Source organism: Mobula hypostoma, chromosome 14, assembly GCF_963921235.1.
Source record: "Mobula hypostoma chromosome 14, sMobHyp1.1, whole genome shotgun sequence".
NCBI classification, from domain to species: domain Eukaryota; kingdom Metazoa; phylum Chordata; class Chondrichthyes; order Myliobatiformes; family Myliobatidae; genus Mobula; species Mobula hypostoma.
The window spans coordinates 876,647-948,735 of NC_086110.1; the positions used below are offsets into that span (position 1 = coordinate 876,647).

Genomic DNA, 72,089 nt, shown 5'->3' on the forward strand with positions numbered 1-72,089 from the left:
TCAATATGTGGAAAGATAAAGTCCCCTATTATTACAACTTTCTGTTTCTTACGTCGGTCTGCTATCTCTCTACATATTTGCTCCTCCAATTCTCTTTGACTATTGGGTAGTCTATGACGCAACCCTATTAGTGTGGTCACACCTTTCCCGTTCCTCAGCTCCACCCATTTGGCCTCTGTAGACAAGCATTCCGGGATGTCCTGTCTATGCAGAGCTGTGATATTCTTCCTGACTCGTAGCGCACCCCTCGGCCCTTCATCCCGCCCTCTCTGTCCCGTCGGAAACAACGGAACCCCGGAGCATTAAACTACCATTCCTGACCCTCCTGCAACCAAGTCTCACTAATAGCAATAATGTCGTAATCCCAGTTGTCAATCCACGGCCTAAACTCAACCTTCTTACCTACAGTACTCCTTGCATTGAAATAGATGTAACTGAGAACATTTCTATCACATACAGCCCTTTAATTACTTTCTCTACATGCAGTCCTCGCATGACCTTTGTCCACCTCCACCTCACTACCTGCTCTAACACTCTGGTTCCCCTCCCCCTGCAAATCTAGTTTAAACCCCCCTAGGTAGAACTAGAAAACCTACCCAAATGAATTTAGTTCCCCTCCAGTCAGGTGCAAACCGTGCCGTCGGAACAGGTCCCACATTCCCTGGCACGAAGCTCAATGGTCTAGAATCATCAAGCCCTCCCTTCTGCACCATCTCGTTAGCCACGTATTTAGCTGCATTATCTTCCTATTTCTAGCCTCACTAGCACGTATCACGGGTAGAAATCCTGTGATTGCAACCTTGGAAGTCCTGTCCTTCAACTTTGCACCCAACTCCCTATACTTTGTTTGCAGGACCTCATCCTCCTTCCTATCCACGTCATTGATCTCTACATGGACCACGACATCTGGCTGTTCACCCTCCCTCGTGAGAATACCGAGAACTCGATCCGAGATATCGCGGATCCTGGCAGCAGGGAGGCAACAGACCATCCGGGATTCATAATCTCTCCCACAGAACCTCTTATCTGTGCCCCCCACCCCCAACTATCGAATCCTCTATCACGACTGCTCTCTTTTTCAACTCCCTCCTTTCTGAGCTGAGAGTCCAGTCTCGGTGCCTCAGGCGTGACCACTACAACCTGTCCCTGGTAGGTCGTCCCCACCAACAGCATCAAAAACGGTATTCTTATTATTGATGGGAATGGCCACAGGGGTGCTCTGTTCATTCTGTCTACTCCCATTCCCTCTGCTGACAGTCACCCGGCGACCTGCCTCCTGATTTTAGGGGTGACCATCTCCTTGAAACTCCTGTCTCTTTCCTCGTCTGCCTCAGGAATGATCCGAAGTTCATCTAGCTCCAGCTCCAGTTCCCTAACTCGACATGTCAGCAGCTGCAGCTGGATGCACCTTTTACACGTGTAGTCATCAGGGACAATTGTGCTCTCCCAGACTTCCCACATACCGCATGCGGAGCTCTCGACTGCCCTAACTGCTGCCTCCGTTACCTGCTCGTAAGTTAATTAAATTAATTAAAGGAACATACCCAGCCTTACCTCACTGGGAGCAGACTCGTCCTCAGCCTCTGCTCGCCGAAGCCCCTCGAGCCAAAGCCTCAAAGCTCCACTCCTACCCTGAGCCACTCACACACTGGCTGTTCCTCTTCAGTTATACCTTCTTTTATTTGTCCCTGCAAATTATCACAAGCACTCATTCTCTCTATTCAACTAATCAACACTCTATTTAACCCTTCAGTTGCCCTCCACGCTCCAATTTTAAGCACACGCAATGCCCTCCCGAGCCTCTCGCTCCTCCTGCTGCGACTGCCCCTACTGCCATGATGAGGCCAAACACAGGTTGGCGGAGCAACACCTCATATAAAGTCTGGGTAGTCTCTAGCCCCTTGGCATGAACATTGAATTCTCCAACTTCCGGCGAATCCCTCCCCTCCCTCCTCTTCCCCAGTTTCACTCTGCCCTATCCTCCAGCTCCTCCTTTTACTCATCATCGTGTTTTCCCCTATTTATTTTTCACCTTTCCTGCCTATTTCCTCCTTGCTTCTCTTTCCTCACCTCTTGATCTTTTCCCTTACTCGTTCTTCACCTGTCACCTACCAGCCTTCTCCTTCTCACCCTCTCCCCACCTTCTTTACATGGACGCAGCCCCCTCCCTCTTCAGTCCTACGAAGGATCTCGGCACGAAACGTTGACTGTTCGTTTCCAGGGATGCTGCCCTACCTGCTGAGTTCCTCCACCGTGTTGCGTGTGTTGCTTTGACTCCAGCATCAGCGGAGTATTTTGTGTTTACGTTCCTCGATCACAATGCCTTACAAAATTATACTGCATGGATCTTCGTCAGTGGGTTTAACTATAAATTTGTAGAAGACATCACGTGATGACGTAGGATTGAGAGGCGGAAATCCAGCTCTCCCGTAAAAAAAAAATCAGCAAAGTACCATTAAAGCAACGAAAAGTTAATAAATAGTTTTTTTGAAAACTGCTTATAATCTAGTCAAGACTATTTTACGATATGCCTCGTAAACAGAAGCAGATGAAGACTGCCGTTTTGATGACACCGCGAGATGGGAAGAAAAAAGGGCCTACTACGGGGATGGAACCTTGATCTCAGGTTGGATTTCCTTCCGAAGAGACGTATTTTATCTCTAGCGTTGAAGAACAGGGAGCAATGGCGGCGGCAGCGGTCCCTGGGAAGAAGAAGCGGGAAGTACGCATGCGTAAAGAAGTAGGCATTCTCAAATCGGTACAAGTCGAACGACAGGAAACCGACTGCCACTGAAAGTGAGAGTGATCTGGATCAGAATCGGATTCCCCGGAGAATACAAATGAAGAAGAGGAGGAAGAAGAACACGAAGAGATTAAAAGTAAAGGATATCGTGGAGACGTGAGAGAGACTGTAGTGCAAATAATGCTTGAATTAAAAGGAACAAAAATAGAGGTTAAAAACATTAGGATTAGGTATGATAAAGCTATAAAAAGACAGGAGAAAACAGATAAGAGACTTCAAAAGTTGGAAAGAACAATGGAGGATACCAACGATAGAGTGGAAAAAAACAGCAAATTATATTCTTGCCTGGAAACTGGAAAGAGATCGGTTGTGGGAAAAAGCGGATGTGTTGGAAATTTTTAGTTGGCGAAGTAATATTGAGATTGCTGGTCTTCAAGAAGGTATAGAGGGAGATAATCCGATAGAAATTTATCAAAGATGCATCCCGGAAAATTTGCAAATGGAAGAGGGAATCGGTCAATTGAAATTGAACTGTCACATAGTGCTTTAAGAACAAAGCCACAACACGACCAGAATCCGCGATAATTTTTTTAATTATAAAATATTTAATATTTCGAAACCAAGAAATGATTCTGCAGGCGGCTGCCCACGCTGCCAAGAACAGAAAAGGGCCATTGTTGATCGAAGGGAGGATTTCTTTTTTTCTACCCTGACATAAGTTATGAACTTCTGAAGAGAAGGAAAAAATTCAATCCAGTGAAAAAAATGCAATGGGATCATGTTTATCAATTTATACTGCGCTATCCTGCAACCTTGTAGATATTTCTGGCTGGCGGAGAAAAAGTGTTTTTGTTTAATGACTACCAGATCATGCAGGAGTTTGTGCGAGAATCTGAGAATTCACCAGACACAAGAAGAAATCTAGGGGAGCGAGATGGATTAAAGATGAAGGTTGGGACAGGGAATAGACTTGTTTGATATTTAAAGGCGGAAGAATATGTAAATATATTACCAATTATATGATAGTGGGGAAAGAATGTAAAAGTTTGAGGAATATTAGTTGGGGATAGTGACAGTAATTATATATTTTGTTACGGGGAAGCTGGAAAAAATACTGCCCAATCGCTACGGGATTCATGTGTGCAATCGTGGCGACAGCCATGACCTGCAAAATGGAGGGGGGTAATGTTGTGTTTTTTTTTTTTCACTCACAACATTAGTAGAGTAGGGGGGTATATTGCTATTTTCTTTTTTTTATAGTTTATCTATCTTTTATTTCTTTCTTTTTGCCTGGATGATTGGGGGTGGGGGAACCACATAACAACATGGTGACTTTTAAGGAGATTCCAAAAGGAACTATGAGAGTTGAGATGTGAAGTAATGCTTTAGATTGGAATAATTTTGATAGGAATAGTGACTAACTTATTGAATTTTCTGAGTTTTAACGTTAATGGGTTTAACGGACCGGTGAAAAGAAAAATACGAATTTTACACACATTAAACAAAAAGAAGGTAGATATAGCCTTCTTGCAGGAAACATACTTAACAGGAACAGAACATAAGAAGTTAAAGAGAGTCTGGGTGGGAAGTGTTGTTGCAGCTTCATTCAATTCAAAAGCGAGGGGAGTACCAATTTTGATCAATAAAACATTACCAATTAGAATGCAAAATATAATAACTGATACTGCGGGGAGATATGTGTTTATACACTGCCAACATTTTTTTCCCGAATTATGGACTCTCATTTATGCACCAAATGAAAATGATGCAAAATTTATACAAGAAGCCTTTTTGAATGTGGCTGATGCACATGATAAAATATTGATAGGTTGAGACTTTAACTTTTGTCTACACCCAGTCTTAAATAGATCAACCAAGGCTGTTACAAAATCGAAAGCTGTAAAACTAACCTTATCGTTGATGTAAGATTTAAATTTGATTGATATATGGAGAAGAATTAATTCCAAAGAAAGAGACTATTCGTTCTATTCTAATAGACATAAAACCTACTCAAGGATAGATTTTTTTTTCTCTATTATCAATGAATATTCAAGACAGAGCGAAAAATATAGAATATAAAGCGAGAATATTGTCAGATCATTCTCCTTTGTTAATGACAATAATGATGACGGATAAGGAAGAAGCGACTTATAGATGGAGATTTAATTCAATATTATTAAATCGTCAAGATTTTTGTGATTTTATGAAAAAACAGGGTTTTTTTTGGATACAAACTCTCATTCAGTTGATGATAAATTTGTATAATGGGATGCGATGAAGGCATATTTGAGGGGTCAGATATTAAGTTATACGTCTAAAATTAAGAAGGAATATATGGTAGAACTATACCAACTGGTAAAAAAAGATTAGAAAATTAGAAAAAGAATCTCAAGGACATACGATAGAAGAAAAACGAAGACAACTAGTCAATATGAAGTTACAATACAATATGCTTCAGACATATCGAATGAAAAAAAAAAACAATCATGAGAACTAAGCAAAGGTATTATGAGTTAGGTGAGAGATCACATAAAATTCTTGCTTGGCAGTGCAAAACAGAACAGGCTTCCAAAATGATGAATGCAATTAGAACAAGTGCAAATGAAAATTACTTATAAACCTTTAGAAATTAATGAAACCTTCATATTAGGGAGGAAATGGTGTTGGATAGGCTGTTGGGTCTGAAGGCTGATAACTCCCCGGGACCTGATGGTCTGCATCACAGGGTACTTAAGGAGGTGGCTTTAGAAATCGTGGACGCATTGCTAATTATTCTCCAATGTTCTTTAGATTCAGCATCAGTTCATGTGGATTGGAGGGTGGCTAATGTTGTCCCTCTCTTTAAGAAGGGAGGAAGAGAGAAAACAGGGAATTATAGACCGGTTAGCCTGACGTCGGTGGTGGGAAATATGCTAGAGTCAACTATAAAAGTTGAAATTCCTACAGATCTGGATAGCAGTAACAGGATCGGTCGGAGTCAGCATGAATTTACGAGGGGAAATCTTGCTTGACTAATCTTCTGGAATGTTTTGAGTAAGTAACTGCGAAAATGGACAAGGGAGAGCTAGTGGATGTAGTGTACCTGGACTTTCCGAAAGCATTTGATAAAGTCCCACATAAGAGATTAGTGGGCAAAATTAGGGCACCTGGTATTGGGAGCAGAGTACTGACATGGATTGAAAATTGGCTGGCTGACAGAAAACAAAGAGAAGCGATTAATAGATCCCTTTTGGAATGGCAGGTAGTGTTCAGTGGGGTACCACAGGGTTCAGTGCTGGGACCGCAGCTGTTTACAATATATATTAATGATTTAGACGAGGGAATTAAAAGTAACTTTAGCAAATTTGCCGATGACACAAAGCTGGGTGGCAGTGTGAAATATGAGGAGGATGTTTTGAGAATGCAGGGTGACGTGCACAGGCTGGGTGAGTGGGTAGATGCATGGCAGATGCAGTTTAATGTGGATAAATGTGAGTTTATCCACTTTGGTGGTAAGAATGGGAACGCAGATTATTCTCTAAATGGATTCAAGTTAGGAAAGGGGGAAGTACAACGAGATCTAGGTGTTATTGTACATCAGTCACTGAAAGCAAGCATTCAAGTTCAGCAGGCTGTGAAGAGTGCTAATGGCATGCTGTCCTTCACAACAAGGGGAATTGAGTATAAGAGCAAAGAGGTCCTTCTGAAGCTGTACAGGGCCTGGTGAGACCACACCTGGAGTACTGTATACCATTTTGGTCTCCAACTTTGAGGAAGGTCATTATTGCTATTGAGGGAGTGCAGCATGGATTCACAAAGTTAATACCAGGAATGACGGGACTGTCATGTGTCGAAAGATTGAAGCGACTGGACTTGTATACTCTGGAATTTAGAAGGCTGAGAGGGGATCGTATTGAAACATATACGATTATTAAGGGATTGGACACGCTGGAGGCAGGAAGCATGTTCCCGCTGATGCGTGAGTCCAGAACCAGAGACCACAGTTTAAGAACAAGGGATAGGCCATTTAGAACGGGGTTGAGGAAAATCTTTTTTCACCCAGAGAGTGGTGGATGTATGAAATGTTCTGCCCCAGAAGGCTGTGGAGGCCAAGTTTCTGGATGCTTTCAAGAAAAAAGAAAACGGATAGAGCTCTTAAAGATAGCGGAATCAAAGGTCAGGGAATAAGGCAGGAACTGGATACTGATTGTGGGTGATCAGCCATGATCACATTGAATGGCGGTGCTGGCTCGAGGGGCGGAATGGCCTACTCCTACACATATTGTCTATTGTTTATTGTCTATTTAAAAGTTGCTACTGTGAATCATATCAATCGTAATCACAACACTATGTTAATGACATAGAAAGATTTTTATCACAGATAACTCTTCCAAAATTGAATTCGGAAGAACAGAAGGGATTAGATAAGCCTTTTACATTAAAAAAAAAGGTTGAAGAAGCTTTAGGATCACTTCAAAGTAATATTTCTCCAGTAGAGGATGGTTTTCCTCCTGAATTTTATAAAACGTTTAAAAATTTATTAATTTCTCCTTTTATGGAGTTAATATGGCAAGTGGAAAAAAAAACACATAAACTTCCAGAATCTTTCTCGACAGCGATTGTAATAGTATTGCCAAAAACAGAGAGAGATCTTTTAAAACCGGCATCACATAGGCCTATTTCTTGTTGAACACGGATTATAAAATAATAGCAAAAAAAAATAACTAGTAGATTATCTAAGTATTTACCAAAATTAATACATATGGATCAAACTGGATTTATTAAAAATCGATAATCGGCAGATAATGTGCTCGGCTACTTACTATAATTGATTTGGCACAAAAAAGGGAGGAAATGTGTATGTAGTAGCCTTGGATGCAGAAAAAGCATTTCATAAATTGGAATGGGATATTTTTATTTAAAGGTTTATAAAAATATGGGTTAGGAGTACCTTTTATAAACTGGATTAAAACCGTAAACACTAATCCTAACGCTAAAGTAGTGACAAATAGTCAAATTTCAACACCATTCCAGTTATAAAGGTTAACTAGACAACGTTGTCCATTATCACCTATTTATTTGTATCAGTGACAGAACCATTAGCAGAATTAATTAGAATTGATTCAGATAGTAAGGGTTTTAGAGTTAATAAGGAGGAATATAAGATCAATTTATTTGCTGATGATGTTTCGATTTATTTTACAAACCCACTGCATTCGTTATGTGAACTATCTTCTAGATTGGAAGAATATGGGAAAGTATCAGGGTATAAAATAAATTGGGATATAAGTGAAATCTTACCTCTTACTAAAGAAGACTATAGTCAATGTCGATTAGCAACTCAATTCAGATGGCCGATAAATGTTATAAAGTATTTAGGTATAAGACGTGATAATGACATAAAGAATGTATATATATTTAATTATTACCACTATTAAAAAAAAAATCAGGAAGATCTTGACAACTGGATAATATTACCAATAGCATTAGTGAGTAGAGTCAATGCTGTAAAAATGAATATATTTCCTAGATTACAGTATTTATTTCAAACATTAGCAATACAAGTGCCACAAACCGCCGCCCCCCCCCCCACCCCGCCACAGTTAAATAACTGTGTGAGGAAATTTCTTTGAAAAGGTAAGATGTCCAGAATATCGCTGGAAAAATTGACATGGAAATTTGAGTTAGGAGGGTTACAACTTCCAAATTTTAAGAATTATTATAAAGCAAATCAACTTAGATTTATTGACGAAATAAAACACGCGTGGATTACAATAGAATTAGATAAGATAGAAGAAATAACACCCGTAGGTTTTACATATAAATGGGAATGTAAATGGCTACGGAAAAAGCAAGAATCTCCTATATTAAAACATTAGATTGATCTATGGAATAAGACAAACGTTGATGATGAAATGAAGCAATCGTTATTACACCTTTGTTCCAAAACAGACTTATTCCTTTTACAATGATAATCAACTTTTATATCATTGGTACCGAAAAGGGATTAGATGTATAGGAGACTGTTATGAAGAAGGTATATTGATGTCCTTTGAACAATTAAAGAATAAATATAAAATATCCAATAACACTTTCTTTGGTTACCTTCAATTAAGGGCTTATTTAAGAGACAAACTGGGTCAAACAATGTTTTTGCCGAAACCTAATGAAATTGGAACTTTAATTCAAAAAGGAATTTATGTATAATCTGATTCAAAACCAGACACTTAAACTAGGAATCCTTAAGTCACGACAAATATGGGAAACTTATTTGAGTATTAATATTGATGAAACAAATTGGTCAAGACTATTTCTTGACAGTATGACACATGCAATAAATGTTCGACTCAGATTAGTACAATATAAATTTTGCACCAATTATATGTTACACCGCAAAAAAAAAGATTAAATTCAAACTTATCTGATAAACGCTAGTAGTAGAAATTAGTACTTTTTAACATTCTACTTCGTCCTGTTCCCAAATTCAACCTTTTTTGGGATAAATTTAAGAGATTTATTGGAACAAATTACTGGAACTCAACTTCCACATAACCCTGTATTATTTTTATTAGGTGACATTGAAGGGATAAAACCGAAACTTCAATTGAATAAATACCAGAAAGATGTTATAAAAATCGCATTGACAGTGGCCAAGAACGCTCTTGCAGTTCCTTGGAAATCGGATTCGTATTTAAGTATGGATCGTTGGATAAATGAAAGTTTTAGCTGTATTCCACTTGAAAAATGTACTTATGATTTAAGAGATAAATATGATACATTTTTGAATATTTGGCGCCCTTATTTACAAAAGATAGGTTGGTATTTATAGGTGCTCTGATAATGAAGATGTTGGTCCTTTGGGGAAAGAAACAAATAAATATATTATTTGTTTTTCTTTTCGAATCCCATGGAGCATGTGGAGACCTTCCTTCTTTCCTTGTTTTTCTTTTTCATTCTTGTCTTTTAGGTAGGGGTATGTATCGGGGGGAAGGGTTAAGGGGAGGGGGGAGGTTAGTTATTTCATGTAAATAAGTTTGAAAACTCAATAAAAATGGTAAAAAAAAACTATAAATTTGTAAACCTCCTCTTTTAAAAACATTATCCACTATCCTGTAAACAAGTCATAAGATTATATTATACATGTAACACGCCGCAAAAGGTTTCACTGCTAATATAATAGTCTTTCTGGGGATACAGAGTTTGTGTTAGGATGAGAAATAGCGGGTGCTTTGGAATGTGAGCTGGGTCCTTCGTTCGGTGGGATACGAAGAGAGAAGACGCTGGAGATAAGGAGAACTGGTCGTAGGATTCAACCCTGTGGAAGACCATTATTCGATTGAACCAAGGGCGGAGATCAACTGAAGATCGGTGAATATGAATTTTGGGAGGAGTTGAGATCCAACTTGTGCACATTTGACTGTTAATTACAATGGGCCCTTTGGGTTTTCTTTGTAAATTTATTTTACTAACACTTTAGTTAAGTTAAGATTCATAAATATAATTAATTTTATCGCATGTAGTGATCTGTTTGTTATTTCATGGCATCGAGTTGTAAAAGGGTTGCAAATTACACAGCATCCACACAAACTGCAGCCAGTCAGGGGAGCAAGGCGGGTTTCATATTGTAGAATTTAGATTATGTTTATCACAATATTCTTTGCTCCTTGATTGCATAAATTAATGCATTAGCCTTGATATAGTGCATATTATTTGCCCGTATATGTTATCCTATGATGTAAGATGGCACTAAAATTCGTCGTAAAAAACATATACCTGTTGTGCAATCTTTTAATATGCACAATGAGAAATTGTCAGACAAGTAAAGGTCAGCATGTAAAAGCCTATATCCGAAAGAACTGACAGGTACAGATGGAGATGTATTACTCCATGTTTGCACAGGTGCACAATCTTCACTGTTCCGTTAACAGAATTCAGTAGAACAGAGCTGCAGGCAGATTGTGGAAGGCTGCTAATTCATTGGGTTGTAGTAGTAGATTAGATGTTTTTTTTTTGTCCAATGTTGAGTGCGAGTTAATGCAAGGGAAATTCTAAACTGTATCAAAAATGTATTTTCAATCAGGTGGTAGGAGCTTTTTGAGGAAGTGGCATTACTCGTCTTCAAATGTGAGGATGCAGATAGCCCATCATTGAATGGACTGTGGAAAAATCCTTAGGAAACTGTCTCCAGAGTTTGCTAAGGTTCAAGGTGGACAAGAAAATGACAGCGTTGTTCTCAGAGTTGGGGTAGAAACTGGGGGAATTAAGAATTTGCGGATGTAAGCCTCTACTCTGTAGAGCGAGAACTGCTGACGCTCAGATGTGGAAAGGAATCTTAAAGTTGAGTACGTTTATAGTTGATATATTCTGATTTCAGACTGACCGGTATGATGACAATAGCGGTTCATGCAGGATACAGAGTGAATGATTGCAGTAAAATGGGGCAGCCAGGTATAGGAATTTGTTGTCAAAGTAGTACAATGTGGACAAATTATATTAAGATAGGTAGACATTACGATCTACACGTAGAGCAATAGTGAATAGACAATAGACAATAGGTGCCGCAGTAGGCCATTCGGTCCTTCGAGCCAGCACTGCCATTCACTGTGATCATGGCTGATCATCCACAATCAGTATCCAGTTCCTGCCTTATCCCCATAACCTTTGATTCCGCTATCTTGAAGAGCTCTATCTATCTCTTTTTTTGAAAGCATCCAGAGACTTGGCCTCCACTGCCTTCTGGGGCAGAACATTCCACATATCCACCACTCTCTGGGTGAAAAGGTTTATCCTCAACTCCATTCTAAATGGCCTACCCCTAATTCTTAAACTGTGGCCTCTGGTTCTGGACTCACCCATCAGCGGGAACATGCTTCCCGCCTCCTGCGTGTCCAATCCCTTAATAATCTTATATGTTTCAGTAAGACCCCCTCACAGCCTTCTAAATTCCAGAGTATACAAGCCCAGTCGCTCCAATCTTTCGACATATGACAGTCCCGCCATGCCTGGAATTCACCTTGCGAACCTGGTCAGTAAGCATATATCGCTGTGATATACATTACTAAAATTCCATAGAAGGCCAACACTGTATGTCTGATGTGTAAGAATGTGTAAAAGCGAATTTTAATCTGATAATATTCGAAGCTCAAAAGCCTTTGAGCATCTGATTACAAATTCTCGTGGAATAGATTACTTCGTAATGCACAAAGCCCGTTCTAGCTGATGATATTCTGTCGAGATGTTAAAAATAATGACAGAACGATTACGATAAGGTGCAGGAAAGTCGAAGTTCACAGGCTAAAGCGAAAGCACTGCAAAATTTCTTCCATCTTTGCACATAGTAACGCATTCATTCCTTGTTCACTTGTTGTTATTGACTGGTTTGCAACTTAGCATATTCTGAACGTTCGTCATTGCGTTCAAACTTTCTTGGCTTCTGTGAATCCGCCAATTCCAAAACGGCATATGTTGGATTATTATTGGCTCTCAATGTCCTTGTCTGTAAGTATTGAATAAAATAATAATTACTACATAGCAAATGTAAATTTAATCGTCGGCATATGCATTCGTAAGAGGCATGAACACGTGGTGTATTGGTTTGTTAAACTTTTGTCGATGTCATATATTCACCTTGACATCAACATTGAACTTGTTTTATGCTCATCCTACCTGGATGTACAATACTGAATCATCTTGAAAGTGGGCCTCTTTTCGTTTCGTTGACTTGGACCAATTTATTGCACTGTATTGCACCATATCGTTTAGTGGAACCTAGAAAAAAAAACAGGAAAATGGTATGCTATATGTACTTTACTGCATAATAAATTTAGCAAAATTCTTGCGCATACATAAAACATCAAACAAGCACTGTAATAGTTAAAACACTGAACATGGAATATACTAGAATGACATCAGCTGTATTATTCATTTGTCTATATCGAAGATGCTATTTAGTGTGTTGGAAGTGTAGTGGCGGAATAGTTTGATGGGATGGACAACAGAAAATACCACAAAACATTTTCAAATGAAATGTAAAACGCGACGTCCTGCGAATATTTAGTATGTATTTCCCACTCCCAGATATGAAAAGAAACGTTTACTGTAGCGTGGTTATTTATTTTCCTTTTACTTAAATAAAACAATGTGCCTGAATCTCGGGAAAAGAGCTATTTCATCTTTGGCTTCACAGTCGTACATTTATACAGGCGAAACATGATAGAAGGAATGACGAAAACCTACCTGTCTTTCAACAGGTGGCGTTTGTTCCGTTGCTTCCCCCGTTCCTGCTAAAGAAATAATTGAAAACTTCACAATGAACTGTTGATCTTTTTGTTCAAAATTTAACTGATATGAATCACATTCAATTCAACGATGATGCAGAACACAATGGTTAGTTTACTAAATGGAAAGCTTTGTCTCATATCATTTTTTTTCACTTTTTATTTAATTACAGCATACTCCCTGTACGGTGCTCGGTGAGTTCAGCTTGGTAAAATCTTTAATCAAGAAGTATATTCGTCTTTATTCATAATGGCTATATCTTTAGAACTAATAAAAGTAGGATTCGCCTTAGAAGATCTCTTCGTTCTCATAATTCCACACAAGATTAAGCAAATATACACCATGTGAAATGAGTGGGAGGAAAAGTTCTTTCTCTCAATCACGCACAAAAGTGAAATGGCATTTTGACTTTATTGCTAAAAGCAAGGGATCAAGAGAGTACCAATGCGACTTCTTTTTTGAGGAACAGCCCAGTCGCATTCCTGTATTACCTTCCACAATCAAGAAGTATAGCCGATACTACGATGTTTTGCAAATCTGTTGATACGTCTTTTGGCGCTGTAAAGTTTCGATACAACACTTAATTTATTCACATTAAGGAAACTAAGATCGTTGATAAGATCTCAATTTGATATAAATACTCTAAAGTTTCAATCAACTGTGAATACTGGTATACCCCCATTCACGCAAATTTGTCAGTGATTAACTCAGCTGGAAATGCCATCGAAGGAGATTCCCGTGGTGGAGCTGACTCGTGCTGACAGATTACTAGGCTCAACATAATATGACATTTATTAGTCTAGTCTAGAAATTTATGATGCTTTTGCTACTTAATTCAAAACATGCTGTTTCGAAAATGTTGAGCATTTATTTCGTTCTTAATCGGACATCACATTCTGCAAAAGGAGAAAAAGAGTGGCTTTTTCTTTGTCTTCAACCAGGTGAAGTCAAGTAAAAAAATAATTATTGTGCCTATTCGTGTACTCATGACCTGTGATGGTGTCCCTTCGCCACCGTAGAATCAAATGTACATCAATATATTTCGGAGTTTTTTTGGATTGTTGATGTGCAGAACTACTCTGTTCCATAACATGGGACCTAAAATACTGCTTCCCTCTGATTAAAATTTCCATCATACAATTTTCCATTCTCTATCTGTGGCTTCCTGCGCTGTTACAAAGAATCCAAATGCATACTTGGTAATTAGTAATTTATGCGCATTCCACTGGGAACTTAGCAACTTTCAGGGTTCAATATCAAATTCCGATATTTTGAATAATTTTAATTTCGTTTTGTCATTAGGCACTAGAGGCGGTCGGTGGGACTAGGTGACAGTTAGCGTTTGGCATGGACCAGAAGGGCCGAGATGGCCTGTTTCCTTGCTGTAATTGATATATGCTTTTTTTTAATATGTTATCTTTAAGTGGGAATTACTGCAAAGTTTCTGATCTGTGATATCGGAATTTTGTATGTGTTTGTTTACAGTAAAGAACCATAGACTTGTCTGTTGGGTATTTCAAATATATTTTGGATTTTATGATTTAGCAACAGCTTTGAATGCATTTCGTTTCCCTTTCCAATAATCCTCGTATCTCCGTCTGTCAGCCTTTCTGTCTATATATCTATGTAAAGTATGTATGCATTTATATATGTATGCATGAATGTAAACATATAAATCGATCTAATCTATCTATCTATCGATTTGTCTTTCTGTTTATCTGTCAGTCTGTCTGTCTATCTGTCTTATCGATGGAATGATCATTTAACTTGAATTGTCAAACAAAATTTTCTTTCTGCAGAATCCTGACGACATACTAAATATTGCTTATGTTTCTATTTTGAGGTTAGATCTACGGTGCTGTATCTTTCAATCTCTTTTCAAACTTACTTCCTTATAAAAATGATGGCTGATAAAACACAGATCGGAAGGCTACCGCAATGTCCTAAGGATGCTATTAAATATTCCCGTTTTGGCATTCCTTAAAGCATTTTCTCACTTATATGACGAAAATGTCTTGTTATTCAATCAAACGGTGCATCATTACCAATGGCAAATACTCCTTACTCGCCGTTGCTTACAGCTCTTCCATTTATGATTTCACTGAATCGAAAGTTATTGATGACAGTGTGATGGGTTGAGTGTTGGTTCAACAGCTTGGAAAAACGAAGATAATTCAAAAGAGATGGAGAGTGCATGAGAGATTACTAGTCTCCAGAATAAACAAAAGGCAAAAAAAATGTAATACTTATACATTTAATTTCTGATAACTAGCAGGCAAAATTTAATAAGGGTGATCAATACAAGACTGAAGGTCTTATATTTGAATCCACGTAGTATCTGGAATACTGTACATGATTTTGTTGTGTAGTTAGATATCGGCAGGTATGGCGTTATGGGCATCAATGTGCCATGGCTGAAAAATCATTGTTGGAAGCTTAACAATCAATGATCGATATTGTATTGCAAGGAAAGGAAAGTGGATAGAAGGGCTGGGTAGCTATCTTGATAACAAACGGCAATAATTTCCATTTAAAAAGCCCAGAACTTCAGAAGATGTAGAATCCTTGTGGGTAAAGTTAAGTAAGGGCAAGGCTAGAAAGCATGATGTGTGAGTGATATCTAGGTATCTGAGCGGTTCAAAGGATGTGGGTTGCAAGTCATAACAGGAGAGAGAAAAGGCATGTTTAAAAGAAGGTGAAGATACTCATCTGAGATTTTAATATACAGGCTGAGAAAATCAGGTTGGTGCTGGATCCCAAGAAAAGGAATTTTTAGAATGCATATAAGACAGCTTTTTAGAACAAGCTTTAGGAAAAGACAATTCAGCATCGGGTGCATTGAATTGAAGCAGATTCAATTAATGGCCGAATTGTAAAGGAAACCCGGGGAGGCAGCAAGTATAGTATGATAATTTGAGAGGAAAAAGCTAAAATCAGATGTATCAGTATTACAGTAGAATTAAGGGATTTACAGTAGCATCGGATAAGAGGGGGTACTAGCACATATGACACCATATCGGCACCAATTGGTGTTGCTTGGAGCAATTCAGATGGTGAAATATGTATACATTCCAAAGAACATACTAAAGTGACCTTAGCTGGCAAGGCATTTGCAATACAAATGAAATTAAAAGAGAATGCGTTTAATATAGCAAGAAAAGTGCGAAGCTAGAGGATTTGGAAGTTTTTATAAACCAATAGAAGATAAGAAAAAAAAACAGGAAAGAAGAGAAAAGAACGAACATGAAGGAAAACTGACCAATGGTAGTAAAAGAGGATACCGGCAATGTTTCGGATATGTAAAGAGTAAATGAGAACCGATAATGGTAGATAACAGCTGGACGAGGTGGACTACATGTCTTTGTCCTGAAAGAGGTTGCTGAAGAAATGCGGGATATATTAGTAATGATCTTTAAAGAATCACTAGATCCTGGAATGCTTCCAGAGCATTATATGAGTTCATTAGTTGGTAGGATGTAGGAACCGTTTACCTATTTATCTATCGATTTATTTATTTGTTTGTTTACTTTGTTTGTTTGTTTGTTTGTTTGTTTATCTATCTATCTATCTGATTAACTGTCTATTTATGTATCTGTTTACTGAGATGCCGTGTGGACGAGGCCTTCTGTGTCATAAGGAGGTGGCTAGGAACGGACCCAAGAGCAATTGGACCCACGGACACTGAAGTACTAGGGACAGGACTAGTATACAGAGCGAGGGCAAGGAGTTGGACAGGAAAACCGGGAACCAGGAGCAGGACTGGACAAGAGAGCTAGGAGCCCTTGTTTGGACTCCGAGCCAGAGACTGCACAAGGACACAGACTGGGTCTTGCCTCTGGCTCGAACCCCAGAACTAGGCAATGACGAGGCTTTGCTGGCACGCAGAACGAGGCTGGAGTCTTCAGGCTTGAGGCTAGAGACTTGAGGCAAGGCTTGGCAAGAGGCAGGAGGCTGGAGTCTTCAGGTTTGAGGCGAAAAACTTGAGGCGAGGTTTGGCAGGTGGCTGGAGTCTTCAGGCTTGAGGCGAGAGGTTAAAGACTTGAGGCGAGGCTTGGCAGGATGCGGGATGCTGGAGTCTTCAGGCTTGAGGCTAGAGACTGGATGCGAGGGATGGCAGGAGGCAGGAGGCTGGAGTCTTCAGGCTTGAGGCGAGTGGTTAAAGACTTGAGGCGACGCTTGACAAGAGGCTAGACGCTGGAGACTTCAGGCTTAAGGCTAGAGGCTAGAGGCTTGAGTCGAGGCTTGGCAGAGTCTTCAGGCTTGAGGCTAGAGGCCAGATACTTTAGGCGAGGCTTGGCAGGAGGCAGGAGGCTGGAGTCTTCATGCTTGAGGCTAGAGGCCAGAGACTTTAGGCAAGGCTTGGCATGAAGCAGGAGGGTGGAGTCTTCAGGCTTGAGGCTAGAGTCTAGAGATTTGAAGCGAGGGTTGGCAGGAGGCTAGAGGCTGGAGATTTAAGGCTTGACGCTAGAGACTTGAGTCGAGGCTTGGCAGGAGGTTGGAGTCTTCAGGCTTGAGGCTAGAGGCTAGAGACTAGAGGCGAGGCTTGGCAGGAGGCAGAAGGCTGAGTCTTCACGCTTGAGGCTAGAGGCTAGAGAATAGAGGCGCCTCCTGGGCAGGGCACGGTACTCCTGCGCAGAGAGCAGTACTCCTGGACAGGTCGCGGATCACCACCCGACAGAGGCAGGGGACAGGAAGGGAAAAAAAAACAACCGTAGGTAATGGCAATGCGGCCTCGCCTACCAGACAGAGGCAGAGGTTAGGAAGGGACAGAACCAACCGTAGGTAACGGCAACACGGCCTGGCTTACCCCACGGAGGCAAAGGACAGGAAGGGACAGAACCAGCTGCAGGCTAATGGCAAGACAGCCTGACTTACCGGCGGAGGTAAGGGACAGGAATGGAGCTAAGTACGGGGTGGCTGCAGGACAAGACGGAAGGCGAGACGAGGCGAGAATTAGCAGCAAGACCAGGCAAGGCTTCAGGCAATGCAAGGTGAAACGAGAAATTCAGGCAAGGCGACAGTTACCAGCAAGACAAGGCAAGGTTTCAGGCGAGGAAACAGAAGGCAGAGGAAGGGATACAATGAGTAAGGACAAGAACAATCTAGCAGCCACGCCCTGGTCTCTGAAGGTATATGTTCAACCAGCCCCAAAGAGCATCAGCTGCCTCAATTAGAGCTCAGCAAGAACAGAGAAGGGATAGACAGGAAAACCTGGAGCAAGGGTCGATAGACCGGACCGGGTACCGGAATACGGACTTCACGGACCGGACCATGATATTCTGGCCCTTCGAGCTGTGCCACCCTGCAAACTCCGATTTACTCGAGCCCGGTCAAGGGTAATGCACGACCAACAATGAATTTACTATCCGGCACGTTTTTGGATACATTCTACGTGGAGAAACGGGCAGCTGACGTCGGAATTGAACTCCAAATTTCGACGTTATGACTATCAATATGCCGGTGATGTTTCGGGTAGGCACATTCCATAGACTAAAGAGAACATTGTTTCCTTAAAGGAAATCTTGCCTGCCATATCTGTTGGAATTCTTTGATGGGCACAACAGAAAACGGAGAGCATCGGATGTTATTTTCTTGGATTTTCAGATGGCATATTTGCAAGGCCCGAAACGAGGCTGCAGATCACAGAAAGGATGCTATCATGGGTAGTTTGGTTAAGAGGAATGAGATGAACAGTCAGAATAAAAGGGGCTTGTGAATATTAGTGTTGCACAAGTATCGATGCTGGGACTGCCTGTTTGCACATTATATGTCAATGATGGAACATCGATTTTGTCAACGTTGTGAACGATACGTAGGTGGGTGCAGGGGCAGATAGTGTTGAGGATGGACGGAGTCGGCAGTAGAACTTAGAAAGCTTGGGGGGATGAGCAAAGAAATGGCAAATGAAATAAAGAGCAGGAAAGTGTATGGTCATACACTTTTATAGAAGGAATAAAGGTGAATACTATTTTCTAAACGGTAAGGAATGTTCATATGTCAGAAGTGCAATAGGACATTGCAGCTCCTCGTGAATAATTTCGCTAAGCTTAAATTGTGAGTTGAGTTGGTGGTCAGGAAGGCAAAGGCACTGTTACCATTTACTTCGAGAGGACTAGAATACAAAAGAAAATATATAATACCAAAGCTTTATAAAGCATTATTCATACCGCACGTGGAGTGTTATGAACAGTTTTGTGCACCATATCTAAGAAAGGATGTGCTGCCATTGAAGAGGGTACAGATAATGTTCACGAAATTATCCTGGGAATGAAATGTTTAACGTATGAAGAGCGCTTGATTGCTCTGGGCCTGTACCAGCTGACGTTTATAAGAATGAGAATGGACGTGGGGCGGCCATCTCATTGAAAGTTATGGAATATTGAAAGACCTTGATAAAGGGAACGTGCAGATGATGTTTCCAGCAGTGGGACACTTGCGGACATGAGGATGCACACTCACAGTAGAAGGTCGTCACTTCAGCACAGAGATGAGAAGGAATTTTTTGAGGCAAATGATACTTGATTAGCAACGACATCCGTCACGCTATATCGTTGGACCCAAGCACAGGATCACACAGAGACCCAAAATGCCTGCAAGTGAACATTCCAATAAGAGTCAAGTGTTCAGGGATAAGTAACTGGACAGATGCAAAGTCTTGGAAAATTAATCGCAGACACCCTAGAACAACAGATTCTTAAATGTAAACTTGCAGAGACCGAACAATAACACGTAAAACACTCAAAGCGCAACAATACAGATAACTCTAAGGCATAAAAAAAGAGCATACACAACAAAAGCAACAGAAAAATACTCAGAGACTTCGGAATACTCTACTGACGACCCGAGGTCGTAACAGATCCCGTCTCACTATGCCCGGCACCGGACAGCCAACGATTATCTGGATGCAACCGATAGATTTATGAAATAATGCCAGGATGCAAATATTCATGGAAGGAACGCAACACCGTCCCTCCGAATCATATCCCTCCCAGTCTACCAAGAACTGTAGTTCTTCCCGTAATATTCGTGAATGAAGCAGTCTGTGGACTGTGTAGACAATTACACTGCCTGCGATCCTTGGTGTGAGGAGATGGCTTAGGAATCGGGGCCAATGGGCTACAAAGTAAACGTTTCAAACGTGGATACATGAATGGTGGAATGTATTTTCAGACAGCAAGATAGTTGTAGCTTGTATGTCACCGGGTTAACTTCTTTTTCTTGAAAGGGGCTGATTAAACGAGGGGCAATTTTGCGAGATTCGAGTTTAAGAGGACGATATTTAGGGGGAAAGTTGACTCAGACCAGAAGATTGGAAGTCTGTGTGGGGCGCCTGTCCTTGCACGGACACTAGAGCAATGTGTGATTAAGTGCCTAGCACAAGGACCCAAACACGAACGCCTTAACTACTTGGCCGCGGGCCCAACATATTCAGGTGATATTTAGCTGAAAGCCAACGCCGCTGACCAATATAGAAAGAGCGGAGCGGCTGTCTCTTTCTGTTCACCTTGGCCGGTTGCCGGGATAAACTCGCGTCCAGGGTCTTTCTGGCTTTCAGCCACCTTTCTTTTCAGCTCTGAACAAATTGTTAGGCTGAGGGGATACCAAACTTGGCCTCCGGATCAAGGAACGGAAGAGGCTGAAACCCAATTTGACATTCGAAAGGTGTCATACGCAATGATGAATTTTGAGATGTATTGATGGGCGAACTCCCGCAGATTAAATGGTCATCCAACATGATAGATGAACGGATACTAGGCAGTGACGTTTTCGCTCCAGGTCATGGTTCATCCTCTTAGTCTGTCTATTACTCTGACAATGGGACCATCAGGGATGACTTACAAAATGCTTTTCAGAATTTGGATGTAAATTAAGGACATGTGTCAGAAAAAATATCAGTGAGGAAAACGTGTACACAAATCCTGCTGTATGAAAACTTCAGCGGTTTCTCGCGATGATGGTAGGTTGGTTCGAGGGATGAATCGGCAATCTTCGAAAAACCTATCGACCACAACTAAAATATTGGAAAAGGGATGTAATGGGGCAGACAGTTATATAAATGTAGAGAAAGCTGAGACAAAGGACCTGAAGGAATGGATAAAGGTTGAAGAAAGCCTTCAGGAGAAGAAATAGGATCTTAACGAGTACGTATGTCCGAAGCCTGCACGAAACATCCGTGTATATACCGGGCACCCAGGATCTTCTTTTAATTAACTTAAGTGTCCACGTGATACCCAGGTGACTTGTTATCTTGGAATTGTGTCCCCATTAGACAAGACAAATAATTCACTAATCCTGCTGAAGGGTCTCTGCACAAAACATCGTCAGTTCTCTTTTTGTAGATGCTGCCTGGCCTGCTGAGCTCCTCCAGCGTTTTATGTGTTGCGTCGATTTTCAGCATCTGCAGATTTTCTCTTGTTTGTGAAAGGAGAAGTAATCGACTAGAGGCACCACCTTCTGGAACCTGGTTATTTCTTCAAAGTTTTGTCTAACTTGGGAATCAACATTCCGGAAAATGAGGGCCATGTCCATTTCTCTAATTAAACCTTCAACGGGTTCCAACGTGTCCACCATACCTTGGGCTCGAATTGTCTCTATAATCCACCAGTCTTCTCATTTTTATACGCAGTACGATATATTATAATAAAATTAAAACGATTAAAAACAACAATCAGCCGGCTTACCGGGTATTATTTCTTTTCTCGTCCCGAATAGGAAATAAATTATAAGCGTTTATCGGGTCCAGTTTTGTGAAAATAGTACAAAAATTCAAACTCTGTGTATTTTAGTGGCAAGGATAGGGATGTTTAACGGTTATTTTATTAAACCCCCTATAATCTATGCAAGGCCTCAACTCCCATCTGTTCCAGTTACAAAAAGGAGCACCGTGCAGGGTCTCAGTAACCCTGGGTCGAGTGCCTCATGAATATACTTGTCCAAGGCCAGATTTACAGGTCCTCATAGGAGAAAAAAAAATCATCGTGGTGGTCGACGGCTTCCTGATAATCACACTATGGCACAATCATACACGCCGATCGGGAGATAGTATAGTTACCATCTGTTCATTAATACCCTCAAGAGAGTCGGAATACTTTTTGAGATCATCCAGGGTCGCAAGCTTGTGAATGTTAAAGGCAGACTTGGAAACACGGGTGACAGACTTGAGAACGGGGGAAGCTTCCGGAAGGAAGCTGGAAACCCCGTCCAGGATATTGCCAGCAGACCAGACGATAACGGGGCTCTGCTGCGGCACCCACCGATACCCTAACGTGAGAGAGATCTCAGGGGAACAGTTAATGTGAAATCTAAGAACTGAATACCAGAATGGCCCCGTATCCGAAAGCGGGTGTGTCACTGAACAATGACATAACCTTTTCTGGCTCAAGTGGTCTACAATCAAGGACGGTGACTGTCCAGAAATTGGGACTGCCAACAGTCGGGAAACCCCCAGATTAAAAAAAAAACCTGCGAGCAGGAGTCTATAAAGTTTCCAAATGGCCAGTCACTTGTAGCCCAGGTAATATACAGGACACATTTATCCCAGAGGTCGTAGGATTAGGGATGTATTTGGGATCATTACAGACATCCCTCTACTGAACGGCCCTTCGAGCTACCCGATCTCTCAAGACAAGCTGGGCGCAAGTGCTCGGTTTTTTCGCAATAAAAAAACTGTCTGTCTCTCACCCTCCTGTCCCGCGCACAAGGGGTGAGACGGGTCCTGCCGAATTGCGTGGTCTGTTCGGTTGCGGATGGGGAAGCTCGCAGTGAGGAACTTGGAGAGTAGAAATTGTGGTTGAAGAACAGGGAAAATGGGAATCATATCTGGTGAACTCGCCATGACGCCCCAGCTGGCCCTTGGATGTTCGAATATCGAGTCGGGGAGTGAAGTTAATCAGTCCATTAAGGTCTTGATCCAGTTTACGCCTCTCCAGTTCGCCCTTCAGCTTTGCACTTAGACCTCTGCAGAACATGACAAAGATTTCCACCCCCCTCTCAAGTGCCAGTGTCTGACTCACAATATTCGAGTACTCGGTCACGATCTGTAACGCTCGTCGCTCCGAGAAGTCTGCTAACCCACCTTCTCCACCCCACCCCCTTGCACGAAAGGGTGATTGAAGACCGTGCCTAAGGCTCTCGTGAACGAATGGTCGAGTATTCGGGAACATCTGTCCGTCATGGCGCCGTAGACCACGCCAGAGCCTTCACCGACAGTAGGAAGATCATACATACCACGTTGCTACGTTCAGTGGGAAACGTGAAAGGCAGCGAATGGAAGACCAGATAGCGCAACGCTGGGAACCCACGACAAGGCTCAGCGTTCCGGGATTGGACGGGTTTCGGACCTTTCGACACCGTCTGGCACATTTGGCGATGTTTCTGACTGCGTGGCTCCGTGGGCCTCTGAGCAGGGCTTGAAGGACAAGGCCAGCTGTTGCAGTATCTATTCGTGCCGACCGACTGCCCCAGCTGCCGTGCCAGAGCAGACCGAACGTCGAATCCTGCTGGATCAAGGGTCCCGTACGTTCTGTCACGTTACATCGCCGGACCAATGAGCAGAATCACACAAAAATTCGAACAGATAAACAAAGCTAGGAATTCTATAAACAGTTCAAAATAGTGGAATTCACAAGGACATAAATCGCTCCTTTTCACACTGCCAAAATATCAGAGGATCAGAACAACTGAGACACCGAGGGATTAGCACTCGAGGGCGCCAAAGAAGCCGTGCCCATCTGATAAAACCCCAGAATCATAACAAGCTTTCAAGTAACCATTCTAAAAGCGACAACAGTACAAGGATACTTAATTAGATACCTGCAAAGTTTCAAAGAATTAGTTGGAACTATCCAAGGAGAGTTGCAGTTTCTGTATAAACAAGAGAAGACCTAACAATAACTTATAAAATACCTGAATAGAAACAAAACAGATAATTATAAGTAAAAGCACAGCACACAAAGAAGTGGGCAGTAGAAAACCTGGAGCTTCAGAGTACTCGACCGATGACTCGAAGTCATGACAGGCATCCAGATTTACCGGGAGAAGGGAGGAGAATGAGAAGGAGAGAGACAATAAAATACCAATGCTTGCTTTATGAATAGGTCCAATAGCCTGCTTCTGCTTTATTTGTTATGGTGTTATGAATATATATGTTCCAGATTCATGGTTTAAACACTGCAAACTTATTTGAGAGTAATTGGTAACAAACAACCTTTCCATCGAAATTTCCAGTTATTCAGTTAAGACTGACATGATGCTCATTGAACAAGTGATTTGTAACTGAATTGTATAAGGAGTATATACAACTGAAATTGTGACTAACTGTGAAGCAAGAAATCCATTGTAAAAGCGGAATGTTGTCAGAATATTTGCTGTATCCGGTTACCAGCAGCTCTTGAGACAATTGTCAAGTTTAGTTGATTCCTAAAGCACCCTTACAAGTTGTCTTCGTACATTAAATATTGCACTGTTCATTTGCTAGTGATGTCGATGTAGGAGTGCTGTGACTAAGCCTGTTATCATATTAATCTATTCCATCGTATTCACTTCAATTAAATCACGAAGATACCTCTGAAGCTGAAGTAAATTCAGGAATGCATACCTCTAAGTTTCCTGAACTTCATTACACATGCGATTGTGATGAAAGACAGGAATAAGAATCCACATCCTGCGAATCCATAGACTATATTCCACCTTCTGCTCTTGAAACCTTGAAGGAAAAAAAAAAGAAACACCAAATATCATGTAGAAATGTGATTTGTGAGGTACATTGAGTATTGTGGGAGCTCGTATCAATGTCCTGGCTCTACGCGCACACACACACATGCATACACACACACACACACACACACACACAGCACACACACACAGCACACACACACACACACACACACACACACACACACACACACACACAAAGCTGTGCGATATCTGCACCAATAACTTTTAGATTGTTGTTCTTTGTTGCACGTCGTTGCCCTTCTATAGATCATGGTTTCCAGTTCAATTCGGACATTAAAGTGTTGTAGCACATTCCGCCTCATCTTTCTGGGACACAGCTATCTTTTAACACACCCATGGTGCTGTAGAATGTAACTAAAATAATCTGTGGGAATTTATTTCTGGATGCTATTTGTGATTAATAGAATTAATTTGCTTACCTCGAATGTTTGTTGTACTCGTTACGCTCTCTGGAATGAACCGGATGTCGGTTTTCGTTTGTTCCGTAGGATGGTTTGCCAGGCAAGTGTAAGTAGCCCCGCTCTTGACAGGCGATGCCTCCTCCAAAATGCTGGAAACGACATACAGACCACTTGCACTTAAATGCAATTTTGATTGTATCCCGGTCTCAACCGTTAAACCATTCTTGTACCAAGAAATGTTGATGTTCTCTGGGTAGAATTCGGCAGTTGTACATTCAAAAATGACAGCCGCTGAACCATTGTTTTCTGTTTCATTGTATGTAATACTTAATGGGCTTGGCGGGACTGCGGAACAAAGTGAAAAAAAACAAGTTTCGAAATGATTAAGATCACCAATAATGTAAACCCCCGTCATTTCCTAAGAGATAAAACAAAACAATATAAGTTATTTTCCATCACAAGCGCGTAGCTATTAGTTATTCACATCATTGAATCATTTAAGGGTTACATTTTAAGCTGAAGGTTGTCAGAGCCGGAGGGAGGGGTAGTGCCCCTGAAATGCTTCCAATGGTGTGGGTCTCAAATAGCCTATAACAACAAAGTTCAGCTTCTGACAGTCACATGCGGCTTAGCTATTAACCCCCGCAAAACTGTTTCTCCTGACAGCTGAGGGGGCCAAGGCGGGAAGTTTCTGTCTTCGTTCTTGAAAACTCCAGTGAATACAGCCCCAGAGCCATCAAACCGTACTTAAATGTTAACCCTTTCATCTACGCGATCATTCTCGTGAACATGTTCTAGGCCCTTTCAAATATGAACACATTTTCTAAGATAAAGCGGCAACCCCGATTTTACCAATGCCTTCTACAGTCGCGAATTACAATCTTTCTTTTATATTCTATTCCTCTCGAAATAAATGCGAACTTTTCTTCTGCCTTTCTTCCCACCGACTCGGCATGCAAGGTAACCTTGAGGGAATCATGCACGACTACTCCCAAGTCTCTTTGCACCTCCGATTCCTGCAACTGATCACTGATTAGAAAACATTCCATGCCCTTATTTCCTCTACCAAACTACATGACCATACATTTCCCTGTATATGTACATTCTAATCGATTAACTCAAGCAACACACACAAAACGCTGAAGGAACTCAGCAGGCCAGGCAGCATCTGTGGGAAAAAGTACAGTCGACGAATCTGACCGAGACCCTTCGGCAGTTCCTTAAAAATTGACGCCGCCTTCCCGAGGCACCGATCTGAGAAGATAGAAACACAGACATAAAGAAAATAGGTGCAGGAGTAGGCCATTCGGCCCTTCGAGCCTGCACCGCCATTTATTATGATCATGGCTGGTCATCCAACTCAGAAGCCCGCCCCATCCTTCCCTGCATACCCCCTGACCCCCGTAGCCACAAGGGCCATATCTAATTCCCTCTTAAATATAGCTTATGAACTGGCCTCAACTGTTTCCTGTGGCAGAGAATTCCACAGATTCACCACTCTCTGTGTGAAGAGTTTTTCCTAATCTCGGTCCTAAAAGGCTTTCCCTTTATCCTCAAACTGTGGCCCCTCGTTTTGGACTCCCCAACATCGGGAACAATCTTCCCGCATCTAGCCTGTCCAATCCCTTTAGGATCTTATACGTTTCAATCAGATCCCCCCTCAATCTTCTAAATTCCAACGAGTACAAGCCCAGTTCATCCAGTCTTTATTCATATGAAAGTCCTGCCATCCCAGGAATCAATCTGGTGAACCTTCTTTGTACTCCCTCTATGGCAAGGATGTCTTTCCTCAGATTAGGGGACCAAAACTGCACACAATACTCCAGGTGCGGTCTCACCGTGGCCTTGTACAACTGCAGTAGTACCTCCCTGCTCCTGTACTCGAATCCTCTCGCTATAAATGCCAGCATACCATTCGCCTTTTTTCACCGCGTGCTGTACCTGCATGCCCACTTTCAATGACTGGTGTATAATAACACCCAGGTCTCGTTGCACCTCCCCTTTTCCTAATCGGCCACCATTCAGATAATAATCTGTTTTCCTATTTTTGCCACCTAAATGGATAACTTCACATTTATCCACAATAAATTGCATCTGCCATGAATTTGCCCACTCACCCAACCTATCCAAGTCACCCTGCATCCTCTTAGCATCCTCCTCACAGCTAACACTGCCACCCAGCTTCGTGTCATCCGCAAACTTGGAGATGCTGCATTTAATTCCCTCATCCAAGTCATTAATATATATTGTAAACAACTGGGGTCCCAGCACTGAGCCTTGCGGTACCCCACTAGTCACAGCCTGCCATTCTGAAAAGGTCCCGTTTATTCCCACTCTTTGCTTCCTGTGTGCTAACCAATTCTCCACCCAACCAATACCTTACCCCCAATACCGTGTGCTTTAAGTTTGCACACTAATCTTCTGTGTGGGACCTTGTCAAAAGCCTTTTGAAAATCCAAATATACCACATCCACTGGTTCTCCCCTATCCACTCTACTAGTTACATCCTCAGAAAATTCTATGAGATTCTTCAGACATGATTTTCCTTTCACAAATCCATGCTGACTTTGTCCGATTATTTCACCGCTTTCCAAATGTGCTGTTATCACATCCTTGATAACTGACTCCAGCAGTTTCCCCACCACCGACGTTAGGCTAACCGGCCTATAATTCCCCGGTTTCTCTCTCCCTCCTTTTTTAAAAAGTGGAGTTACATTAGTCACCCTCCATACCTCAGGAACTAGTCCAGAATCTAACGAGTTTTGAAAAATTATCACTAATACATCCACTATTTTTTGGGCTACTTCCTTAAGCACTCTAGGATGCAGACCATCTGGCCCTGGGGATTTATCTGCCTTCAATCCCTTCAATTTACCTAACACCACTTCCCTACTAACATGTATTTCGCTCAGTTCCTCCATCTCACTGGACTCTCTGTACCTTACTATTTCTGGAAGATTATTTATGTCTTCCTTAGTGAAGACAGAACCAAAGTAATTATTCAACCAAACTGATGATGTCTTAGATGCCACGGAGGCTGGTACCCATGACGGAGCTGATTAATTCTACAACTTTCTGTGGTCTCTTTTGATCCGGTGCTGTAACCACCGCTCCCCCCAGCCCAAATACCAGATTGACCGTGACATTGAGTACAGAAGCTGGAAGGCGTCAATCAACTTTATAAACTGTCAGTGACACTTTGACATTTGGAGTAACGCCTGACGTTTTGGTTCTGATTCCCCGCCCCCCCCCCCCCCCCCCCCGCTGGACATATACAAACCCTGCGGTGATGGGAGACTGCAGTAATTGACCTTTCCTGCTGACCTGGCAGTTCGCTGCAGTTTTCGTCTACTGTGAGAGGACGCTGCACCAAACCAGACAATAATGGCTGACTCGAGAATATTCTCTGCGATGGCAGTGTAGGATTGGTCTCTGGGGAAGGTAGAGTTTTATCAATTGCCGCAAGAAATAGATCCTCTGCCGAGCCTTTTTTTTTACTGCTCACCGGAAGTCTCGTGAAATTAAGATGCCCATGAACCTGAAATGTTGAGCTGTAGAGTTGCGATGATCAGTGTGTTGGCAGATGTAATCTATAGAAAAAAATAATGCACAGGGAATTTACAAGGATGTTGCCTGGACTGGAGGGTGTGCCTTATGAGAATAGGTTGAGTGAATTTGGCCATTTCTCCTTGGATCGACGGAGGATAAGAGGTGACTTGATAGAGGTGTATAAGATGTTGAGGGTCATTGATTGTGTGGATAGCCAGAGGCTCTTTTCCAGGGCTGGAATGGCTAACATTGGGGAACATAGCTTTAACGTGCTTGGAAACTGGTACACGGGGTATGTTTTTTTTTCCAGCAGAGAAGGTAGTGGGTTCCTGGAGGTTGATACAGTAGTGTCTTTAAAAGAGACACTTAGATAGGTATATGGAGCTAATAAAAATAGAGGGCTATGCTCTAGGAACATTTCAGGTATTTCTAGAATAGGTAAATGGTCGACACAACCTTGTGAGCCGAAGGTCCTGTAATGTGCTGTAAATTTCTAAGTTATATATTTTCTGTTCTATAGTGTACTCCACCTGCAACTTTTTATTCCCCGTTCCGGTCATCTAAGACCTTCTGCAGACTCCTCAATAACACTTGCCTCTTCATCTATCTTTGTATCGTCCCCCGTGGAATACCACTAATACCACCGGCAGGCAGCCAGAAAAATCCCCTTTTATTCCCACTCTTTGCTTCCTGCCAATCAGCCAATCTTCTATCTATGCTCGCATATTCCCTGCAATACCATGTGTTGTTATCTTGTTCAGCCACCACGTGTGCGGCACTTTACCAAAGGGCATCTGTAAATATAGGTAAACACCATCCATTGACTCTTCTTTGCCTATCCTTCGTATTATTTCCTCAGAGACACATAACACCGTTGTCAGGCAAGTTTTCAAATTAAAGAAACCATACTGACTTTAGCCTATGTTATCATGGTTCTGCACGTATCCTGTAACGTCAGCCTTAACAATGAATTCTTAAACCCTACCAACCATTTAAGTCTAATTGTCCTGTAACTTCTTGGTTTCGCCTCATTCTGTTCTTAATGAATGAGTGACATTTGCAGTTTTCCCGTCCTGCAGAACCATTCGAGATATGCTGATCTTGAATGGTCACTCGTGATGCCTTCAAAATTCCTTCAGCAATCTCTTTCAGAATCCTGAGCTGCAGTCCATTGTTATAGGTAATTTTTCTAGCTTCAGATCCTTCAGCTTCCCAAACATATGCTCCATAGTAGTAGTGACTACCCTCACTTCTGCCCCGACACTCTCCCATTTATGCAATACTGCTGTATCTTCCACTGTGAAAACTGACACAACAAAAAGTTATTGATTTTGTCCACCATTTCTTTGTCTCCGGAACTATCTATCCAGAGTCATTTTACCGTGCCCCCATCCATTCTCGCCTCTGCTTTACTGTTTATATAGCTGAAACAAACTTTTTAATCATTTTTTGTATCATTCGTTAGTTAACCTTCCCAATTCATCTTTTACTACCTTATTGATTTTCTGTTTTCCAATCGTCCAAATTTCCACTAATGTTTTGAGGACTGATAAGCCTTCTCTGTTGAATTTCTAGTGTCCTTGAAATCCCCGCAGATGGTTGATTCATCCTCCATTTAGAATACACCTTCTTTAGGAAAAACTTTCTAGCTTCTTCCAAAATGTTCTCAGAAACTCCAGCTATTGCTGTTATGCTAGTGTCCACTTCCAGTCAATTTTGCCCCGCTCCTCACTCATGTCTCTGTGGTTCCCTTTACTGTACCCATTAGGGCTAGAGTTAACCCTAAACTTAAGCCTAATCCTAATCCTAGTATAGAAACATCTGATTCTAGCTTCTTCTCTTTCACACAGTACGTTAAATTTCATCATATTATGATAATTGACCCGTATGCGTTCCCCCACTATAAGCTCTCTAATCGAATCCGGATCATTATATAACAGCCAATCTAGAATTGTCTTTTCCCCTAGAAGACTCAACCCAAGCTCTTTAAAGCATTCCGTAGTACATCAGAATTCCTGAAACAAAGGTTCACAACTGCAACCACCTCATGAAACATTATTTCAGATCGTATTTACCGTTGAAGAAAAAATAGTTAAATTTCCTGAAGGCAAGCAGTGTACGAATCTGGCGCGAATGAAAGTATAAAAAAAATATGTAGACTACTACAGATAACGCGTTATTACTGTTTAATGATATTTTAAATATTTATAGAATGCATTTGCATTCAAATTACACCTACCATGAACAACTAATTTTGTTCCAGTTCCATTTGACATTGGTTCAAGCTGCTTTTTCACTCCGCAGTAATATAATCCCCTGTCACCGACGCTGATATTCAGCAGTTGAAAGGTGGCTTTTCCTTTTTCCAGCGGTGAAAAACGTTTTCTACTGTCATTAACAGACTGCAGTAATCCTTGCTCTCCAACTTTCCACCAGTAAACATCAACGTCTGGGTTTTCCATCAAGTACCCTACTCCACAATAGAACATTGTGCTTTCACCGACAACACGATTGCTGAGCTTAGGAGACTGCGATACCTTAATCTGAGCTTCTGCAATTAAATCAAATAAAAGTCGTATATGTGACAAAAAAAAAACATGCTGTTGACAACAAGGATATTTTTGGCAATAGGTGGTATTTTTTTTAAATAACAGAGCGATAATATACATTACGTGTGCACAGCAGGTTTTACTTCTTGTCGCCAAACAACCGAATAACGCAGTTTTCAATCGCCACAAGAATAGTGCTAATAATAATTAGTGGTGACCAATGTTCCTGTTGTATTAAACATATTTTTCACTTCCAGCGTAAGCACTTTTACATACCTTCCTTTCTCAATTGAGTTTCTATTACTTCATCAACGCATCTTCACAGACATCTACTTTGTCTATTGTTTTTCTTTATTTTATGTGCAAAACATGTTCAATGTGCCAATTAATTTATTTCGAAAAGTGCCCGAAAATGACAGTAGGATTTTTATCAGACAATCTTAAAAGATATCCCTAATATATTTCACTTCGGAACTTTATCTAAAACATTTAGGACCTCGGCTCGGTTTCGATTACCTCTGCTTAATTCTCATCTACAATAATTCAAAAACATAATCCTAGCTGGCGTTGTAGGAGCAGCAAGAAATAATTAAAACGCTACATCAATTTTCAACATTTTTGTAAATTCAGCATTATTTGAGAATATTTGTCAAATATTACGTGGGAAAATATGTACATATAGTTGGTGACAGAGCGATGGTTGTACTGTGAAACTCACTCGAACGAATGTCTTCAGAGCACAAAGTCCTTTGTTGGAATTAACGGAATAAAAATTGTATCTGCATCTAGGACAAGATTTGTAGAAGAGTAAATACTATGACTACCTGCGCGTTATCGGAAGGAACTGAGACACGATTTTTAAAAAAAGTTACAATGCCAAACTCCTTCATATTACCATCGAAAATGTAGCATTGACATTTACTTGTTTTGGGAAGCAACACAAAAGGGAGAAATCATTAAGATAATATTAATACGTACCAGCGCAAATAAGCTCAACGGCCAAAAACCATGAAAATGCGAACATGTTTAAAAATGGAACTGACTGACTGTAAGACAGTGAAACCGTCATTTTATCCTCTGGAGATTGATTTAAATATGAACTCATTTAAGTTCGCAGATGATGACGTAATCAGCTGTTTTTTTTTGTCGAACATGCGACTAGATGTGCAGTTAATTTCGCAATTATTAATTCCAACGACTGTAACGTTAACGCACATAGGTAAAACGGAATGTTCCAATACATCGAGTATTTTTAACTCATGTACGTTTGCGGAGGATTTGTAATTAATGAAGGCGGGTGTTTATAAATAATAAGGAAGTATCTACAATTGGTTAGCCGCATTTAGCTGCATCGAGCTTTGCTTCTTTGAAGTAAAAATGAAATGACAAAATAGCGTTCTCACGAGATGAGCAAAGTACTTGGACTTAGACTTCGTTTAGAAGAATGGGGTAATCTAAAATACCATCTAGACTAGGAAGAAGACATCGATCAGAGCTTCAATTTGATCTTCCCTGCAGGCCTTTTTCAGAAACTTAAAGCAATAACTCGAAGTGTTTCACAGAATTAAGAATCAATCAAGAAGAGAGAGTGTTAGATCAGCCTTTACTCGAATTCACCTCGGAGAACAGAAGAAGAAAAAACAGTCAGAACACACACTGTATACATAGTGAGTGGAGGAAGGACGCGTTTACCGAATTATCATCCATTGACTTCCCACATCAAAATATATATTTGGATCTGTTTCAATGATTGAGACACTTCTTGTGCTATCTTTTTCATAGTTGTTCAATGACCATCCACACTAACTGCGGCAAATAACTTCATGTTTTGTATAAATGGTTCCATGTCGAAATGGTCACGACGGAAATAAACCACCTCCTGCCTTCCTATGAAGGCAACAGAAGCGTGGTATTCAGCGGTGCTATCAGATCCAACTGAAGCCGTGTTTCTTTTTTTTTGACGACGAATGTCAATACCTCTTTCATAATATAATTTTGCTATAAATTATCAGGAATAACTTGATCACATTAAATTTGGTTTTTCCAAGTGGTTCAATTATTGTGATTCTGTGCAATATTTCGTAACTTTCAAGTGGCATCATTAACGCAAAGCATGGCCATGCCGTTTCTAATTTAATGTGCATTGCAACACTTTATATCATTGAATAATCATCGTATAATCTCCACTTAATCTAACAATGGTCGTGATGGAGACGGAAACTTTGATACAACAGTGGAAAATAGAACAGATTGGAAACATAAAATAAAATAACAAACAAAGGAAACAACAAAACAGCAACTTCCGAATGATAACCTTCCGTTTCATTTGGTTTATTATCGTCAACTGCACTGATATAAGATGAAAATATTTATTCTGCATGCTATTATAACAGGCAGACAATAACGTGCAATGCCATTATGAGGAATATTGTGAGGTCAAGAGGCAATCTCATAAGGAAATCGTGTGCTAAGGAACGCTTCAACTGTCGTATAATTAGATTTGTGTTCATATATCTCTTCCCACGCCATTGTCAAACTTGCGAACTTCGACATCTTACAGTTTCTGAACTTTACCTTCCTTTCTCGCTTCTAACACCGTGATCTGCCTCCACTAATGTTCGAAGCAGGACGAACTTATCTGACTCAAAGTTTAAAGTTCGTAGTACTGTATGGTTATTATAAAGGAATGTATATTACATATAGCTTTCAGATCGTCTTCTTACAAGCAGCCAGCAAACAAGAAATCTCAACAGAACACATTTAAAAACTATACTGTCAAACACTCAGTGTGCAAGAAAGGATTGGAGGGTGGCTAATGTAACTCCACTTTTTAAAAAAGGAGGGAGAGAGAAACCGGGGAATTATAGACCGGTTAGCCTAATGTCAGTGGTGGGGAAACTGCTGGAGTCAGTTATCAAGGATGTGATAACAGCACATTTGGAAAGCGGTGAAATGATCGGACAAAGTCAGCATGGATTTGTGAAAGGAAAATCATGTCTGACGAACTCATAGAATTTTTTGAGGATGTAACTAGTAGAGTGGATAGGGGAGAACCAGTGGATGTGGTATATTTGGATTTTCAAAAGGCTTTTGACAAGGTCCCACACAGGAGATTAGTGTGCAAACTTAAAGCACACGGTATTGAGGGTAAGGTATTGGTGTGGGTGGAGAATTGGTTAGCAGACAGGAAGCAAAGAGTGGGAATCAACGGGACCTTTTCAGAATGGCAGGCGGTGACTAGTGGGGTACCGCAAGGCTCAGTGCTGGGACCCCAGTTGTTTACAATATATATTAATGACTTGGATGAGGGAATTAAATGCAGCATCTCCAAGTTTGCGGGTGACACGAAGCTGGGTGGCAGTGTTAGCTGTGAAGAGGATGCTAAGAGGATGCAGGGTGTCAGGTTAGGTTGGGTGAGTGGGCAAATTCATGGCCGATGCAATTTACTGTGGATAAATGTGAAGTTATCCACTTTGGTGGCAAAAATAGGAAAACAGATTATTATCTGAATGGTGGCCGATTAGGAAAAGGGGAGGTGCAACGAGACCTGGGTGTCATTATACACCAGTCATTGAAAGTGGGCATGCAGGTACAGCAGGCGGTGAAAAAGGCGAATGGTATGCTGGCATTTATAGTGAGAGGATTCGAGTACAGGAGCAGGGAGGTACTACTGCAGTTGTACAAGGCCACGGTGAGACCACACCTGGAGTATTGTGTGCAGTTTTGGTCCCCTAATCTGAGGAAAGCATCCTGGCCATAGAGGGAGTACAAAGAAGGTTCACCAGATTGATTCCTGGGATGGCAGGACTTTCATATGAAGAAAGACTGGATGAACTGGGCTTGTACTCGTTGGAATTTAGAAGATTGAGGGGGGGGATCTGATTGAAACGTAGAAGATCCTAAAGGGATTGGACAGGCTAGATGCAGGAAGATTGTTCCCGATGTTGGGGAAGTCCAGAACGAGGGGCCACAGTTTGAGGATAGAGGGGAAGCCTTTTAGGACCGAGATTAGGAAAAACTTCTTCACACAGAGAGTGTTGAATCTGTGGAATTCTCTGCCACAGGAAACAGTTGAGGACAGTTCATTGGCTATATTTAATAGGGAGTTAGATATGGCCCTTGTGGCTACGGGGGTCAGGGGGTATGGAGGGAAGGCTAGGGCGGGGTTCTGAGTTGGAGGATCAGCCATGATCATAATAAATGGCGGTGCAGGCTCGAAGGGCCGAATGGCCTACTCCTGCACCTAATTTCTATGTTTCTATGTTCAGAACTGAAGTTAACGATTCCAATATCATGAAGCCAATCACAGCCACTCCAGGAGCGTGCCGAACCGCCAGATAACAATGGACAAAACATATTTTTCTTCCTCAATACTTCAGGGTGTAGCTTATGGATATTGTGCTGTTATTCATGGAAATCGCCATGAAACGTCTTTATCTCGCACCATATTTAAATTGCGAGAATATCCTGGTGTGCTCTTATTAGCTGTGCTTTTGAAGAGAGAGAGAGAGAGAGAGAGAGAGGAGGATTAACGGTTGGACTGTCACTTTGTGGCATTGGAAGTAACTTTGGATTTCTACTAACTTGGGTTTGGAGACAGCACCGAGCAGCTGGAAAGTTGCTATGGTGACCGACAGGACATCATTGATGTTACTTCCAAGGACAGGTTGCCTGATTGCATTTCTTCACAGACAGAGGAAGGAGGGACTCTTTGAATGACAGGTGATGCTCAACCTGGTGAAATCAATGGGAGGTCAGATGATACAGACCTCAGACACATCATCTGGACACTAAATGAGCTTTGTTGTGCCCGCAGAGAAAATGGGTTTTGGAGGATCGATCAGTCGGATCGATCCAAATTGCTATTCCAGCGAAGGAGAAGGGGTCGATTGGTGGGTGAGTTGTCTATGTGTCCACCCTTACCGGGCTGATAGCTCTACGACAGGAAAACCTGTCCCCCTGGTTAAATTCACAGTCGGTGACTTGTAAAGTATTTGGGACGACGACGAGAAGATCGACGGCATCAGCTCACCTGAAGACTCAAATCTCTCTCTCTCTCTCTCTCTCTCCATCGCTATTCAACTAAATACCACAAATTGAACTGAACTTAAGTTTACTCAACATCGTAAGACTGTATCTTTTTATCTCTAGACTTAAAGAAGCTTGGTTTCCATACATATATTTCCACACTTACTGATTTACGTACTTATATATATAATCATTGCTAACCTGTGTGATTTTTCTTCATTTATATTACTGAATTGCGTAGTTAGTAATAAATATCAGTCGTTTATAGCAATACTTACTCTAAAGTGGTTTCTATTTCTGCTGGTTTCCTCATCCCCGTCACAGGGTCCGTGACATAATTGGGGCCCGTGTCAGCAATATGAAGAAATTGGTCGAAGGCAGGTTTGATTGATTGGGAAAAATCCCTTTTGATTTGGACGTTTGATTTGGTTGTGTGGAAAAACAGCAGAAATGGATGCAAGAAACTTTCTGAAATCACCAGACCTGGTGACTTGGAAGTTGACTAAAAAGTATGAGTTGCGGGACAGTGCTAGATAATTGAGAATTGAGGTAAAGAAGGGTGTTACTAAGGTAGATATTCAATGAAAAATAATAGAATATTATATAGATAAGGGAACATTTGATGAGGAGGTGTCAGAGTTGTTCGTGGAAGGTGAACCTGCTGAGAAGGTGTTTCAGTTTCAGTCGGAAATATTAAGAAGGGAGCATGAATTGAAATTAAAACACCTCGAGAGAGAGGCTAGAGAGGCAGAAAGAAATAGACAGCTCGAGAGAAAGAAAGGGCAAAGCGTGAAGGTCACGTGGCAGAAAGGCAGACACAGTTTAAAAGGGAAAGGTTGTAGCACAGAGGTTTAGAGTCCGACCCTGGTGATTTTTACAGCTTGGAAGGGCTAGTTTTGTGTGCTGAATATAAAAGTTGTGTTCCTGATGAGATAAGAGCATACCCAATGGCAGAGGATGCCCCTACCCTGCAGGGGTCTATTGAGAAAGCAGAGAAAGAAGTTTTAACCCATGAGGTTGAGTTTACTCCAGAAAAGAGTTGGCCAGAGAATGGCTGGGAGGTCCGAGATGACCTTGCATTTGAAACTGGGACAAGTGACAACAGCCCTGAAGAGGCAGCTGTTACGATTGAATGTGTTCAGGTTGTTGAAGTACCTGTGAGTTCATAGGATTCTGAACCTTATGTTTAGGCTCAGTTGAAGTCTGAGGTGTCTGACATGGTTGGAAAGGAATGCAGTTTTTGTGTGTCAGATGATCTTGGTTCAGTGAATAAGGGGCTAACCTCGGTACCAGTGGGATGTGAGAATTCTCAGTCGTTTGTAGTAGACCGTGTTTTAAAAGCTGGTGAGTCAATGTTGCTGGAAGTAATGGTAAAAGTGCTGTTCCTGGACTTTCTGATAAAGTGATGGAAACGGTTGGATTGGTTGCGCGACCTTTGACCCTGCTTGCCGGACAAAGGCCTGCTGGGACAGTATGCACCAGTTGGCTGTATTTTGTTTGAACATGTGGAAGTGAGCACCTGCAATGTCATGATGTTAGGCAGTATAATGTTATGAAGGAGGAAAAGAATAATCGTTATGGTTTTGGAGTGGAAGTTGCTATGGAATTAAGGCGTATTGAAGGTCGGAGAAAGTTGATAAAGAGATTGTTTAGTTTCTTTCATAATGTTTACGTAATTCTCATCAGCCCGTTGATGATGCAGAATTTGGTAAACCATGGAGGCATGTTGACAGCTCTCCAAGATAAGAGTGTTTCAGCAATTCAGTCGATGAGCAAAGCTGCTATTGGGACCTGCAATAGAAAAAACAGAGGTTTAAATTATGATGTGTAACAGACTCTTCCACCTTCCAGATTTCAGCAACACTTAGAAGGTAGTACAATTAATAAGAGTAAGATGTATAAGAAAGGTTTGTCTTTCTTGAGGAAGGAATTTACAAAGGAAGAGAAGCGAGATTCTGGAATGGTGGCTTTAAGAGAGATAGCTCTCACAGGAGAGGAGGTTCAGAGAGATCTGTGGGACATTAGTTTAAAGATGGCCACATTAAAGGTATGGCCACATTAGTGGGATTGTATTACAGACCACCCGATAGTCAAGGAGGCTTGGAAGAGCAAATCTGCAGAGAGATAGCAGGCAACTGCAGGAAACATAAAGTTGTGGTGGTGGGGGATTTTAATTTTCCATACATTGATTGGGACTCCAATACTGTTATGGGTCTAGATGGTTTAGAGTTAGTAAAATGTGTTCAGGAAAGTTTTCTAAATCAATATATAGAGGGACCAACTAGAGGGGATGCAATATTGGATCTCCTGTTAGGAAACGAATTAGGGCAAGTGACAGAAGTCTGTGTAGGGGAGCAGTTTGGTTCCAGTGATCATAACATCATTAGTTTCAATTTGATCATGGACAAGGATAGATCTGGCCCTCGGGTTGAGGTTCTGAACTGGAAGAATGCCAAATTTGAAGAAATGAGAAAGGATCTAAAAAGCGTGGATTGGGATAGGTTGTTCTCTGGCAAAGATGTGATTGGTAGGTGGGAAGCCTTCAAAGGGGAAATTTTGAGAGTGCAGAGTTTGTATGTTCCTGTCAGGATCAAAGGCACATTGAATACGAATAAGGAACCTTGGTTCTCAAGAGATATTGCAACTCTGATAAAGAAGAAGAGGGAGTTGTATGAAATGTATAGGAAACAGGGGGTAAATCAGGTGCTTGAGGAGTATAAGAAGTGCAAGAAAATACTTAAGAAAGCAATCAGGAGGGCTAAAAGTAGACATGAGGTTGCCTTGGCAGTCAAAGTGAAGGGTAATCCAAAGAGCTTTTACAAGCATATTAAGAGCAAAAGGATTGTAAGGGATAAAATTGGTCCTCTTGAAGATCAGAGTGGTCGGATTTGTGTGGAACCAAAGGAAATGGGGGAGATCTTAAATAGTTTTTTTGCGTCTGTATTTACCAAGGAAGCTGGCATGAAATCTATGGAATTGAGGCAATCAAGTAGTGAGACCATGGAAACTGCACAGATTGAAAAGGAGGAAGTGCTTGCTGTCTTGAGGAAAATTAAAGTGGATAAATCCCCGGACCTGACAGAGTGTTCCCTCGGACCTTGAAGGAGACTAGTGTTGAAATTGCGGGGCCCTGGCAGAAATATTTAAAATGCCGCTGTCTACGGTTGAAATGCCGGAGGATTGGAGACTGGCTCATTTTGTTCCGTTGTTTAAAAAAGAATCGAAAAGTACTCCGGGAATTTATAGGCCGGTGAATTTAACGACAGTAGTAGGTAAGTTATTGGAGGGAGTACTAAGAGACAGAATCTACAAGCATTTGGATAGACAGGGGCTTATTAGGGAGAGTCAACATGGCTTTGTGCGTGGTAGGTCATGTTTGACCAATCTGTTGGAGTTTTTCGAGGAGGTTACCAGGACAGTGGATGAAGGGAAGGCAGTGGATATTGTCTACATGGACTTCAGTAAGGCCTTTGACAAGCTCCCGCATGGGAGGTTAGTTAGGAAAATTCAGTCGCTAGGTATACATGGAGAGGTGGTAAATTGGATTAGACATTGGCTCGATGGAAGAAGCCAGAGAGTGGTGGTAGGGAATTGCTTCTCTGAGTGGAGGCCTGTGACTAGTGGTGTGCCACAGAGATGAGTGCTGGGTCCATTGTTATTTGTCCTCTATATCATGATCTGGATGATAATGTGGTAATTTGGATCAGCAAGTTTGAAAGATAGAAAGATTGGAGGTGTAGTAGACAGTGAGGAAGGTTTTCAGAGCCTGCAGAGGGACTTGGACCAGCTTGAAAAATGGGCTGAAAAATGGCAGATGGAGTTCAATACTGACAGGTGTGAGGTATTGCACGTTGGTAGGACAAACCACCGTAGAACATACAGGGTTAATGGTAAGGCACTGAGGAGTGCAGTGGAACAGAGGGATCTGGGAATACAGATACAAAATTCCCTAAAAGTGTCGTCACAGGTAGATAGGGTCGTAAAGAGAGCTTTTGGTACATTGGCCTTTATTAATCGAAGTATTGAGTATAAGAGCTGGAATGTTATGATGAGGTTGTATAAGGCATTGGTGAGGCCGAATCTGGAGTATTGTGTTCAGTTTTGGTCACCAAATTACAGGAAGGATATAAATAAGGTTGAAAGAATGCAGAGAAGGTTTACAAGGATGTTGCCGGGACTTGAGAAACTCAGTTACAGAGAAAGGTTGAACAGGTAATGACTTTAATCCCTGGAGCGCAGAAGAATGAGGGGAGATTTGATAGAGGTATATAAAATTATGATGGGTATAGATAGAGTGAATGCAAGCAGGCTTTTTTCCACTGAAGCAAGGGGAGAAAAAAAACAGAGGACATGGGCTAAGGGTGAGGGGGGAAAAGTTTAAAGAGAACATTGGGGGGGGGGCTTCTTCACACAGAGAGTGGTGGGAGTATGGAATGAGCTGCCAGACGAGGTGGTAAATGCGGGTTCATTTTTAACATTTAAGAATAAATTGGACAGATACATGGATGGGAGGTGTATGGAGGAATATGATCCGTGTGCAGGTCAGTGGGACTAGGCAGAAAATGGTTCGGCACAGCCAAGAAGGGCCAAAGGGCCTGTTTCTGTGCTGTAGTTTCTATGGTTCTATGGTTCTATGGGATGTTGATGGGGAAGTGGAGACCAGCCATTGTGCCTGCAAGTCACGTGGTGGTTTTGAAAGGTTACGAGACTGAAATTTTAAACATGGCTTACAGTATGCCTTCAGGTGGACGTCATTGTGTGAGAAATGAGGAAAATGGGAACGAGGGGAATCCCCTCTTCTCATTTAGTGGTGGAGATTCGATTCAGAAGGCAGTGAAGGGTAAGTTGTTGGAACCTGTGTTCAGTTACAGGCCAAAAGGATCTTTGACGCTACACATAGAATTCTGGAAGGGATTTAGTAAGCTTTGTGACCTTGCTAAGGAAAGTTTACAAAATGGTCGAGTCAACATAAGACACTTGTTTCCCAGAAATGCAGCAGGGAGAATTGCTGTAGAACAAAATGGAGTCGTGAAGTCTCATAATGGAATGGAAAATCATGTTTATTCATTGAATCTAGACTCACCCGAATGTCACAATTCCATTGTTTTGGAAATATATTAATTACAAGATCCCCCAGTTGGACCCATAGCCGAAAAAATAAGTAAAATGACCTTCTTTTTGTTCTTTTTTTTTAAATGGTGCAATGATTTGGTGGTCTGGAGTGACACATGGGAAGAGCATATTGCAGCGGTAGACAAACTGTTTGACAGACTATCTAAGGCCAATCTTACGGTGACCCTTGCTGAAAGTGAATCTGGCCTTGCCACAGTCACATATCGGGGTTATGTGGTGAGCCAAGGCCAGCTGGCTTCTGCACAGGCCAAGGTTCAAGCTATTGCTGAAGTTCCTGTTCTGACCAGGAAGAAAGTTTTAAGAAGGGTTATAAGAATGGTTGGGTATTATCATAAGTTATGTAAGAACCTTGCTGACATCGCTCTTCCCCTAACGAAACTCCTGGGGAAGACTGGAAGATTTGAATCGAGTGACCTTTGCCAGGAGGCATTTGAACGTCTAGAAGCCATCCTGCGTTATCATCTTGTGCTCAAAGCAACTAATTTTTTCAAAACCATTTTCGATAACAACAGGTGTTAGTGACGAGGCTGCTGGGGCAGTACTGAAACAGAAGGGAGTGGATGCCATTCAACATCCCGTAGCTTATTTCCCAAAGAACTTTAATGTACACCAGAGAAAAATATTCAACTGCTGAAAAGGAATTACTAGCACTTATTCTGGCTTTACTCCATTTCGAGGCCTATGATCAGAGACCTCAAAACCTTTCTGTTGCTCAGAGGCCACCTGTGTTTTCATGGGTTATAACCCGCTGGTGTTTCTAAATAAAATGAAGGATAAAAATAGGAGGTTGTTAAATTGGAGTCTAGTATTGCAGGAATTTGATTTGGTAATCAAACATGTGAAAGGTAATGTCAATGTTATAGCTAATTAGTTATCGAGATATTAAGTTGGAAATTGTACACATTTTTGCTCAGTCATCTGATGATTTTACCTGTATTGTTTCAAACTCTGTAATTTACATTTAGACAAATACAATCGCTTTCGTCAATTTTATATTTTCTCTGAGGAAGGGGAGTGTGAGGAGATCCTGGAGAACTCCTATTAACTGTGCTTTTGAAGAGAGAGAGAGAGAGTTATTTACCACTGATATGTTGCTTTGGAAAAGGGAGAGAAAGAGAGAGAGAGACGAAGATTAACGGTTGGACAGTCACTTTAAGGCATTGGAAGTAACCTTGAATTTCTACTGAGTTGGGTTTGGAGACAGCAACGAGCAGTTCGAAAGTTGTTATGGTAATCGACAGGACATTATTGATGTCACTTCCAAGGACAGGTTGCCTGCTTGTATTTCTTCACAGACAATGAAAAGAGGGACTCTTTGAATGACAGGTGATGCTCAGCCTGGTGAAATCAATGGGAGGTCAGATGATACAGACCTCAGACACATCATCTGGACACTGAATGAGCTTTGTTGTGCCCGCAGAGAAAGTGGGTTTTGGAGGATCGATCAGGCGGATCGATCCAAATTGCTCTTCCAGTAAAGGAGAAGGGGTTTATTGGTGGCCGAGTTGTCTATCTGTCCACCCTTGCCAGGGTGATAGCTCCACCACAGGAAAACCGCCCCCTCCCCGCCCCCCCGGTTAAAGTCACAGTCGGTGACTTGTAAAGGATTTCGGAGGAGGAGGAGAAGATCGATGGCATCAGCTCACCTGAAGACTATTCTCTCTCTCTCTCTCTCGCCATCGCTGTTCAAGTAAATACCACGAACTGAACTGAACTGAACTTTACTCAACATCTTAAGACTGTATCTTTTTACGCCTAAGCTTAAAGAAGCTTGGTTTTCATACATATATATTCCACACTTACTGATTTACATACGTATATATATAATCATTGCTAACCTGTGTGATTTATCTGCATTTATATTACTGTATTGCGTAGTTACTGATAAATATTAATAGTTTATAGCAATACTGGACTCCAAAGTAGTTTCTATTACTGCTGGTTTCATCAACCCCGTCACGGGGTACGTGACATAATCGCCTATATTTGTCATTTCAATCCATAATTAAGTCAATTAAAACGTTGTCCACAATGTAAGCTGAAAGTGTTCAATCTTGTCCAGGCATGCCTGCGCGTGATTAGCCAGGGCCGATGCTGTACAACAGGACAGATTTTAGAAAGGCTATAAAAACGCAAAGAAGTTTGTGTGATCGCATTATTGTGACTTGTATTTTCAGGATTATGTGCGATAGCAAAATGACTCAACAGTGTTGGAACAGCCTCAATGCTTTTTGTTAGATTTGTGGTGATTATCCGCTTAAATCAAAAAGACGGATCATGATTCCTCTTAACAAGAAAACTTATGAGCTCTTTTTGCGTGTACAGTTGACAGCCATGAAAAAAATTATGCTTCTTATATTTGTTGCACATAATGCACTTGGAAGACAAAGCCGTTCGCTGTCACGATTGGATGCCGAGAGCAGAAGCATCATATGCCAGACTGCAACTTCCGTTGATTACTGTGTCTGGTTTCTCTGCTAAAAGCAAGCTATCCATTGAATACCTCCATCTAATCTCAGCAATGAAATCTGTGCCGCATGACGAGGGTCTTCAAGTCTCAAAGCCTCATGGAGTCCAGAGGAGGCAAACGAAGATCCCATGATGCGGCTCTGGAGTCCAAGCCTCTAGGTACAACCTTGGCCATCGCAGAAATAAAATCGCCCATGGCATTTACATGGAACCTGGCTGTACAAAGGCAACAATCATCAGTGAAGCCCACTAAGTTTCAGGTTATGACCTCCCCTGACTCCCACCATCGGGCCAGATGTGCCAAAACATTAGCTCCCACACCGACCACATCCAGCATGTCTCGGGAAAGGACAACGTCGTGGCGGACGCACTCTCCAGACCAGCTATCCGGGCCCTGTCCCAGGGTGTGGACTATGCAGCACTGGCAGAGGTGCAGCAAGCAGGCGACGAGATGCCCAGCGACCGGACCGCACTCTCGGGTTTGCAACTGCAGACTTCCTCGTAGGCCCACGTGAGAGGACCCTGCTGTATGACGTGGCTACTGGCCAACCTCGCCCCATCGTCCCGGCAGCCTGGCGGCGGCGAGTTTCGACCCCGTACACGGCTTGGCGCACCCATCTGTCAGGACAACCGTCTGGATCGTCTCCAGCAAGTTCATGTGGCACGGACATCGCAAACATGTCAGCGAATGGGCCAAAACGTGCATGCAGTGCCAAACAACCAAGGTGCAGAGGCACACCAAGGCTCCGCCGCAGCAGTTCGAACAGACCCGCCGGAGGTTATACCACATTCATGTGGATATCGTGTGGCCACTGGCAGTGTCGCGAAGAGCGTCATACCTACTAACTATGGTAGACCGGTTCACAAGACGGCCAGAGGCGGTCCCGCTCACCGGCACCACCGCGGATTCGTGCGCCCGTGCGCTGATTGCAACCTGGGTAGCACGCTTCGGGATACCAGCCCACATTACGTCCACAGAAGCGCCCAGTTCAGCCCCAGCCTGTGGTCGGCTGTGGCCAGCATGTTGGGAACACAGCTACACCACACAACTGCCTACCACCCACAGTCGAACGGACTAGTGGAACGCTTCCATCGTTACTTAAAGTCGGCGCTCATAGCCTGCCTGAAAGGGCCTAACTGGGTGGACTAGCTTCACTGGGTCCTGCTTGGAATCCGCACAGCGACCAAAGAGGATCTGCATACCTCATTGGCCGAGCTGGTGTACGGCGCACCCCTGATCGTCCCAGGTGAGTTTATACCAGCTCCAAGGGGGCAAGAGGAAGAACGCGCAGCAGTCCTGGACAGACGACGCGAAAGGCTCCGCAACCTGGACCCCGCACGGTATTCACAGCACGAACAAAGCCCGACCTGCGTACCCAAAGACCTGCAGAACTGCATGTTTGTACTTGTACGAAGGGGCGCACACCGGGCACCGCTACAGCAGCCGTACGATGGGCCGTTCAAGGTGATCAAGCACAAACAACCAACGGTCCACATAAGTTCCGGACAAGCCCGCGCGCAGGAAGAGAAATTGGTAATGCACCTCTGACGTCATTTCCACCCGGAGACGGCGGGAACGGAACTGCTTAAAAGCCAGTGCCGCGAATTTCGAATAAAATTGTCTCCAGTGCAACTCACCAAACTGCGTGTCGTTATTTCTAGCTCTGTGTGTAGCACATCGCTACAGGCCAAATAAATGGTTGATAAAATAGATGGGTACTTTGCACCGGTCTTCATCGTGGGAGGCACTAACAGTGTGCCAGAGATCCATGGGTGTCAGGGAGCAGGAGTGAGTGCATTGCTATTACAGAGGAAGAACTGCGAGGCAAGCTCAAACGTCTTAAGATGGATAATTCATCTGGACCAGAATGACGACATCCCGGAGTCCAAACAGTGGTTGCTGACGAGATAATGGACGCACTGGTCATTATCTTTCAAGAATCACTGGATTCTAGCATGGTCCCGTTGGACTAGAAGATCGAAAACGTCACTCCACTGTTTAAGAAGGGAAGAAGTCAAAAGAAACGAAATTATAGGCCAGATTGCCTAACCTCAGTGGCTGGGAAAGTGTTGGAGTCTATTATTAAGGACGTGGTTTCGGTGTACTTGGAGACAGATGATAAAATAAGTCAACGTCAGCACAGTATCTGTAAAGGGAATTCTTGCCTCACGAATTTGTTAGAGTTCTTCGAGAAAATAACAAAAGAGAGGTAGTGGATGTCATTAACTTGAATTTTCAGAAGGCATTTGATAAGGTGCCACATATGAGACTGCTTATAATACCGTAAGACATTGAATCAGAATTAGGCCATTCAGTCTATCGAGTCCGCTTCGCCATTCCATCATGGTTGATCCAAGACCCCGCTCAGCCCCATACATTCGCCTTCTCGCTATACCCTTAAACACCCTGGCCGATCAGGACGCGATCAGCTTCCATCTTAAATATATCCATGGACTTGGCCTCCAGAGCACCCGGGGGTTCTGTTTAAATAAATCTCGATCTGAGCGAATACTGCATATATCAGTTGCGGCCGGTAAGGAATAACATATCCTACACCGCATAAAGTAATAAAGAAAGTATATTTACCTGTTTCAGCTTCATTGAACAATTAATAGGAAAATGAAAAGAAAACGGCCCATTCCAGCTGAGCCAATACAGTTGGAGCTCATACTGTAGTATTCGGGGCTGTATCTTTTTTCTCACACGCTGAAGTTCCAGTCTGCGTGAAAGAGCCCACCACATTCAAAACTTCCCTCGAAGTCCATGTCGAACAAACTCGCTCTCCCTCTCAGAAGTATGGGTCCTTCCTGCTTGGAGCCATCATCTGCACAAAGCACTTCCGACAACGGGTTTCTCCTTTGAACGGCATTATGCGGTATCTCCCATTGTACTCGTTCCGCAGCTCCTGCCAAAATACCGCAAACCAGACTACTGTCCGTGACAAATCTCTCTCCGCCCTGCTCCCTCTAGAAACTTCTCCCGATTCCATCGTCCTGATTGGCTGTCACGACATTCCTAAGTTCTACAACAGGGCGTCTTATCTTTCACCAACAACAAAGCATTCTGCCAACCGGATATACTGCTTTTCCAAAAAAAAACAACTGCTAAAATGAACTAAACGAGGCATTTTACCGGCTTGAACTGAGAAATAATACTAAGGATCATAATAATGCAAAAAAATAGTTAATCAATATAAGAGCATTGAACTCCATGGAAATCAGCCCCAGACCTGAGTAGCCTCGATGTCGACATCCGAGCATCGAATCTCTGGTTCAGATTTGAAGCCCCCTTTCCAGAAACAGAAAGGTCCCTTGTGGCAATACAGGAGAATGTGATTTCCACAAAAGTTATCAAAAATAAATAACAGAAGACAAACAAATTTAAGACGATTAATGCAGAAATTCCAAGAGAAATCAGAAACAATCCAACATATTAGATTAAATTATGAGGACACTGAGTCCTCGTTTACTGTCATTTAGAAATGCATGCATTATACAATGACACAATGTTCCTACAGAAAGATATCACAGAAAAACAAAACAAACCAAGACTAATACTGACAAAACCACATAATTATGACATACAGTTACAACAGTGCAAATCAACACTGCAATTTGATAAAGAGCAGACCATGGCACGGTAAAATAAAAGTCTCAAGTCCCGATAGCCCCATCATCTCACGCAGCCGGCAGGAGCGAGAAACTCTCCCTGCCATGAACCTTCAAGCGCCGCAAACTTGCCGATGCATTGGAAGCACCCGACAGCAGCCAACTGCGTCCGAAAACTTCGAGCCTCCGACCAACCCTCCGACACCGACGACCGAGCACCATTCACAGCCGAGCGCTTCAACTCGCCCCGGCGGCAGAGCAACAAGCAGAGGCGAGGACTCGGGGCCTTCCCCTCCATAGATACTGGATCAAACAGTAGCAGCAGCAGCGAAGCAGGCATTTCACAAGTTTCGCCAGATGTTTTTCCGTATTCTCACGTTTGTCTCGATCAAATCAGGATTGTGCACGGCACCCTACGTGGCAGATAACAGATATCGCCACCGAAGCGGCCGCTGCGCGCTGCGACGCGCCGCCATCTTCTTCCCCATCCTCAGGAATCTGCAGCAATTTATCTCAATCTGATTACTTACAAATACACTATCAAGTGGTCCACATCATTCACCAAAAACTTGCTTTAAAATACAATCTCATGAAAGACAGCATACCCCACCATAAATACAACTTATACAGTCAGAATCCTACAAAATTTACTATGAATATACAGTGATCCAATACACTGAACAATGATTTTGCCTCCTAAATATTGTGTTTCTGATCACGAAAATCATCATTTAATTTCCCTATCAGTGCCAATTTTTGGAAGGTGGATGAATTGAATGTGCAGATGTTATTAATGATTATGATATAGTTGGGATCACAGAGACAAGGCTCCAGGGTGACCAGGGATGGGAGCTCAACGTTCAGGGATATTCAATATTCAGGAGGGATAGACATGAAGGAAGGGGAGGTGGGGTGGCGTTACTGGTTAAAGAAGAGATTAACGCAATAGAAAGGAAGGACAAAAGCCGGGAAGATGTGGAATCGATATGGGTAGAGCTGCGTAACACTAAGGGGCAGAAGACGCTGGTGGGAGTTGTGTGCAGGCCACCTAACTGTAGTAGTGAGGTCAGAGATGGTATTAAACAGGAAATTAGAAATGTGTGCAATAAAGGAACAGCAGTTATAATGGGTGAATTCAATCCACGTGTAGACTGGGTGAACCAAATTGGTAAAGGTGCTGAGGAAGAGGATTTCTTGGAATGTATGCGGGATGGTTTTTTGAACCAACATGTCGAGGAACCAACTAGAGAGCAGGCTATTCTAGACTGGGTTTTGAGCAATGAGGAAGGGTTAATTAGCGATCTTGTCGTGAGAGGCCCCTTGGGTTAGAGTGACCATAATATGGTGGAATTCTTCATTAAGATGGAGAGTGACATAGTTAATTCAGAAACAAAGGTTCTGAACTTAAAGAGGGGTAACTTTGAAGGTATGAGACATGAATTAGCTAAGATAGACTGGCAAATGACACTTAAAGGATTGACGGTGGATATGCAATGGCAAGCACTTAAAAGTTGCATGGATGAAATACAACAATTGTTCATCCCAGTTTGGCAAAAGAATAAATCAAGGAAGGTAGTACACCCGTGGCTGACAAGAGAAATTAGTGATAGTATCAATTCCAAAGAAGAAGCATACAAATTAGCCAGAGAAAGCGGCTCACCTGAGGACTGGGAGAAATTCAGAGTTCAGCAGAGGGCTTAATTAGGAAGGGGAAAAAAGATTATGAGAGAAAACTGGCAGGGAACATAAAAACAGACTGTAAAAGCTTTTATAGGTATGTAAAAAAGAAAAGACTGGTAAAGACAAATGTAGGTCCCCTACAGACAGAAAGAGCTGAATTGATTATGGAGAGCAAGGATATGGCAGACCAATTGAATAATTACTTTGATTCCGTCTTCACTAAGGAGGACATTAACAATCTTCCAGAAATAGTAGGGGACGGAGGGTCCAGTGAGATGGAGGAACTGAGCGAAATGCATGTTAGTAAAGAAGTGGTGTTAGGTAAATTGAAGGGATTGAAGGCAGATAAATCCCCAAGGCCAGATTGTCTGCATCCTAGAGTGCTTCAGGAAGCAGCCCAAGAAATAGTGGATGCATTAGTGATAATTTTTCAAAACTCCTTAGATTCTGGACTGGTTCTGAGGATTGGAGGGTGGCTAATGTAACTCCACTTTTTAAAAAAGGAGGGAGAGAGAAACCGGGGAATTATAGACCGGTTAGCCTAATGTCGGTGGTGGGGAAACTGCTGGAGTCAGTTATCAAGGATGTGATAACAGCACATTTGGAAAGCGGTGCAATGATCGGACAAAGTCAGCAGGGATTTGTGAAAGGAAAATCATGTCTGACGAATCTCATAGAATTTTTTGAGGATGTAACTATTAGAGTGTATAGGGGAGTACCCGTGTATGTGGTATATTTGGATTTTCAAAAGGCTTTTGACAAGGTCCCACACAGGAGATTAGTGTGGAAACTTAAAGCACACGGTATTGGGGGTAAGGTATTGGTGTGGGTGGAGAATTGGTTAGCAGACAGGAAGCAAAGAGTGGGAATAAACGGGACCTTTTCAGAATGGCAGGCGGTGACTAGTGGGGTACCGCAAGGCTCAGTGCTGGGACCCCAGTTGTTTACAATATATATTAATGACTTGGATGAGGGAATTAAATGCAGCATCTCCAAGTTTGCGGATGACACGAAGCTGGGTGGCCGTGTTAGCTGTGAGGAGGATGCTAAGAGGATGCAGGGTGACTTGGATAGGTTTGGTGAGTGGACAAATTCATGGAAGATGCAATTTAATGTGGATAAATGTGAAATTATCCACTTTGGTGGTAAAAATAGGAAAACAGATTATTATCTTAATGGTGGGTGATTAGGAAAAGGGGAGGTGCAACGAGACCTGGGTGTCATTATACACCAGTCATTGAAAGTGGGCATGCAGGTACAGCAAGCGGTGAAAAAGGCGAATGGTATGCTGGCATTTATAGCGAGAGGATTCGAGTACAGGAGCAGGGAGGTACTACTGTAGTTGTACAAGGCCTTGGTGAGACCACACCTGGAGTATTGTGTGCAGTTTTGGTCCCCTAATCTGAGGAAAGACATTCTTGCCTTAGAGGGAGTACAAAGAAGGTTCACCAGTTTGATTCCTGGGATGGCAGGACTTTCATATGAAGAAAGACTGGATGAACTGGGCTTGTACTCGTTGGAATTTAGAAGATTGAGGGGGGATCTGATTGAAACGTATAAGATCCTAAAGGGATTGGACAGGCTAGATGCAGAAAGATTGTTCCCGATATTGGGGAAGTCCAGAACGAGGGGCCACAGTTTGAGGATAGAGGGGAAGCCTTTTAGGACCGAGATTAGGAAAAACTTCTTCACAGAGAGAGTGGTGAATCTGTGGAATTCTCTGCCACAGGAAACAGTTGAGGCCAGTTCATTGGCTATATTTAAGAGGGAGTTAGATATGGCCCTTGTGGCTACGGGGGTCAGGGGGTATGGAGGGAAGGCTGGGGCGGGGTTCTGAGTTGGATGATCAGCCATGATCATAATAAATGGCGGTGCAGGCTCGAAGGGCCGAATGGCCTACTCCTGCACTTATTTTCTATGTTTCTATGTTTCTATGTTTCTATGTATATATTTGTTATTTCAATTCATGATTCAAGTCAATCGAAATGTTGCCCAAAATGTAAGCTGAGAAGTTTTCTATTTTGTCCAGGCATGAGGCGTTGCTTTTCCAGCGTCGCCCAGAACAATGACATTTCTTCATTGATTCTTCAGCGTTAATCCTGAAAACTGTGCTGCTGAACAACAGCAATGCCCAGCCGTCCACAGCCATTGTCTATGCAGAACACACCAGAGAAAACTGTCGACATTCGGACGTTTTGTTGAAAAACATATAGCACAGTAAATGAAACTGGGATGTGTGTGGTGATCTAAAACTCGTAGCGCTTCCACAAGTAATACAGCTCCGATATACCAAGGACCGACGTTTTATCTGCAAACAGGACGGGTGTGCATGAGAACTGAATTCCATTTTAAAAAGTTTGACCACTACATAGACAGTTGGTTCCAGGATAGATAGGTGTGACACAAAAATCACGTGAAGACTCAGAAAATATTTGCTTGCCTTCTCTTCATATAAAACTGGGGCTTATGACAAATATTGTGAAAGCGGTAACAAGGAAGGTAAAGCATTTTAATATTTGATACAAGCGTTTCCAAGAGGAACTAATTCCAAGTTTAAAGAAGTGTTTTTTTTTTCTCTGACCACGTATAAACAGGTTATTTAAATGGCAGACAGCTGGACGAACTTCTCATGGAACCGTAGAAAATCTTATTAGGGCATTCAATAATGTTGTTGTAATTTTTTCTTGTAAATAACTGCATTCCCGTTTAGACTTTCCTGCAGAACTTATCTCTGTCAGTGCCGAGCATGTTGGAAGGTTTCAACGGGACATTGTGTTCATGGGCTAACGCTATCAGGTTTACTGGAATTCGTCAATGCTGGTTGAGAGGCCGAATACAAAGGAAAATCGCCAGCAAAACATTCTTAGCTTATTTGAAGTATTGCAAAGCGCCAGCACCGTTATGCATCTAAACGTATTAAATTCAGAAAAAGATAATATCTTGTTCCCCAAATCCCTACGTGATATAAGCAGTCAAATAATATTACAGCTCAGAATCAAGTGCTTGATCAAAAACACAAAAAAAAACTGATGAAACAAACATGTCAAAGAAAAAACTATCTGGTACTGTGTTAATACAGATAGTAGAATCTATAATAACTGGCTGGATATAATATTAGAGGACAAGCAAGCAAGAACAACTTGCCAATAGATATAGCCATTCCAAACACATACACAAAACAGTAAGTGAAAACCACCATTAATATGGTCAATGAAAAGAGGAAATTGAAAGTCTGTGGAACATGAGCAGGTTATACACTCTCCAAAAGTAACATATGCAAAAGGTATCATCCCAATGTCACTACACAATAGCATTAGTCAATTAGGCCTAAAAAGCAAAATTTATGTAACTCTCCAGAAAGACATAATACTAAACACTGCAGCATATTCCGGAGGCTTCTAACAATTGAATAGTGAACGTGCAATGCCCGCACACGAGATTTACAGGCTTGGGCTAAGCGGAAATAAAGCAAAATAGAATAATATTTAGAAGAAGAGCACTGAGGAATTTAAAGTCGATGACCGCACTCGATCTTTGATCTTCTGCGGTGGACTGGATCATCGACCACTGATTTCCTCCTCCTAAAGTCAATTATCAGCTTAATCGAGTAACAGGTTGTGCCCGTTCATCCAGATTTTCAATCTCCCGCCAATACAGTGAGTCGACACCACATTTCATCCGGCGCACTACAGTGGTGTCTTCAGCAAATTTGCATATGGCACTCGAACTATGCTTAGCCATACATTCGTAAGCACAAAGCAGAAGAGCAGAGGGTTCAGCAGAAAGCCTTGTGGTGCATATATGCTGGTAGAAAATGTGGAAGAGATGTTGATGCCAAGATGCTAAGATATTAGGAGTGCCAGAAGGGGCCATGAGAGGGCTTTGGCGGGAGGTATTAAGGAAAACCCCTCAAGTCATTCTACAAGTATGTGAAGAGCAAGAGGATAAGATGTGAAAGAAGGACCAATCAAGTGTGACAGTGGGAAAGTGTGTATGCAACCGGAGGAAACAGCAGAGGTACGTAATGAATACTTTGCTTCAGTATTAACTATGGAAAAGGATCTTGGTGATAGTAGTGATGACTTGCAGCAGACTGAAAAGCTTGAGCATGTAGATATTAAGAAAGAGGACGTGCTGGAGTTTTCGAAACCATCAAGTTAGAGAAGTTGCCGGGACCGGATGAGATGTACCTCAGGCTACTGTGGGGAGCGAGGGAGGAAATTGATGAGCCTCTGGCGATTATCTTTGCATCATCAATGGGGACGGGAGAGGTTCCGGGGGATTGGAGGGTTGCGAATGTTGTCCTTTATTCAAGAAAAGGAGGAGAGATTGCCCAGGATATTATAGACCGGTCAGTCTTAACTCAGTGGTTGGTAAGTTGATGGAGAAGGTCCTCAGAGGCAGCATTTATGAAGATTTGGAAAGGTATATTATGATTAGCAATAGTCAGCATGGCTTTGTCAAGGGAAGGTCGCGCCTTACGAGCCAGATTGAATTTTTTGAGGATGTGACTAAACACATTGATGAAGGTAGAGCCGTAGATGTAGTGTATATGGATTTTAGCAAGGCATTTGATAAGGTACCCCATGCAAGGCTTATTGAGAAATTAAGGAGGCATGGGATATAAGGGAACATTGCTTTGTGGATCCAGGACTGGCTTGCTCACAGACAGAAAAGAATGGTTGTAGACGGGTCATATTCTGCCATGGAGGTCGGTCACCAGTGGAGTGCCTTAGGGATCAGTTCTGGGACCCTTACTCTTCGTGAGTTTTATAAATGACCTGGATGAGGAAGTTGAGGGATGGGTTAGCATGTTTGCTAATGACACAAAGGTTGGAGGTGTTGTGGATAGTGTGGAGGGCTGTCAGATGTTACAGCGGGACATTGATAGAATGAAAAACTGGGCTGAGAAGTGGCAGATGGAGTTCAACCCAGATAAGTGTGAAGTGGTTCAGTTTGGTCGGTCAAATATGATGACCGAATATAGTATTAATGGGAAGACTCTTGACAGTGTGGACGATCAGAGGGATCTTTGGGTCCGAGTCCATAGGGCACTAAAGCAGCTGCGCAGTTTGACTCTGTGGTTAAAAAGGCGTATGGTGGAATTCCATCAATCAATGAATTGAATCTAGGAGCCGAGAGGTAATGTTGCATCTATATAGGACACTGGTCAGACCCCACTTGGAGTACTGTGCTCAGTTCTGCTCGCCTCACTACAGGAAGGATGTGGAAACCATAGAAAGGGTGCAGAGCAGATTTACGAAGTTGTTGCCTGGATTGGTGAGCATGCCTTATGAGAATAGGTTAAGTGAACTCGGCCTTTTCTCATTGGAGCGACGGAGGGTCAGAGGTGACCTGATAGAGGTTTATAAGATGATGACAGGCATTGATCGTGTGGATAGTCAGAGGCTTTTTTCCCAGGGCTGAAATGGTTGCCACAAGAGGACACAGGTTTAAGGTACTGGGGGGTAGGTACAGATGAGATGTCAGGGGTCAGTTTTTTACTCAAAGAGTCGTGTGTGCTTTGAAAGTTCTGTCGGCAACGGTGGTGGAGGCGGATACGATAGGGTTTTTAAAGAGACTTTTGGATAGGTACATGGTACTTAGAAAAATAGAAAGCTATGGGTAATCCTAGTAGTTTCTAAAGTAGGGACGTGTTCGGCACAACTTTGTGGGCCGAAGTGCCTGTATTGTGTTGTAGGTTTTCTATGTTTCTAAGTCAAGCTAACTGATCGGGAGTTGAATTTCACAAGGAAGTGTTGGGGTCAAGGTCTTGAAGCTTAATGATGACTTTTCAGTGTATGATTGCATTGAATGATGATATTGGATGTGGCCTGTATTTCGTTGACTTTTCACTGAGTCATTGGCAATAAAAGAGCAGTAAAATCAGTTTATTTCAATATTCCATGCGATATAATTGTAATTATCATTGCATCTGGATTTCACCTTTTGTTGCAAGCAGAGACATTTCTCTATGGTGTTTCCAAAAGAGCGTTTTCATTCAAAAATCCTAAATAATTGTTCAATATATGTTCTGCCAATACAATTCTATTTCCTCGTTGCATGCAACAACTCAATTCTCGTAAATATCCAGAAGCCTTGTGGAATTTGGTCAATCTATATTCATTTGCCTGATTGATCATTCAACTGACAGAAGTATTAAAGGCGCTCCGTTTATGATATAGCAACGACGTGATGCCCGTTCAAAGCAGTTTTCCGGTTCTCACTTCAAGGAAAGACGGATAAAGGATAGCTGAGGGCGAATTTCATACTGTGGGGCGAGCGCCGCTGTGTGGTGTTGCAAAGCACGAAAAATGAATATAATTTTATTAATCTTTGAATTCAGCTCGGTGTCAAGCCCAGTGAGTTTCTCGGAGTATTGGGATAAAATAGTCTGAAACACAACTGAAGAAATGATCCAATCTGAACTGCTTTGCAGCTTCCTTTCAATATACTCTATCCCTCAGGGCAACGGAGATGGATCATCCACCACTGGGGCAGCGCTGACGGCACATCTTTGGAAATGCAAGTGCTGGCAGATGTCAGAAGGCGCAGGTCTAGTTTGATCCATGGTTAGGCCGCAAGACGTATTCCTTCTGTAACAAGCACCGGTTCGACCTTAAATACCGAATTGTCAGTGATTGAAATGGCGGACAAATTTCGATGCCAATTTTTTGATTACTTAAAGAGCGCCTGAACCTAGGTTCGGTACTCAATCGCCAACTTAACTTTGCTTTAGCCTACGAATGCCTTTAGAATTTCTGTATCGTTTGGAATCTCGTCAGGTCTCGTCTGCCATCTGCCGTCTAGTCCTGCAATATTTTCTCGACTCAGTCTTGAAATTGTGTCTCAATTCCATTCTAGGCACTTCGGACCTTTCATTAGTGTCTAAACCTCTTGTTTCGGTACAATTGAGCCAACATTGACCCAGCCAGGAGTGTCAGAGTCTCTCGTCAGTGTGGCAACCCACTGAGCGTAAATCTCAAAACAGGGCCTGGAGGCTCACATCTCCAGGTCATCACGCACTAATTCTCGCACGGAAGAAGCCAGCATCACTCAAGTGAAGCCGTAGGTCACACTGCCATCCCGGAGAGGTTAGGCGGTGGTTCGAGTTCTTGCCGTGGCTTCCTCATACAGTTCTCGGTGATTTTGGAACTCCATTCTTTCCGACCTCATTCCAATCGCGAAAAATAATCTTCATTATTCCTTTTCTGAGAAGAAGGTCTCTGGCATGGGCCGCCACCAAAGTCGGATAATTGTTCTGATTTTAAAGAATTCATGAGCATCATGAAGAAGTGTTCTCTCCTTCCGACGAAGCTAACATCACCTCGGACCGACTGATGAAGCTGCGTCAAGGTAATCGGTCAGCCAAAGCAATTGCGGACGGGGGCTAGAACGAGGAGGCCTTGTCACTCTGCATCGTCACGGACTTCGAGGCGAAATACAGGATCTCCTTGCCTTGGAAGGTCCGGTAGAGGACTCAGAGGCTCTGATTCGTAAGCCTGTCCTCTACAATAATCACCTGGCAGAGCGAAAGTGGACCTATCTCAAAAGATCGAAGAAGGCGATCCTTAGCCTACTTCATCTCTTCCTTGTTGCAATTCCCGCCATCGGACAATGACAAGCCTGTCTCTCGTACGAAATCTTTTTGGAACCAATGCAAATTGGCTACAAAAACTCTCACCAATGAGTGGTCCCGGCGTCGAGTCACCGAGGATCGAATATCCGAAGAAGTTGCTGTCTGCAAACTAGCAAAACCATCCACTGTCCGAAGGACGATGACGTTAACATCCGTTACTCCCAACTGTACATACTACGGAGTCATGCTGAAGAAGGAGGTCTCCGGGAGAAATACTAATTGATTTGTAGACTCCGGGGGCGCGTAATTTCCTAGACATGGGGACAACCGTAGACTCAACATATCTCTGCAGGTCATAGTCGCAACTGTCCAAGTGGTACAGCAGATATCGCTTTTGTGAATGAGGGTAGGGGAACGTGCGGAGGACATTTGTTTTCATGTCATAGATTCTCCATAAATACCCTCTGACGCTCGGGCACCCAGGGCTGCTCTAGCGTAACCGTCCATGAATTAACAGGAAGGGAGAATAACCTCGTGGTTAGGTATTTACGACAAGGGATGCTTTCGCTTTGGTGTTATTATCCCCAAACTTTCTGGAGACACAGAAACCCAGTCATGTCTCCACGGGCGGACAAGCCGGCTCCAGTCAATGGACAGTACGAGTCCCGATCTTGTCTATTCAGATATCGAGGAAAGTTAAAGTTCAAAGTCGAGGAAAGAGGACAGGGTCGAGACAACAGAGACTTATGGAGAAGAGGAGTTTGGTGGGCAATAAAATGGACGGGTTCACGGCGCTAGCCAGGCATCAGAGAACATTTCGGGTGTGCAGTGTTATGTGTTTCACAGGAAGGGGCTGCTCGACGACATACCCCACCAAAACATCTCCATGGACGGCTTCCAGACCGTTCTGGCTGACCGGCCGTGCACTGAGAGCGGTAAGCGTGCAGGAGTTGGGTGCTTACTGTTCTGGTTAACAACAGATGCTGCAGTCCGGGTCATATTACGATCGAGGAACGTGTTTGTAGACTGGATATTGAACTTTTTGCTGTTGGATTTCGGCTGTATTCCACCGAGGTACAACAATGGGCGATACACGAGGTCGTTCCTGCCTGTGGCCATCGAACTTGCAGCTCCTCCCCTGGAGAGTCAGACGCCCTGAGCCAATAGGCTGGTGCTGGACTTATTTTCCATCTGTCATAGTTTGCATTTTGTTGTTTGATTGTTTGTGTTTTTTTTTAATTGATATATGTATGCTCTATTCTTGGTTGGTGCGGCTGTAAAGTAACCCAATTTCCCTCGGGATCAATAAAGTATATCTATCCATCTATCTATCTATCTATCTATCTATCTATATGCGTTGGAACTGTAAAGAAAGGGTCGCAAGATCAGGAACAAGGCAAGAAGCTTGTCAAGGTGGTGCCCAAGAACTTTGGAGCTCTCGCAGCCAAGCCTCAGGGGACAAATCGCTAGGTCCTGTCTAAGGCAGAGGCTCCTGAACGTAAATCCTCGGGTCCAAATCTTTGGAAATGAAAGGACATTCGTATTGCCTCGTTCCCGTCGTCCGAGGATACGGATGAAGATTTGGACTCTGATTTGGTTAAGCCATGGACTCGGATACGCTCTCTAATTTGAGCTCTGTTTCTACAAAGGACTCTGGTGAATCTATGGTCGAGACTCCGAGGTCTGCCAAATTTCCCCCGGTAGCAAAGGAGCCTGAGGAGTCCTCCTCGGAGGGATGTTCGGTGGTAGTTGCAACACCCGAAACTTTGGAAATTACCTCCGTCTACAAAGATTTCACGAGGACGTCAGCAATTCAAATGCCACGACTCTTCCACCATACCGACCTTGCGATTGTGCAGTAGACCTACTGTCGGATGCTTGTGCTCATCAGGATCGAGGGCACCCGCTCTATAGCCCGGAGTGGAGCGTTACATAGAGGAGGCATTTGCTCTGGGATTCATTCGGCCTTCCCCCTCCACAGACGTTGCAGGTACATTCCTCGTACAAAACAAAAGACGAATGTCTTGCATGGATTCTAAAGACTGGTTGTTTTAGCAAAAATCGTTACCACTTTCCACTCATGAATACTATCTTCGAGATACACCAAGGGGCAAGAGTATTCTCGAAGTTAGAACTCCGGATTGTGCACTATTTGGTCCACATAACATGCTTATGAATGGAAGACTGCATTGGCTACAACGTCAGGGCTCAGTGAGTACCTCGTCAGGCGCTTCGAAATTTTTCTGACGCTCCAACAGCTTTCCAGGCCTTAATAAAGGACGTGTTCCAGGAAGTTTTCCATAAGTATGCCTTCGTCTATTTACGTAGTATCCTATTTTTCTCGTAACCCACAGAGCAGCATGTTACATCAAAGAGGATTCTAGATCATGAACTTCATGTCAAGCTTGAAAGATTAGAATTTCGTGTCACCACGGTTTCATTTTTGGTTTTATCACCTGCAATAGCAATTTCAAGATACCACTACTAACAGACGGTCAGAAATTGGTCACACGGGCCCTTCTGTTTGGGCAACCGAAGCAAAGGCTGTTTTTGCAGAACTCAAACAGCGGTTCACGATAGGTCTAAATTTGGTATTACCTAACCGGAACATACTCAAACAATAAGATATTAAGAAACAGGATATGCTGGAGCTTTGGGAAAACATCAAGTTGGATAAGTCACTGGGACCGGACAAGATGTGCCCAAGGCTACTCTGGGAGGCGATGGAGGAGATCGCTGAGCCTCTGGCGATGATCTTTGCATCATCAGTGCGAATGGGAGAGGTTCCGGAGGAAGGAGGGTTGCGGATGCTGTTCCCTTATTCACGAAAGCGAGTAGAGATAGCCTGGGGAATTATAACCAGTGAGTCATACCTCAGTGGAAAGTTGATGGAGAAGATCCTGAGAGGCTGGATTTATGAACATTTGGAGAGGCATAATACGATTATGAATAGTCTCCTTGCGAGCCTTATTGATTTTTTTCAGGATGTGACTGAACACATTGATGAAGGTAGAGCATAGATGTAGTGTATATACTTTTCAGCAAGGCATTTGACAAGATACCCCATGCAAAGGTAATTGGCAAAGTAAGGAGGTGTGAGATCCAAGGAGACATTGTTTTGTTGATCCAGAACTGGCTTGCCAACAGAAAGCAAAGAGTGGTTGTCGACTAGTCGTATTCTGTATGGAAGTCAGTGACCAGTAGTGTGCCTCAGGTATCTGTTCTGGACCCCTGCACTTCGTGATTTATATAAATTACCTGGATGGAGAAGTGGAGGGATGCATTAGTCAATTTGCTGATGGCACAAAGGTTGGAGGTGTTATGGATAGTATGGAGGGCTGTCAGCAGTTACAGTGGGACATTGATATGATGCAAAACTGGGCTGAAAAGTGGCAGATGGAATTCAACCCAGATAAGTGTGACGTGGTTAATTTTGGTAGGTCAAATATGATGGCAGTATATAGTATTAATTGGTAAGACTCTTGACATTGTGGAGGAGCAGAGGGATCTTGAGGTCCATATCCATAGGACACTCGAAGCTGCTACTCAGATTGACTCTGTGGTTAAGAAAGCGTGGGATTGAGTTTAGCACCCGAGAGGGAATATTGCAGTATATTGGACGCTGGTCAGACCCCACTTGGAGTGCTGTGCTCAGTTCTAGTCGCCTCACTATGGGAAGGATGTGGAAACCATAGAAACTGTGCAGAGGAGATTTACAGGATTGTTGCCTGGATTGCGGCTCATGCCTTAAGAGAATAGGTTCAGTGAACTCGGCCTTTTCTCCTTGCAGCGACGGAAGATGAGAGGTGACCTGATAGAGGTGCATAAGATAATGAGAGGCATTGATCATGTGGATTGTCAGAGGCTTTTTCCCAGGGCTGAAATGGCTAACACAGGAGAACACAGTTTTAAGGTGCTTGGAAGCAGGGACAGAGGAGATATTAGGGGTATGTTTTTGTTTTTTATTCGGAGAGTGGTGAGTGTACAGAATGGGCTGCTGGCGACAATGTGGTGGGACGGATCCGATAATGTCTTTTCACAGACTCCTGGGCAGGTCAATGGAGCTCAGAATAATAGAGAGCTTTGGGTAATCATTGGTAATGTCTAAAGTAAGGACATGGTCGGCACAGTTTTAGGGGTCGAAGGGCCTGTATTGTGCTGTAGGTATTCTATGTTTCTATTTCTATGTAACAGTCATAGTCATAGACTTCGTCACACATTATTGATCCCGGGGGAAATTGGTTTTCGTTACAGTTGCACCATGAAAAATAACTAGTAATAGAACCATGAATATTTAAATAGTAATATGTAAATTATACCAGTAATTTATGAAATAAGTCCAGGACCAGCCTACTGGCTCAGGATGTCTGACCCGCCAAGGGAAGAGTTGTAAAGTTTGATGGCCGCAGGCAGGAATGAATTCCTATGGCGCTCTGTACTGCATCTCGGTGGAATGAGTTTCTGGCTGAATGTACTCCTGTGCCAACCCAGTACATTATGTAGTGGATGGGAGGCATTGACCAAGGTGGCATGCAACTTAGACAGCATCCTCTTTTCAGACACCACTGTGAGAGAGTCCAGTTCCATCCCCACAACACCACTGGCCTTACGAATGAGGTTGTTGATTCTGTTGGTGTCTGCTACCCTCAGCCTGCTGCCCCAGCACACAACAGCAAACATGATCGCACGGGCCACCACAGACTCGTAGAACATCCTCAGCATCGTCCGGCAGATTTTAAAGGACCTCAGTCTCCTCAGGAAATAGAGATGGATCTGACCCTTCTTGTAGACAGCCTCAATTTTCTTTGACCCGCCCAGTTTATTGTTAATTCGTTTCCCCAAGTATTTGTAATCATCCAGCATGTCCACACAGACCCCCTATGGAAACAGGGGTCACAGGTACCTTAGCACTCCTCAGGTCTACCACCAGCTCCATGGTCTTTTTTTCACATTAAGCTGCAGATAATTCTGCTCACAATATGTGACAAAGTTTCCTACTGTAGACCTGTACTCAGCCTCATCTCATTTCCTGAGGCATCCAACTATGGCAGAGTCGTCAGAAAACTTCTGAAGATGACAGGACTCTGTGCAGTAGTTGATGCCCGAGGTGTAAATGGTGAAGAGAAAAGGAGACAAGACAGTCCCCTGTGGAGCCCCAGTGCTGCTGATCACTCTGTTGACACACGTACTGTGGTCTGCCTGTCCGGTAATCAAGAATACATGATACCAGGGAAGCATCCACCTGCATCGCTGTCAGCTTCTCCCCCAGCAGAGCAGGGCGGATGGTGTTGAACGCACTGGAGATGTCAAAAACACATGACCCTCACAGTTCTACATAATAAGCTACAGCAATGTGTAATTATCCGGGCGTCTATCCCCGGCGTAGGTGTACTAAGATATCGGAAATAAGGAGCTACTCTGGTTGCATTGGCACAGGTGGAATCGTGTCACTGGCTTAAGGTTGCCAACAGCCCTTTTACTGAGTATAGACTACAGAATCCTGGCTTATATTCAGGAGACCAAAAGACCCAATTCCAGTCAGGCCAGCGGGTCTCATTTCGTTGACCGATCCAAATTGTTTGGAGATTTCGGCCAGTGTCATAGAGTTCTGAACCAAGTCCTTCACTCGTCAGTGCAGCGAACCCAAAGAAGAGGAGCAGCCTATCAACATTTTGCCCGAAACTAAGGTAATAGATCCTATTCGTTGGGAAATCGACTTTCTGTTATGCAAGGTCCAGGTGCAAGGGGTTATTTCCGAAAGCGGTCCGCTGGGTTGTCTGTTCGTTCCAAGTCCTGTCAGGTTTATGATTCCCCAATGTCCGCTCATCAGCGGGTCGTCAGTGTCCTCTAGTTCATTAAGAGGCATGGCTGGTAGCCTGGAATGTCTAGAGAAGTCCGACAGTAAATGTGAACGAAATAAGGAGCCCCACACCCAATCTCAGGGAATCCTTTCACACTCAACCTGTTCCGGACAGTTCGTGGGAACACATCTAAATGTATCTCATCACGGGTCTTCGGCCATCCAAATCGAAGACCGTCATCGTGGTAATGGTGTTTCGTTTCATTAAGCCTGTAACTTCATTGTGTTGAACAAACTAGCGTCAGCGGCGGCGACGGATAAAATTGATGGAAGTTCTTCTTTATTAAACGAAACTGAGAGGCCGTTAAAACAAAGGGAAAAGTTCTATCGTGGACAATTCTTTATATGTTTCTGTAAGGAGTATAAGTTAGGTGCAATGAGTAAATTCGACGAAATCGTGCAATTTCTGTGACTATAATTTCAATGCAGGTCTGTGAACAAGTAGTACATACCTGGCTTTTCTATTTCTTTCAAGAAGGGGAGTTGTGCTAGTTCAAAGGATTATTCCAATGTTTGTTCGTTAGCCTCTGACAACCAAGTACAACTCCTGGCCTTCACGTGTGGCTTAGCTACTGAGCCATGTGGAACCGGTTGTACAGACAGGAGAAGGTGCATAGGTTGGCACCTGACGCCTTAAAACCAGTCCCGTCGGGCAAATGGGGCTCGCTCGTCAGCCGTGATTGACAGCTCATCCAGGAGAAGGAAATCTCTGATCTCAAAAAATCTGCTGCCTTGGGGACTATTTTCAGTTATGGGGAAGCTGTCGGGCGTAAACTCCGAGGGAAATATCGGGAGTTCGTTTCCTTAAAGCAGTAATGCGTTGAGTTCAACGTTGAGTCACAACTGCTGCGACGCTGCTGGTGCCAAACTGTATCGGTCTCTGCCGTTCGTTTGAGTTGCGTAGAAACGGCTGGGAGCTTGCTACATGGGCAACAACATCATTACTCAACCAAGACCAACGGAGGCCTCACTCACTCACTTAGCTAATCGCACATGACAGGAGTTCACATAATGTACAGGCAGCGTTATCAATAAAGGTCAGTAGCATAGCCTGCATACTCTTTGCCTCCTCGTGCTGTCTACATTCCCCCTCATATCGAACGTATCAGGCCCATCCTCTCTTCGATCTTTTAGCATGGCTGATCCATTTTGCTCTCAATCCCATACCTCTGTCTTTTTCCTGTAACCTTTCACGCCCTGCTTAATCAAGAATTTATCAACCCCCACTTTAAATACGCTCGGACAACTGGCCTCCTAGCCATCTGTGGCAACGAAATTCACAGATTTACCACCAACTATCTGAGGAAATTTGTCTTTATCTCTCTTTCAAACGAATGACCCTTTATTCTGAGGTTGTGTCCGCTGATCCTAGTCAATGCCAGCTCATCCTTTCTCAGATAAAGCGCCGAAAACTGCTCACATTCTTTCAAGTGAGGCCTCACCAATGCCTTATCTCGGCTTGGCATTATATACTTGTTTTTGTATCCTTGTCCTCTTAAAACGAATGCTAATATACCAATTGTCTTTATCACGAACTACTTAAACTGCAATTTAATCTTTAGCAAATCCCGCTCGGGCAATTTCAAGTCCCTTTGTATAAGAGTTTTGAATTTTCTTCTGATCTAGAAAAATGTCTACGCTTTTGTTCCTTCTGTCGATGTGTTTGACCGTACACTTCCCGACACTGTATTACATCTGCCACTTCTTTGCCCATTCTCCTGATCTATCTAAGTCCTTCTGCACAATGTCTACTTCCGGAACACTACCAGTCCCTCGACCTATCCTCGTATTAACCACAAACTTGGCCAGAAATCCATGAATTTCGGCATCCAAATCATTAACATCAAATTTAAAAAGAATCAGTTCCAACAGAAACCTGCGGAACACCACTAGTCACCAGCATCCAATCGAAAACAAACAATTAGCCAATGTTCTATTCACTTTAGTACTTTTGGTGCAATAGCATGGCTGCTTAACTTGCTAATCAACCTCATACAGGATACCTTGACGAAGGCCTTTTGAAAATCCAAGTACACAATATCCACCGATTCTTCGTAGTGCATCCCGCTTCTTATTCCCTCAAGAATTCCAACAGATTTGGCAAGCAAGATTTTCCCTTAACGAAACCATACTGCCTTTGGACCTTTTCTTAGTTATGTTCAGCCAAGTACCCCTAAATATTCTCAAATATCCGCAATAATGCTAGTGTCCTGCGGAGTGAATATTGGTGCAAAGTACTTACTCAGTTATTCCTCATGTCCTTCTCCCCAATTACAATCTGTCCAGCGTCATTTATTCAGCTATCTGATCTCTATTCTCGCCTCTCTGTTGCTGTTTATAATGCTGGAAAAAAATGACTTTTGGCATCTTATTTGATGTTATTAGCTAGCAGACCTCAATATTTTATCTTTGTACTCCGTATGACATTTCCGTTGCCTTTTGTTGTTCTTTTTTTAAACCGCTTCCGATCCTCCAACTTCCTATTTATGCGCTCTATATACCTCCTCTTTTTAGCTGTCATGCTGGCAAAGACTTTGCTTTTCAGGGACGGTTATGTCACCATCGCTTTAGAATATTATGTTTTCGTTAGAATATACCTGCGCCGCCCGAATTACTCCCAAAAACTCAGACATTCCTGTCTGTGGTCATCCTGCTCATATGTCCTTCCCCTCAACTTTGGCCAACTCCTCCATCATTGCTCTACAATTCACTTTACTGTGCTGTAATAGTGATTCTAACTTGTTCCTCTCAAATTGCTGGATGAATTTTAATCATATTAAAATCGCTGCCAACAAAGGGTGCTTTTACCTTAAGTTCCCGAATCAAACCCTGTTTAATACTCAACACCTAATCCAACATCACTAATCCGTCAGGGCACTCCACTGCAAGCTGCTCTAACACGCCATCTCAAGGGCATTTTACAAATTCTCTCTCTTGGCAGCCCAACCTGATTTTCCCAATCTACCTGTATATTTCTAACCCCGATGACTAACGTATCATTTTCCTTTTGAGGTGCATTTTTCTATCCCCCCCCCCGTATAATTTAGACGCCACATCCTTGCTACTGTTCGAAGTCCTGTATATAGCACCCATCTGTATCCCTTTATCCTCGCAGTTCCTCAACTCTAACCGCAATAATTCTGCATCTTCCAATCTTATGTCACCTCTTTCAAAGAATTTGTTGTTTTGTTTTTTTTTAACCAACAGAATTAAGCTAAATCCTTTGCCTACTTGTCTGTCCTTTCTATACAATGTGTTCTTTGGATGCTAAGCTTCCAACTATAATCCTCTTTCAGTCATGACTCAGTGATGCCAGCAACGTCATAGACCCAATCTACAACTGTCCGACATGGTTATCTATCTTATTGTGTATACTGTGTGTATTCAGGTATAACAGCTTCAGTTCTGGATTCGTCAGCTTTTTAAATGTCGTCCCCCTGTTGCACTGCAAATTATCCCACTGCCTGCAACATTACCCTCACATATCCCTGTCCCTCCTGACAACCTCACTGCACCCTGCCTGGCTGTAACTGTTCTATCTCTGTTTACCATCCCCACTGCCGCATCAGATTATACCCTCTCCAACATTTCTTTCAAACCTGCCTGCGAGGTACATACAGGTCAAACCTACCCCAGAAGACATCCCAAACATCCAATAATCTTTAATCCTACCCTTGGTACCAGTTCCCCTGCCATGAATTAACCTGCCATTTCTTACTCTTACTGGAGCGTGGGACAGGCAGCTATCCAGAGATTACTACCCTGCAGGTACTCCTTTTCAGCGCTCTACCTAACTCCCTTCAAGATTTCCTCCCTTTTCATACCTCAGACCGTAGTTACAACATGTAACAAAATCCCTGGCACCTCATCCCCACACCCACCACCATTCCCCACCTCCCCGCACTTTAGAATTGAGCAATTTTACCTGCTTTCTATCTGGCCAAGCATTTAACATGGTAACATACATCAAAGTTGCTGGTGAACGCAGCAGGCCAAGCAGCATCTATAGGAAGAGGTGCAGTCGACGTTTCAGGCCGAGACCCTTCGTCAGGACTAACTGAAGGAAGAGTGAGTAAGGGATTTGAAACTTGGAGGGGGAGGGGGAGATTCAAAATGATAGGAGAAGACAGGAGGGGGAGGGACAGAGCCAAGAGCTGGACAGGTGATAGGCAAAAGGGGATACGAGAGGATCATGGGACAGGAGGTCCGGGAAGAAAGACAAGGGGGGGGGCGGGGGTTGACCCAGAGGATGGGCAAGAGGTATATTCAGAGGGACAGAGGGAGAAAAAGGAGAGTGAGAGAAAGAATGTGTGCATAAAAATGAGTAACAGATGGGGTACGAGGGGGAGGTGGGGCCTTAGCGGAAGTTAGAGAAGTCGATGTTCATGCCATCAGGTTGGAGACTACACAGACGGAATATAAGGTGTTGTTCCTCCAACCTGAGTGTGGCTTCATCTCCACAGATGAGGAGGCCGTGGACAGACATGTCAGAATGGGAATGGGATGTGGAATTAAAATGTGTGGCCACTGGGAGATCCTGCTTTCTCTGGCGGACAGAGCGTAGATGTTCAGCAAAGCGGTCTCCCAGTCTGCGTCGGGTCTCACCAATATATAAAAGGCCACATCGGGAGCACCGGACGCAGTATATCACCCCAGTCGACTCACAGGTGAAGTGATGCGTCACCTGGAAGGACTGTTTGTGGCCCTGAATGGTGGTAAGGGAGGAAGTGTAAGGGCATGTGTAGCACTTGTTCCGCTTACACGGATAAGTGCCAGGAGGGAGATCAGTGGGGAGGGATGGGGAGGGGACGAATGGACAAGGGAGTTGTGTAGGGAGCGATCCCTGCGGAATGCAGAGAGAAGGGGGCAGGTAAAGATGTGCTTAGTGGTGGGATCCCGTTGGAGGTGGCGGAAGTTACGGAGAATAATATGTTGGGCCCGGAGGCTGGTGGGGTGGTAGGTGAGGACCGGGGGAACCCTATTCCTAGTGGGGTGGCGGGAGGATGGAGTGAGAGCAGATGTACGTGAAATGGGGGAGATGCGTTTAAGAGCAGAGTTGATAGTGGAGGAAGGGAAGCCCCTTTCTTTAAAAAAGGAAGACATCTCCCTCGTCCTGGAATGAAAAGCCTCATCCTGAGAGCAGATGCGTCGGAGACGGAGGAATTGCGAGAAGGGGATGGCGTTTTTGCAAGAGACAGGGTGAGAAGAGGAATAGTCCAGATAGCTGTGAGAGTCAGTAGGCTTATAGTAGTCAGCAGTGGATAAGCTGTCTCCAAAGACAGAGACAGAAAGATCTAGAAAGGGGAGGGAGGTGTCGGAAATGGACCAGGTAAACTTGAGGGTAGGGTGAAAGTTGGAGGCTAAGCCCTCAAGTTTACTCGCAATTCCTCCGTCTCCGCCGCATCTGCTCTCAGGATGAGGCTTTTCATTCCAGGACGAGCATCTAAGCAACTCCCTTGTCCATTCTTCCCCCCCATCCCTCCCCACTGATCTCCCTCCTGGCACTTATCCATGTAAGCGGAACAAGTGCTACACATGCCCTTACACTTCCTCCCTTACCACCATTCAGGGCCCCAAACAGTCCTTCCAGGTGAGGCCTCACTTCACCTGTTAGTCGACTGGGGTGATATACTGCGTCCGGTGCTCCCGATGTGGCCTTTTATATATTGGTGAGACCCGACGCAGACTGGGAGACCGCTTTGCTGAACATGTACGCTCTGTCCGCCAGAGAAAGCAGGATCTCCCAGTGGCCACACATTTTAATTCCACATCCCATTCCCATTCTGACATGTCTGTCCACGGCCTCCTCATCTGTGGAGATGAAGCCACACTCAGGTTGGAGGAACAACACCTTATATTCCGTCTGGGTAGTCTCCAACCTGATGGCATGAACATCGACTTCTCTAACTTCCGCTAAGGCCCCACCTCCCCCTCGTACCCCATCTGTTACTCATTTTTATGCACACATTCTTTCTCTCACTCTCCTTTTTCTCCCTCTGTCCCTCTGAATATACCTCTTGCCCATCCTCTGGGTCGACCCCCGCCCCCTTGTCTTTCTTCCCGGACCTCCTGTCCCATGATCCTCCCGTATCCCCTTTTGCCTATCACCTGTCCAGCTCTCGGCTCTATCCCTCCCCCTCCTGTCTTCTCCTATCATTTTGGATCTCCCCCTCCCCCTCCAACTTTCAAATCTCTTACTCACTCTTCCTTCAGTTAGTCCTCACGAAGGGTCTCGGCCTGAAACATCGACTGCACCTCTTCCTATAGATGCTGCGTTCACCAGCAACTTTGATGTATGTTGCTTGAATTTCCAGCATCTGTAGAATTCCTGTTGTTTGCATTTAACATGTTTTTTATTTTGTGGGGAATAAGAACACTAACTACAAAAATAGACTTCTTAGGCATTATATTTTGTTCTCTATGCACGATATATTTAATTTGGGTTCTCTACCTCACTCACAGACACATATGCGATGCGGTAGAATGACCTCTAAATGAGAGTGATGGGTGTTAACAGAAATTACCATGTCTCTTGAATGCATTTGCATGGGGATTTTTTTTTTCCATTTTATTATTAAACGTTTCAGCGTCAGCATACTTCCTGCACGTTTTGAAACATTAACACCTTCTCTCGCTATCTCTCTGCCAAACCCCACCCCAATTCTCCCTCTCTCTTCCGCTCTTACACACACACATAGAGTACTCCACAAATTTATTCCAGATCAGGCCTACGTATGACAGTGGGAGCAGCCGTATGAAGTCCTTGGGAACAACAATTCATTTGTCGCTTTGTTTATGGACTACGGGTCTCCAACGTAGCTTCGAACGAAAACTGCTTATACGTTTTCTGAACACCCGCGCTCAAGCTTGATTAATATCGTGCAGGGTTACGATGGCCTTACAGCTGGCGTGTTTCAATAATCCACCGCCACTCTATTCTTTCCCTCAGAGGTTTACCTAACACTGACATTATCTCTTGAACACCAATCTGGGTTTCTGGCAACAGCTGGGGAGCGTACTGGACGCTGATTTCAGACCAACCCACCATCTTCTGATTCACAACGGCAAGTACCGAAATATCTAAGAACGTGAAACCTACAGGAGATAGATCCCTCCCTGCATGAGTCAGCCGATTACTTTCCCAACGAAACTTGCAGTGGATATATGTAAAGCTATTCCAATCCACGGAGAAATCGCTTCACCACGATCACGGAACCAGATGAATTACCGAGGATTTTGGCGAATGCTGTGGTAATTACTCAGTTGTGGTACACTTGCGAATACCTTTGCTTCTATTAAATGATCAATCATAGGAATATATCGTGATTGAGCATTGCGATATGGTAATTAACTGTCTGAGAAATATCATTTTTCTCTGACGCCTTGCTGTATACTCAATGTTGAATCCTGCCTCAGTCGAGCATCGGTTATGTGATAAACATAATAAGTGATAAACACATCAATTGATTCAGCCAGGTTGGGAACTGATGGTTGTAAAACCGTTTTTGACTGTCAGCCCTCCAGCAACTGAGCTGTAGGAAACTGCCCTTCAGCAAACATTGTGAAGTTAAGGTTGGGTATTCCCAATCATACTTACAGGCAGGTGCTGCGCCTTCCTTCCCCTCACCATCGTCCTTAAGAAAGTAAAAAGCGCAAATCACACAGTTTCATACTATATGTGTTCGACATAGTAATATAGGCATCAAACAAGTACCCGCGTTGTAAAAGATCGGACCCATGGTATTTTACTGGCAGGTAATATCAGTGCACCGTCAGGACTGGTACTCGGCCTTCAATGGCATATAACCGGTCAATATTCTTCCAGCACCCTGGCACGGTAACGGCACCATCTTTCCTCTCGTTCCACTTGGACTGGCCGATCCTGCTGGATAACCGTGGCATTCCTGGGTCTCTTTTCTCAACACCCACGTCCCGAGCGCCTCCGCAGTCTGTCCAAAACTGACAGAACAGGATCCAACGTACCTTATCTACAGTGCTACAACAGGCCAATCATTCATCTTGCAAAGAACATCGATTTAAAATCGGACATATATGACATAAAATGTCGATGGAAACTTTTTTTTCGTAATTATACATATTGAGAAGGACATCACATTATATCATTTATTTTACTTTTTTTTTGTCTTTTGAAGCCTTGAGGACGTCAATTTATTAATCTAATGTCGAATGGAATGAATCAAACCATACTTATGAACTTTGCAGTTTTTTTTCAACACAAAATGGATAACACAAAGCTGGGCGGCAGTGTTAGCAGTGAGGAGGATGCTAAGAGGATGAAGAGTGACTTGGATAGGTTAGGTGAGTGGGCAAATTCATGGCAGATGCAACGTAATGTGGAAAAATGTGAGGTTATCCACTTTGGTGGCAAAAACACGAAAACAGACTATTATCTGAATGGTGGCCGATTAGGAAAAGGGGAGGTACAACGAGACTTGGGTGTCATTATACACCAGTCATTGAAAGTGGGTATACAGGTAGAGCAGGCGGTGAAACACGGCGAATGGTATGCTGGCATTCATAGCAAGAGGATTTGAGTACAGGAGCAGGGAGATACTACTGCAGTTGTACAAGGCCTTGGTGAGACCACACCTGGAGTACTGTGTGCGGATTTGGTCCCCTAATCTGAGGAAAGACATTCGTGCCATACAGGGAGTACAAAGAAGGTTCACTAGATTGATTCCTTGGATGGCAGGACTTTCATATGAGGAAAGATTTGATCAACTAAGCTTATACTCGCTGGAATTTAGAAGATTGGCGGGACGAGGGTGGGTGGGGGGATCTTATCGAAACGTATAAAATTCTAAAGGGATTGGCCAGGCTAGATGCAGGAAGATTGTTCCCGATGCTGGGGAAGTCTAGAACGAGGGGTCACCGTTTAAATATAAGGGGGAAGACTTTTAGGACCGAGTTGCGGAAAAACTTCTTCACACAGAGAGTGGTGACTTTGTGGAATTCTCTGCCACAGGGACCAGTTGAGGCCATTTCATTTGATATCTTTAAGAAGGATTTAGATATGGCCCTTGTGGCTAAAAGGATCAGGGGGTATGGAGAGAATGCGGGTACAGGGTTCTCAGTTGGCTGATCAGCCATGATCATACTGAATGGCGGGGCAGGCTTGAAGGACCGAATGGCCTACCCTTGCACCTATTTTCTATTTTTCTATGTTTCTAAAATTATGGTTTCTTACCACTTCACGTCAAAGCCAGTCAAACAAAAGTTATTGACCGTGTCTATAATGGTGTCTTAATGTACGTTCGAAATAATTCCGGACCATTGCATTCAGTTCAATGCGGTTTATTGCAGAATGAATCAAATTCAGTTTTTTTTCGCCATCGCCGGATAAAACCCCGTTTTGACTGAGATGAGGACACCGAATTTCAAGTTTTGGCTATGAATTGTATTTATCTTTACCAAAGCATTCAGAAACACTAGGAAAAAATACATATGCGTGGAATTGAAATGTTAATATTTATTT

General features: G+C 43.0%; 1 protein-coding gene across 2 annotated transcripts; it reads right to left on the minus strand.

Moving 5' to 3' along the window:
- Window positions 1-8,355: 8,355 nt before the first annotated feature.
- Window positions 8,356-32,260, minus strand: LOC134356416 (tyrosine-protein phosphatase non-receptor type substrate 1-like). Of its 2 annotated transcripts, none has more exons than XM_063067356.1 (7): window positions 32,214-32,260; window positions 30,926-31,237; window positions 25,156-25,482; window positions 24,597-24,704; window positions 12,959-13,002; window positions 12,389-12,490; window positions 8,356-12,218 (listed from the first exon to the last, which is right to left on the minus strand). In XM_063067356.1, the coding sequence occupies exons 1-7, from the start codon at window positions 32,257-32,259 to the stop codon at window positions 12,090-12,092; spliced, it is 1,068 nt and encodes a 355-aa protein (XP_062923426.1). In that variant the 5' UTR covers window position 32,260; the 3' UTR covers window positions 8,356-12,089. The 2 variants fall into 2 exon arrangements, with proteins under 2 accessions (XP_062923426.1, XP_062923425.1); XM_063067355.1 differs by having other exon boundaries at window positions 12,959-13,005.
- Between the last annotated feature and the right edge of the window lie 39,829 nt (window positions 32,261-72,089).

Excerpts from the sequence above, each read along its gene's own strand:
- LOC134356416 (XM_063067355.1), bottom strand. The coding sequence starts at position 32,259 with ATGTTCGCATTTTCATGGTTTTTGGCCGTTGAGCTTATTTGCGCTG. Across the intron at positions 25,483-30,925 it reads AACAAAATTAGTTGTTCATG|TCCCGCCAAGCCCATTAAGT; the intron begins GTAGGTGTAATT and ends TTTGTTCCGCAG. Across the intron at positions 24,705-25,155 it reads GAGTACAACAAACATTCGAG|GTTTCAAGAGCAGAAGGTGG; the intron begins GTAAGCAAATTA and ends TTTTCCTTCAAG.